The sequence below is a fragment of the Mirounga leonina genome, unplaced genomic scaffold (assembly GCF_011800145.1).
Source record: "Mirounga leonina isolate KUSES-001 unplaced genomic scaffold, KU_Mleo_1.0 Mir_166, whole genome shotgun sequence".
Lineage (NCBI taxonomy): Eukaryota > Metazoa > Chordata > Mammalia > Carnivora > Phocidae > Mirounga > Mirounga leonina.
This window is the reverse complement of record NW_023270418.1, coordinates 18946081-19018169: the sequence shown is the minus strand read 5'-3', so window position 1 is coordinate 19018169 and position 72089 is coordinate 18946081.

The following is a 72089-nucleotide window of genomic DNA, read 5'->3' as shown; positions in this document are numbered from 1 at the left end:
AGTGTCATGTAATCTTTAAAGCTACTTCTTTACCCAGTCCTTCTCCTTGTCTTCCTTCTTGTCCTCTTTTTTTTTTTTTTTTTTTTTTTAATCCTCCTCATTTTCTTTTCTTTCTTTGTTACATGTGACCATGTGTTTGGTTGTCATTATGCTGGTGGAGAACTGCAGTACTCATCAACCTGGGCAAGTTTGAAAAATCGTAAGGGAAAGAAATGCTGTGTGATCCCTAGAGGCTCTGTCCTCTGTGTCTTTTTAGTGATATCCACTTGATAGTTAAACATGCTGATGAATTTGACCAGTTAATTTGGGAGTCGTCAATACAGATCAATAGAAGAAGGATGCACTTATCACCCCCTGCGAAGTGGGGAGACTGTATAGCAGAAAGAGCACTGACCCAAAAGTCTGCAGATCTGATAGCTGGTTCAGATTCTCTTACTAGCGGGCTTTACAGGAGTGGTTTATGACCATGTCATCTTATAAAATAAAAAGTTACAGAACTTACTTATTTCAGAACTCAATCAGAAGAAGGTGGCTGTTTCAATGAGCAAAAAAATACATTCAGAATTAGGAATTTAGGAATTAAATTAATTAAGTTAAATTAGGAAATGGGGGAATGGTAGAATCAGTCATGTTCTCATCATACACAGAAACAAAGTAAGACCCCAAGAGGGAAGTTTTGCAGAATCCTTAAAGCATCTTTGTGAAACACACTTTGGAGATCCCTAGTCTGAATTATTGTTTCTTAATTCCTGACTAAACTATCAAATTTTGTAACTCATTTGCTACAAATAGCTGTTAAAAGAAAGGGAGGGGAGGGAGGGAAAGAAAGAAGGAAAAGAAAAAAAGTTTTCATAGTGCAGTCCCTACCTTGTACATTAAGGGGGCCAGGAAATATTACCAGAAGTGTTTTCTCCCTTACCTCACATGATATAATATATCCATATGATGTTCATGTTAAACAGTTAAATCCAAACATCATAGCAGGGGAAGATAGGTGTCAGCCAGATTCCTGGCACTCATTTTGAGTGGTTTCTTATTTGACTTGACTCTACAATCCTGAATTCTGCAGAAAATAAGTTTTACAAAAATTCTTAAGATTCAACAGATTTCCCTAACATTTTTCCTACCTTCTCATTTATCCTTTAGTATCCATGGTTGCCAGGATTACATGATGAAAATGAGATGAAATTTTATTAAGAAGAGAGCCATTGATAGTATGCAGTGTCAGGGCTTAATTTTGTCAAGAAATATACTAGGTATGGATGTGATTGAACACTGATGTTCTGCATTCATTCACTCACTTACTGTTTACCTACGTATGTTAACTCCTATGCTATGTAGATCATGGTGATATGAGAATGAATAAGGCGTGATCCCTTCTCCAAATGAATGTGCCCCCTAAGAGAAGACATAAATATGTAATTTTTCACACTTGAGGTGGTCCATCTAACATATTGGCCATTTGTGGCTTTTTCCTTGTTTTAACCTGTTTCCAGAATCAATAGATGTTACTAGGAGTCTTAACCCTTTCACATATTTCTCTGGCATGTGAGTGGGCAGAGGGTAAAAGCATTTTGCTGATAATGCTCATACTTCCTACTAAACAACGAAAGACAGACAGTCTTGTTACAGCAAAAGTTCAGGAAAGACAGAGGAGGTCACAGCATGATGAGAACTAACAGCAGATATAGGTACCGTTAAATTTGGTGCTAGTAACGTTTTTGGCTACTGGTTGGGAGGCCACTGAGGCTAAGAGTAAGTGTTGAGGACACCGAAAAGAGGACATTATTAAATGTGAAGCATCCCTGCCCTATCTATCTTTTAGCTAGTCTGGTGTGTCAGCTTCCACAGACCTATTGACTAAAGCAGTGAGGAATAAGTGTCCCATGGCTCTTGATAACCATAGTCTCTCCTAGACAGCTTCCTATTTGATATTCACCATTTATCTTTGTCCTTGACTCCATTTCCTGCACATAAGTACACTGTTGTCTCTATTCACTAGGCTTTGAAATCTGGTCTCTTGGGTGGTCACTCTTCCAAGGACTTGGGTCAGAGTCATCCCATTGGCTCTTCCCACTTAGGAAACTCTCATGTAAAATACCCTGGTGTAAGATGTCGCTCAGAGCCAGGAAGTTCTGCTTGGTCTTCAACAAAAGAAAGTATATTTTGATTGCCAAGGGCACTTCAAATTGTACTTAAAGAAGAATATTTTAAAGTATTTATGAAAGCATACCAGGTGACCTTATGGTATCTCTTCCCTCCCTTGAAACTATTCACAAAACTGAAAATGTGCAATTTCCCTTTGTGTTTCGTCTGTTTTTATGTGTTTAGTGAAGCATATCAGAAGAATTAGATATGGAAAAAAATCTTGCCTTTTTATCTTGTCAATCCCTCAGCTCTGTTGGTTGACATAATCTTAAATGAATCTCAAATAACCTTCTTGTAGCCTCTGTGCCTTACTCCCCAAGGTGTCTGTGAATGCAGCATTTCCAAATGAGTCAAAGTTAAACTATAAGTACGATTCTAGATGTCCTTTACCTTGCTTTCTTTATATGAATCCTATCCCGTCAGCATTTAGCATGTTATTTGAAATATAGTCATACCTGCCGACATGCCTGTTTTGTATTTTGTCTTTCTTCCTTCAATCAAGAGCATGCCTATAGACACACCTGCTTTTTTACTTTTATTAAATTGAATAGTGATTATTCCCTTAGAAAAAGTTATTTAAAATTATTTGGACATTAAGAAAATACTTTAGGAAACTATAACCTATCTTTAAGGGACTGGCTGTATGTATTGAGGTAACACTTCTCATGTTAAAAATTAGAGAACTTCGTTGACAAAAGATCGTCTTTTTTATATTATTTTGTTTTGTATTTGTCACTTTTTAATTCTTTCATTACAGAAGTAACATATCTACATGATAAGAGTTTGCAAAAAGGATATAAATAAATCACTCTTAGCTCCATAGCATTAATGTAACATCTCAAATTAATATTTTAAAGTATCCTCTTGCATTCTGTTTCCCTGTGAATATTTTAAAAGTTGTAACCATAAAAGGTGTATTTTCTCCTGCTTTTTTCCCCACTTAATACGTATCCTGAGCATTTCCCTGTGCTATTATGTGTCATCAAACACACTGAATATTGAGTGTTCTTTCCCCTTTTGTAATTGTAAATGGCCATAAGTCTTACTTTAAACATAAGTCACTATGGCTTCTTACCCATACATTGATATATGAAGGCATGCTATTATTTAAAACTACTAGACTGAATTTCTCAGCGTAAATAAAATAAATACCATTGTTTGCAATTCTGGCCTTAATTTGGTGGTTTGTAGCTCTTTCTCTCTACCTACTATGTAATGAGGAGCTGGTTGATGAAGTTGGCAGCAGAAACAGAGACACAAGTCTGTGATTCATGATGCTGTCTGATGACTACCCAGACTTACAGCTTGGTGTTTGGAACTCGGCTTCCCTTGAGATTTATTCCAATTTTAATAGAAGCTGCTCAGCTCAGGCTTAACAAAAGCAGGCAGGTCCAGTGACAAGATGAATATTTGGCGATCTGAGAGCAGCACTTGGAGAGACCTGTGGCAACCTTATACTAACACACTGACCTTGAATTTATTAGGATAAACAACCACCAGTAAGGTAGGGTCGACCAAATCAGTCACATCTATATGTGGGTCTATGTATAACTTAAGTGAATATTTCTCTTTATCCCTAGGACTCTATCCATTCACAGTCAGCTTCTTAAATTGAAGTAGTTATTAGATAATAATTTTTAACTTATTTGTTTGTAATATTTAACTTCAAAGTACAGAGAAGAATTTGAAGAAGAGTTAAGTACAGCTCTACTGCTCTTCAAAGATTTTGCCAAACTACTATCCAGTTATGGAAAAACTGAAAAGAAGAGGGAAAATACTGGAAGTAAATCTAAGCATTTGCTGATTCCTGCATTTAATGCAAGCACATGTTAAATAGAAGACAATTTTATCTCAGGATTACAAATATCTATGGTCTTCCTAGGAATCCTGGTTGTTCAAAAAAATTCCATGTATCATCAGAAGAGGTTTGAGCCTATTGACTAACAGAAAGATGTGTGAAGCTGGAAAAGAACAGAGTAAGATTCAAATATGGCACATGTCAGAGGTGGAAAGTAGCCAAGCTAAACTCTGCTAAATCATCTCTTCAATAATCAAGGTCTTTTCCAGAAATCTCATTCCATTTGATTAATACCTTGGGTCAAGTAAGGGTTGCATTAAAACTCAGAGGATATTTGCATTGTGGGTGCATTTTTTAATTATGTAGAGTCCTCTTAACTTGTCAGACAAAACATTAGACTAGATTTAAGGGAGGCCAGGAAGAGGATGCCATGTTGGGCAACTTTCAAATGTGGCCTTACAAGGCTCCCGATAGTCTGAGACTCCCTTATGTTTCTCTATGAACCTCACTTGTCGCCAACACACTTATTTGCATGTCTTAAGAAGTTAAGAGGTTTGTCTAAGTAGAGTGAAAAAAGGAAAACAAGATAATACAGACAAGGATTTGGTTAGAAATTGAATTGACGTATAACAATAGATTTTCTTCCAGTTCTATATCAATAAATGAGCCGTGTGGCTGACTGAGGATTCAGTTCAGAGAGAAGGAAAAGCCAATACTGGACAGTGGAAACTCCTAAGTTCTGAAGGCCAGCAGATTGAGATTAACTATAGTTCAAAAATTTACTACCTGTGTGACCTTGGTCAGAGCCTCCGAATGTCAGTTTTGCTAATTGCAAATTACCTTTTATTTAATTAATCAAAAACACTTATTGGGCACCTCCTTCATGCCAGGCATTATTCCAACTACTGTAAATTTAGCTGTAAAAGATCTCTGCCCATCACAGAGTTTATTTTCTAATACTTTTAGGATTATTAAGCTGACTGAGAGCATGTATTTAAATCTTCTAGCATAGTGCTTGGTACAGAGTACTCAAAAAATATTCAGTTTTCTTCTATTTCTCCTAATTCATGAGTAAAAGTCTCAAGCCAGCTTAGTGGGACTTTGGCACATGTTGACTTAACCTTTTCCTGCCAAATGTAGTCTTACTAAACAACATACAAAATTAGTCCTGTCCATTTCAAATATAATAACCTCTGTAGCCATTGATCACAAACTCAAATGCATATAATGGCCAGGCAGAGAAGTGAGTGAGTGAATCGAGTTACAGTAAAGAGAACAGGCAGCAGTGGGGATCGCGTAGCCAGGAAAATACATGGCTAGACCATAGGGATTTCCAGCCAATCATTGTCATGTTGGTAAATGGGCCCAGGATCGCCATTTCTTCTGATTTTGCAAGGAAGGTAGGAAATCCAGTTTATTATGTAAATTTCCAGATTGTAAAGTATAGGCACCTCATGACTAGACACACATACACACACAGAGTATAGCAGTTCTTTGCACACATAGTAAAACAAATCGATCTGCCACGAGTTTGCAACATCTATTTGAAATATGTATATGTGTTGTTTGTCACTTTTCTTTTTTTTTTTTTTAAGATTATTTATTTATTTATTTGAGAGAGAGAATGAGAGAGAGAAAGCACGAGGGGGGGCGGTCAGAGGGAGAAGCAGACTCCCCACCGAGCAGGGAGCCCGAGGCGGGACTCGATCCCAGGACTCCAGGATCATGACCCGAGCCGAAGGCAGTCGCTTAACCAACTGAGCCACCCAGGCGCCCCTGTTTGTCACTTTTCAATTCTTTCATTATAGAATTAACATATCTACATGATAGGAGTTTGCAAAAAGGATGTAAATAAATCACTCTTAGCTCCATAGCATTAATGTAACATCTCAAATTAATATTTTAAATTATCATCTTGCATCTGTTTTCCTATGCATATTTAAATATGTATATGTATATGTATTTTGCTCATACATCTACCTACAGGACTGATGATTATTAAACCCAGATTAGACTGAATCATCTCCCTTCCTCTATGTCCTTCAGAGTCTCTGTTTTCAGCATTGGATGATGTTCAGGTCTGGTGAGCATCACAATCACTGCTGGCACTTCTTAAAAATGTAAGTTTCTAGAACCTGTCCCCTACTTACTAATTAGAATCTCTCGAAATATAGCAAAACAGTCTGTACTTTTAAATTACTTTCCCAGGTGATTCTGATGATAAGCCAGGACTGGAAAGAATGGATGTACAGAATGAAGGATGATTCTTTTAGCAGACAAGGTCCTTCACAAACTTACCTTTTGTATTTCACTGCTTTGTCTTTTCTCATCCTCACACTCCAGCCACATTGTGCTGCTTGCATTTCTATGAAGGTAACACCACTATTGTGCTGGATGCATCTGCATCTAGAGAGCCCACTCTATCGCCCTTCTACCTTCTCTCACAGAAAACCCTTATTCAGGTGTCAAGCCCCAGGAACAATGTTACATCTTCTCCAGGGCTGCCTATGTTCTGCTGGGAAAACTTGGGTGTTTCTTCTTTGCATGTCCCATACACTTTGGACTTCCCTGAATTAATGATACTTGCCATGATGTATTTCCATCGTTTGTTCCCATGTGGGTTTTCCCTCTAACATGTTGTTGTAGTCAGCTTGAGCTGCCATAACAAATACCTTAGACTGGGTAGTTTAAACAACAAGCAATTACTTCTCACAGGTCTAGAGGCTGGGAAGTCCAAGATGGAGGCACGAGCAGATCCGTTGTCTGTTGAGACCCAGCTTCCTGGCTTGCACATGGCTCTCTTCTCACCGGATCTTCCTATGGCCTTAAGAAAAATTATCTGTCACATGTCTCTTCTTAAAGGGACACTAAATCCTTTCATGAGGGCTCCATCCTTATGACCTACTTACTTCCGAAAGGCTCCATCTCTAAATACCATCACACTAGGGATTATATGTTCAACATACAAACTGGGGGCTGGAGGTGGGGGGCACAAACATTCAGTCCATACCATATCGTGTTCAGTATATGGCTGTTTTCTACCAAATCTTTGATTAAAAATAAAATAAAATGTTGAGCTAAATTTGGAGTAGCAAGTGTAGTAAATTTGGTTTATTCATCACTAGGTTCTCATTTCATCAATTTAAAGGAGGTGTTCCATTAAGGGAAAGAGTGAATCAGACTGATCCATTAGGTACTTAATTTGCAGAACTTACATTTTTTAAATGGTATGATTTTTGTTCATTAATATTACAGCTAGGACAAAAGCAAAAATTTGTTTTATAAATACATTTTTTTAAGAATTCTGCCGTCATTTTAGCAATACCTGATTTTTGGAAATGCTGCAAATGACAGAGTACCTATGATAATGTTTTAATTTTAAAAACATCTATCCCTTTGTCAGAGTTTCTGTCCCAATTTAAGTGAACGCTTCATAAGAACTAGAAAGCTTTGTGGAGGCGAGAGCTAGACAGGGTGGCAGGGAGATGTGCAGAGAATTCTGTTCAGCAAGACTAATACCAGCAGACATTTACAGTCTGTAAAGGTAGCCAGGGACTCAGACAGCTTTATTGATGTGTCATCAGGCTGAGAAGAGAAGGCACCGCGGCAGGGTGACAAGGACATGTTCTGTGTGTTCATCGATCTTCAGTCTCCCATGGAAAACTCCACATATTTCTGAATGTCTTGAGTGGTTTTATTGATGTAGCTCCTGCCAGCTGAGCGGGAAATTGGAGTCACCACATTTAGTTTTCATGTCGTGTTAGCACTGTCATTTAAGAATTTAATGTATACATAGATGATGCAGGAAAGGGGGTTATTGAGTATCTCGTCCAATCATTGCCGGGGGGGGGGGGGGGCGGTGCTGTGGAAAATTGCAAAAGTCCAGTAAGTACCAAATCCGCCTGAGGTGTATATATGTGGCTGCTATTCTGGAATTCCTGCAATTCTTTTATTACTGAAATCCTGTATTGCTGCAGGTGATGAATCTTGACCCATGAACCAGCCAATGGAGCAAAACTGCCAACCAAGAAGATGATAGGGAAAGCTGATAGAATTTTAATACATGTCTAGTTTGTGAGTAGGTATATTCATGGGACAGATTGAATTAGGGCATGACGGTGGATCATAAAGTCATAGGCCTAAGAAGGACTTTGAAAGGTTATGTAATCCATTTTCCTGTCTCTAAGCTAGAAAGCCCTTATATTGTGTGGAGAAAAGAATAAAACAAAATAAAAAAATTCCACAGACTTATGAAGTTCAGTCAGTTTGGGGTATTAATTTCAATTTTGAAAGATATTTATAAATGCTATTTGCTTATAATTTGTTTTTATCATTAAATATTAAATTCATAATTAGTTTTTCATAAAAACAATAAATTCTGAAGCCTGTATTTGTTCCTTGGATCTACTTTCTGACTTCTCTTTTCTGTAGTGTACTTGATTATTAACTTACCAGTTATCTGAGCCAACTATATACCCAGGTATGGTGCTAGGAATAATGTTCTAAAAATGTTTATCACAGTTAAATAGGGAAAAAAGGCAGTCCTTACTCAGGACATTTGGAGAAGTCAAAGGAACACCTGTCCAAGCCTGGGTTGGGGTTGGGGGAGTGTGGGAAACATTAGTTAAGGTTTCTTGGCGGTAACTGCAAGTGTGTATATTACTATATGTATATTTCCACAACTAGTATGTTTCAATAAATCTTTAAAACCATTGTTCACAGTGGAACAGCCCTCCCTATTTTTATTTAGGATGTTTTTTTCTATTTCAGAGTTGTGCATCATTCCTTGCTCTTTATTAGGAATCTTACTCCTGTAGCTTTAAAATAAATCTTTTTTTTTTTTTCCCATCTCAAGATATAACCCAAATCGTGATCTTCCCTTCATGACTAAGTTTTCTGAAATAATTATACACATCCTATCACTCCTTAACCTATTGATATCTGGACTCCGTCCCTACTGCTCCATGAAATAGCTCTGGTGAAGATTGCTTAGGGACACCAAAGAACTTTTGAGTTCATATCTCATTTGACCTCTGTGCAGCCTGTCTTCCTTGACTACTCTCTACTTAGGAAGCCTTCTATTCCTTGACTTCTGAAGCACCTTTGCTCATTCTTCTTCTGTGGTGCCCTTTATTGTCTCTGGTAGTTTTCTTTCTCTTCCCTTGTATCCCAAGTGATGCTGATCACTATGGTTCCATTTGTATCCTTCTTTCTGCTCTTTTTTTCTTCTCACAATAGTGCTTTTATTTATTGATTTTATCATTTTGGGTTCTTCAACTCTCCTTAACATTCTGGTAGTTCACAAGTCTCTATCTCCCACACAGATGACTTTGCAGAGCTGAGCCTTCACACCAGCTGCATGTGCATAACTTAATTTTTGTATATACTTGAGCCTCTGCAACCCGAGGGTCCAACCCTGAGCTCCTCATCCTGTTCTTGCCCGCCCCCTTCTCCTCTTGTTTCCTGACCAGCCACAGAACGGCACCACCAATCACAGTCTGTTTGTCACTCTTCACTCTTTCCTCTTCTTCAGGAACCCCATCATTTTCCTACTGATTTTACCTCTTTGATATTCACCCACAGTTGAGAAGCATCAGTGACTATTTCTAAGGCCTTGACTTTTTTTTTCCATTAGTTTCAGAGAAGGTAGTGTGAAATCTTGCAGATAGTTAGAATCACAAAGAATTGCTAGAGTAGGACCATGCCTGTTGCAAAGACAGAGAAGATTAGGGTCTGCTGCCAGCAAATGTGTAGAGTAGCTGATGGCTGTTTTCCACCCTCATAACTTAGCCATTCCTCTTTCCGTCCCCCAGAATGCCTCTGATGACAATTGTCCTAAGAAAAAAATGATCGCCCACAAATTTTATTTTGTTATAACAACCACCATTGTCTGCATTTTTTAAAGAATGCTTCAGAGTCATAAACACAAAGAGAATTATTCTTACTGTGGGAATTTCAGGAACTGTGGAGTTGAGCAGTGAATTAATTTGAAAAAATAAAGTTCAGACTTCCTCACATCCTATTACAAAGATACTAATACATGAAAGTTGGTCTTGCTTTAGTAAGGCAGTATGCTTTGGACGGGAAATCTAATGTGCTATACAAATCATAGTGAGGGAGGAGAGAGGTTACTATAAGATGAATTTGGAGATATAGACTCAGTCCCATTGACAGAAGAGCTCTGTAGACCAATAAATGGTTTGGCATTTTTTTCCCAAATGCATTGGGAAGCCGTCTAGGCTTTTTTAGCTGAGGTGTCATATAATTCTGTCAGCTGTGTGAATTATGTTTTATATAAGCAAAACAACACAACAAGGATCAACATACGATAATGTCTAAAATTAGGTAGTAAATAGACATGGAGAGAAACAAAAAAATTTGGAAATACATCTTGAAATTAGCATTACCAAGTCTTTTGATGGATTTGGATGTGATTAGAAAGTATCACAGTTCTTTGCTTGGCAGGTGGGTGCATACCTTACTAATTTTCTGAAATAAGGAAGATGAGGAGAAATAGAATTTGGAGAAGTGTTAAGAGTTCTGATTTAGCTGGATTAAGTTGGAGATGCCCGTTCAGTGGATAAGTGAAGTACAATTGTGCATTTGGTTTGGAGTTGTATTAGCTAGTGTATTGTATAGGAGGAGTACCCTAGCCTGTTCAGCTATTCTTATATGAATAGGAACCAGGTGTTTCCTCTGGGCTGACATAGCTCTATAGAAATAGAGCCTTACAACCTGACAACACAGTAAATGCATTATATTTCAGGAGCCTTCTTGTTGGGCACAAACTGCACCCTGATTCCTAGTCTTCCTACTTGTACACCTTTGACAGTCAATTAAGAGAAAAGGAAATAATCAATTTTCACTGGAATACTCAGTTATATTTCTAGAATGCTTCTTTTTTCTTTTTTTTAAATTTTATTTTATTTTATTATGTTATGTCAGTCACCATACAATATTGGAATGACATGAACAAAGATTCCTAGATCACAGATACCTGTCAGTCCTCTCTGAACTTTACTTCTGGTCATTTTTGGTGTAGGTCTTGGTAAAAGAGGCATACTTTCTGGCTAAGCCAGGTTTTTAGTCCTGTTGGTTATGTTAAAGAAACTGGCATGGAGATGTAAGGGGGGACAAGGTGCTTAAGAGTTAAAAATCGCTAGCAAAGAATGGCTGGTGACATTGTAAAGGAAGTATAATGCAAAGAGGAAAGTTAAGAGTGAAGGGAAGATAGTGGAATTCCAAGTTGGGATGAAGGGTTTACTGTTTTGTCCTCTAAAGATTATTTTGTTATTACTTGGTGCAAAATAGTTGCCATGAAATACGATGATTACTTCCTAAGGCATGAGGATTTAGAGAGCTGCAGATGGGGGCGGGGAGGATTTTCAATTTGGAGGAAGCTTTGGCAGCCGGGGAAATTATATAATATACATTGCCAGGGGGCGCCTGGGTGGCTCAGTTGGTTAAGCGACTGCCTTCGGCTCAGGTCATGATCCTGGAGTCCCTGGATCGAGTCCCACATCGGGCTCCCTGCTCGGCGGGGGAGTCTGCTTCTCCCTCTGACCCTCCCCCTTCTCATGCTCTCTCTCTCTCTCTCTCTCTCTCTCATTCTCTCTCTCAAATAAATAAAATCTTTAAAAAATATATATACATTGCCAGGGTTTTCAACTATGGTAGGAGTAACACCCAAGTCTAAATGGTGGACCTTCAAGCCGGAAATCCTGAAAGGCTCTCCCTCATCCTATGTTAATTGCAAATTAACATATCTCTAGCAGAGGGAAGCCCTCACTTTGTCAATGTCCCCCACTGCTACTGGGCAGCCAGTGTTTATGCTTCTGGAGAGAATGTTGCCAATTCTCTTCCAGAGCAATGCCTGTGTTGCCAGTTGGCCAACGATGTCACGTTGCACCTCACTGTTAGTTAATAAAAATGCTGAAGGGAGAGTGCTTTCTTTGGAGTAGAGTAATGCTGTGAGCTGCATTCATGAATTTTATGGGAGAAGAAACTTACCTGGATGTTGGTAAGGTTTTGTAATTCTACAATGCACTAATTATGCCAAAGTGTGTCAGTAGTTTTCCAGGAAAATTGAGTAACATTCTAATACACATTGAACTTTTTTAAGAAAACAACTACTTTCCAATGGTCAGAGGAAAAAGGATTCAAAGGCAATAGTAATACGCTTCATCCAGTTCCTGTTATCTGTAGCAGAGGGGTGATAATAGCTTTTATAAATGCTGAGGGCCAGTGTTTCCTGCTATTGGGATCACTTTGAGCTTTATACTCCAGCTTGTGCACAGACTTCCTGCCCTATCATCCTCAAATTGTTATATTCAACTGATGCTTTTACGTTGTCTCACTGCTGTTCTCCTAGTTTCTAGTGTCAGATTCTTGACTTGGGATTCACAGTTAAATGAACCAAAATGTAGTCATTACTTTCTGTCTTTTGGTCTCCAGTGACTTGTGTAACACTGTGTTTTTCTGTTTGATGTTTGCAGTAGAAATATTAGATGTCAACCAGGAAAAAAAAAAGATACAAATGATGCCGTGAAGGTGTCTGAAGGGGGAAAACATTCAAATCTGAAGTTTTTAACTGCGATTCCCTTTGTGAAAAAGGGAGAAGAAAAAAAGCAATCAACAGAAAATCTAAGCAGTTCTAATTGTGCAGCCTTTTCATAAAGAGAGGTTAAAATATATTCTGTCGTAAGCAAATGATTTTAGTGGGTGCTTAAAAAAATCAAATAGGCAGTAACTTATCTGGAACTTTTCTTAATCTTAAATTATTATGGTTAGATTATACATAATGGAAGGACAGGTTCAAATACGGGACTGATAGGGACATCCAAGAGCATGTAACTCAAGATTTTATTTGATAATTCAGCAAATTTAAAACCAGAAAAAAGCAATTATACACCCCCCAAATTTCCCACTTCTCAGTGAAGGCAGGGCAGGGGGAACTTCCCTCCAAAACCAGTGTTTCCCCCACTGCATCACATAAATGCATAGGCACAAAATGCAACTTGGCTTCATAAATACTTAGTCAACTAAAATTATTATTTTTTGTTTTGGTTGCTATAGTCTCCTAATAAGTGTGTCAGATCTCATTCAAGCATGAACAGTTTGTGAGCAGTTAGGACAGAACATGGTGGTACACTTACTTTATAACTTCCTTCTCTAGGATTCCTTCATCGGCAGATTAGGAGAAAATAATTTCCATTGTATGTCTGCATCTCAGAAAGGCATCTGGTGGTCTCTTAATATCCTTATGAGGAAGAGAGAGAGATAAATGTTAGTTGAGAGTACTAATTGGTAGATCCATAATTTATTTTTAAATTCATATTATAACTGTCTTATACTTTTTAAGGTCTGTTTTAAAGAGGAGGCATTAGCTTTCCTTTGTGTGATATCAAAGCATGATCCAGGACCAATTGGTAAAAGTCAAAGATATAATTTGATTGGTTTTAAAAGGTAATGGAGTTTCTTAAGAGTAATGAATTTCCTATCACTGGCAGTATTCAACACAACATATAAAAACCTGCAACTGAGAGGGCTTGGAATAATCCAGTACAACACTTTTCAGGATATTTGATGTCAAGACCTGTGCACATTCTTATAAAATTACTGGGGATCAAAATAAAAAAATAAAAAAAAAAAGATTTGATGTGCATTATATTATCAATAAAACAAAACAGGATATTTTATTCTATTTTTATTTATTTTGAAACAGAAAATTTTAAAGCAGTTATGAATTCATTCAAAAATATAGTAAGCTTATTACATGTTAACATAAACAACATAGTTTTATGAGCATATCTATTATTCAATAAATTTTAGTGAGAGAATGGCATTGTTTCACATTTTCTGGTTTAATAGAAGAGAGCTGGATTTGCATATTTATTCCTCATTCAGCCTGTTGAGATACGTGGTTTCATTTAAAGTATTGAAAATAACATGCCTTCTCATGGATTTGTAGTTTGAAAGCGGGTGGTGGGGCACCTGGGTGGCTCAGATGGTTGGGCTCTGCCTTCGGCTCAGGTTATGATCTCTGGGTCCTGGGATGGAGCCCTGTGTCAGGGTCCCAGCTCAGCAGGGAGTCTGCCTCTCCCCCTGCTTGTGCTCTCTCTGTTTCTCTCTCTCTGAAATGAATAAATAAAATCTTAAAAAAAAAAAAAAAAGAAAGGGGATGGTGATGGTATTTTAATGACCTTTTTTGATAATTGTGAATAAGTGTATATGTGAAAACTCAACAAGGAGAATTCTCTTAAAGGTTAATTGCATTGTGAAATCTGAAACCATACCAATGAGCTTTTTGTTTTTATCTTAAAAGGCATTGGTCCACCTTGTACTTTGATCTTTTACCAATGCATGGTTTTGAAACATTGTGAATTTGGTCACTTAAAAAATACAAGTTCACTGAGTTATACAGATCTTCTAAATATCGATGAATTTTTTAAATCCAGTATCAAAAAACCCCACATGTATTAATATCACCCAGAATTTTCAGAAAATTCAGAAAATTCTTTAGGTATTGGGAGGCTGTCACACTCACTGTGATGGGCACAAGTCTTTCAAATTTCAGATTTTTGCTTGAAAGACAAAATTTTACCATAGATCACAGTATGCAGTCTGTTGTTTTCTTTGAAGTAACAGGCTCACTTTGTTAATTTTGGAGAAAGTAGCTACCAAGTAGCCAAGTATACAAAAACATAGTTTGTCTATCATTTGATTTATCAAATGAACATGGAGTTCTAGGAAAAAGCATGTATTGCAGTTTACAACTCAGTCACACAAGAGTTTTTCCTTGGGAGAGACATCATACTTCCTTATGTGGAAGAAGCACTTTTTTCGAGTCTGTTACTCAAGAGTTAAGATTGAGTAAAATTAGAGTTTCTACAGCTTCATGAAGGAAAATCTTAAGTGAAATGGGTATGATTGGGCTACAGCAGGGTTTGAAATATAGTAACTACTAATTTAGTTTGTGTCACTGTCTTGAGTCCTGCTTAGGCACCATCGTTTTTACCCACCATTGTTTTTGTACCATCAGCGAAAATATCAATTCAGCAAAAAGGCAAATAATGTCTTCGTATCATTATGAATATACTTTTGAACTTGTGGAGTGCCTCAGATGGTCTAGGGGCCTCTCAGTGTTCTGTGAACAATGCCTTGGGAATCACAGGTCTTGTCATTAGATACTTTGTTTTGAATGCTGGCTCCACTACTTATAATTTGGGTGACCTTCGTCAAGTTAACAAAATTTCTGAGTCTGTTTCCTCATCTATAAAGTGGGGTTGATCCTGGTAACTGCCACATAGGGTAGTTGTGAATAGTTAAAGAAAAAATTTTATAAGCCAAGCAGCAGATTACTCAACTATAGTTAATGTATTTTGACATAGTCCACTGCTATGGTGAGAATGTCCGAGTTGTTGAATTAGGCTGTGTGATTTGGACCAGTTAGGGGTAAGAATAAAGTACCTGCAAACCACATTCAATACAGAGATTCCCTGATTATTACTGACCTCTAAAAGTTACCACTACCACCACACAACTTAGGATACAGCTACAGTGAAAGATGTTTTTTGGGGGGGAGGAGTTTCAGGAGTTTCCCTCTCTCTCTCACCTCTAAACAAAATCAATCCAAATAAACATACCGAGTAAAAGTGGTAAGCATGCTATGTAAAAACAACTGCAAGCCTACCCCTTCCAGTAAGAATGATGTGTGTAAATCCCTTCTGTATAAAGTTGTAGCATATGTTTGCCTTGTTTCTAGCTTTTTGCAATATAACACAGAGGTTGATGAGGACCTGAGTATCTGGATATGAATCCCAGCTTAGCCTTTTTCCAGAAGTGGCTATGGGCATTTTCCTTAAGCACTCTGGACCTCTATTTCCTCATCTGAAAAATGAGGATAACATTTGCACCTATTTCATGGAGGAGCTCTGAAGATTCACATCCAGAAAGTGCCTAGTACAGAATAGGCACGCAGAAAATGTTCTCAAGTTCCTTTGTCAGAAAGACACTACTCCTGACAAACTTGAGTATGTGGCAATGTATATATTTCATGTTTTGTGGAATTGCCCTAGGCTTGGGATTTCAAAGACATAATGAACTCATTATCTGTCCTTTGAAGCTCTTAAAGTCAAAGGGTGAAGGTGGCTTTGCATGAATTGTTGGTGAGCATAGATCACATAAGTACATGGCAGGTATGGGAGAGAAAAGGGTGATATATTCACAGTGTTTACTAGCTAGTAATCCGTGAGTGTTATTCCAGAAAACTGATGCAACAAAATAAAACAAAACAAACAAACAAAAAAACCAAGTGCCAGTCCTGACCAGGGGCAAGGACCTGCATCCTCAGCAGGCATTAACCCCTCATAATGCTGGATCGCAGGAGATGTGCCTAGTAGTAGGACCAGCACATTTTCTGTGGGCTCAGTGTAGCTGGATTCCTGCTTGTCAGCTAATTCCTTCCAGAAAGATGGTAAGCATGATTTCACTGGCTGCTGATGAGTTTGTTTTGTCACCTCTCAATACTAGGGGAATAATTCTCAGAGTGAAGTGAAACAATTCATGGGACTGAGCACACAAGTTTTATTCCTAGGTTCTTATGAACTTGAACAGGTGGAGTAACTTTAAGAACCAGTCCATAGTATCACCAGGGCAAAGAACATACGCCCCTTTGTGAGTAACCTTTATGACTCGGACAGAGCACCGAGTTCATTGTGGAGCTGAGATGCTGGTAGTGAGAAAGAAAGATCATTATTAGAAATGATGACGAGAAACTATCATCACCTCACTCTGCATAACTATAGCTGGGGAGCCTTTGAGTCCTCACTGATAACTTCACTTAAAAAAAAAAAAACCTGCTTTAGTCCTGTGAGCAGACACTGCAGGAGCCAATAGATCTATGGAGGAACCAGCTGGACTCAATCCTGTCCTGCAACTCATCAAAAGCCTTGTGAGGTCAGTTACTATTTGCAAAATCTCCTAAGCATTGATCCTCACAGAGGCAGGGAGAGTTCAGCTGAGTTTTTTAATCCCACAAGGAGTCAGAGGCATTGGCACTTAGCAAATCCTCTTTTAATTTGCTCACTGAGAAAATTCAATTGAGACATCATTAAAAGAAAAGAGACCAGCATGGCACCATTGGTCTGGTCCATCTTTGAGCTATCACTGCATTCAAGGGGTGGTAGTGATGGGCAGAATTATATTTTCTTGCTTCTGGATAAGCTTCTGTAAAGGAGCCCACATTTCTTTCTTAATCCAGAAACCAATACAAATTATATATGTATAAAAAATACCCATTACCCCACCTGAGCCCTCCTCTCAGCAGTAGATAATTAAGCAGTACCCCAGTTCTATGCTCAGATATCAATTTGGAAACCCCTGGGGGAAATTAGAATCATGAATGAAGGAGTCCAGTTAAAAAGCAGGGATTTCTGAAAAGTGATTGGAAAACAAGCAGAGCAAAAATTACGATGAACGTTGAAGCCAGACATCGGAGGGAGTAAATAAAAATTTAGACTTTTGTTATTTTAGGCAAGTTATTAAACTCTCTCTGAATTTCTGTTCTCTCATGTATAAAATTGGAATAATACTTCCAGGTGTTTTATAATTAAGTATTCAATTTATATCAAGAGTCTGGCAACTGGAAGGTATTTCCTGAGACTGAGTTCCCCTCTGTTTACATGGACACGGTCAAGTTCACAGGTTTATGTCACCAGGCTAGGTGACATATTGCACCACTAGGGTTGGAATTCCACCTCTGCTATATGCTTGACCCAAGAGAGGGTGCTGGATATCTTCAAATCTATGATCAGATATAGCTTAATATAAAAAAATGCATCCTAGGGGCGCCTGGGTGGCTCAGTCTGTTAAACATCTGACTCTTGACTTTGGCTCAGGTCATGATCTCGGGGTCATGAGATGGAGCCCCACATTGGGCTCCATGCTCAGTGGGGAGTCTGCTTAAGATTCTCACTCTTTCTCTATCCCTCTGTGCCTCCCCACTTCCCTAAAATAAATTAATAAATCTTAAAAAATGCATCCTATATTAGAGGGTTTTTGTGAGAACTAAATATAGAATTATGCAAAAAGGACTTGCAGAGTTCCTAGGAAAGAGCCAACACTTTTTTCTTATATTATTATAACTTACTAATTATGTACTTAAGAAGCTGAAGCCAACCATTGGTTTCACCTTTGCATGGTGATATTTGTGACAAATTAGTCACTTTCTGATTCTTGTATTTTTAAATTTTTTTATTTTGTGTTCTTACATTTCATTACTTTTGTATTTTATGATTATAACTATTCAAAGGAAATACTAAGTATTGCTCTATAGATTGCACACATTTATTATTATTATTTTAAATTACCAACTACCTCTGTTCTCAAGGCGAATGGGAAAGATAATAACTAAACTTTCACCATTGTTCTTGTTTTATTGTGGTGGGCAGTAAAACTGAAGATCTGGGGTTTTTTTTTATATTTATGGATTATACAATAGCATTTCTACAGTTTTCCCAAGCTTGCCTGCATGCCTGATTCTGTTTGATTTGAACTTGTTACCTTTTCAAATCATGGGTCAGGCATTTCTTTACCAATTCTTTTCCCCACCCTTCCAAACATAGCTAGGCTCTTCTCACCAGGTCCACAGCACCCTGAACCACGCCTCTTTTGTGCTATACCTTTTGGTTTTCTTTTTTATTTTAAAACAATTTTAAATTTCTAGAAAAGTTGCAAGGATAATTGGGAAAACTCCCATATACCCTTTAACTACATTTACCAATTTTACTCATTCTACTGCATTTTAAAAATAATCTGTGTGTGTGTATATGTGTATATATACGTATACGTTGATAATTATATATGGTTAATTTTTTAAACATTTGAGATTCAGTCACATTCATCATGCTTTTTTACCCCTTGATGCTTAATTACAGTACAGTTGTCAAGTCCAGGATATTTAATATTGACACAATAACACTACCTAATGTATGATGACATGCTTGCTCAGTTTTTCCAAAAATGTCATTTATAGCACTTTCTTAAAACTCCCATATTGGATACAGTCCAGGATCATGAACACATATTACATTTAGTTTTCATGTCTCTTGGATCTCTCATATTGATTTTTTTAATTGAATTACAATTGGCATGCAATATTATAATAGTTTAGGTATATAAGATAGTGATTCAGTATTTTTACTAATTACAAAATGACCAACATGATAGGTCTAGTTACCATCTGTCACCATACAAAATTATTATATTATTGACTATATTCCCTATGTTGTACATTATAACCCTGTGGCTTATTTATTTTATAACTGGAAGTTTGTACCTCTTCATCCCCTTCATCTATTCTACCCATCCCCCACCCCTCTTCCTTCTGGCAACCACCAATTCTCTGTATTTATGCGCCTGTTTCTATTTTATTTTGTATGTTCACTTATTTTGTTTTTTTTTTTAGATTCCACATATAAGTAAAATTATACAGGATTTGTCTTTCTCTGTCAGGCTTAATTCACTCAGCATAATGCCCTCTAGGTCCACCCATGTTGTCACAAATGGCAAGATCTCATTCTTCTTTATGGCTGAATAATACTCTGTTGTAGGTCTGTATGTATATATACATGGGTGTGTGTTGTGTGTGTGTGTTTGTATTGTGTGTGTGTATACACTCACACATCTTTTTATTTTTCATTTTTTTAATTTTCTTTGGCTTTTTAAGTTTTAATTTTAATTCCAGTTAATTAACATACAGTATTATATTAGTTTCAGGTGCACAATATAGTGATTCAACAATTCCATACATCACCCGGTGCTCGTCCGGACAAGTGTGCTCCTTAATCCCAACACCTATTTAATCCACCTCCCTCCCCAAACTCCCCTTTGGTACCCAAACTTTATTCTCCATAGTTGAGCGTCTGTTTCTTGATTTCTCTCTCTCCAGAGAGAAATGAATTTTTTTTTTGTTCATTTGTTTTGTTTTCCTTTTTTTTCCTTTTGTTCATTTGTTTTGTTTCTTAAATTTCACGTATGAGTGAAATCATATGGTATTTGTCTTTGTCTGACTTATTTTGCTTAGCATTATACTCTCTAGCTCCATCCATGTCATTACAAATGACAAGATTTCATTCTTTTATATGGCTGAATATTCATATATATACATACACACACACATCTTCTTTATCCATTCATTAATCAATGGACATGTGGGCTGTGTCTACATCTTGGCTATTATAAATAATGCTGCTATGAACATAGGGGTGCATGTATCCCTTTGAATTAGTATTTTTGTATTCTTTGGGTAAATACCTGATAGTGCAATTGCTGGGTCAGTAGGTAGTTCTATTTTTAACTTTTCGAGGAACCCCCATACTAGTTTCCACAGTGGCTGCACCAGTTTGCATTCCCACCAATAGTGCAAGAGGGTTCCTTTTTCTCCACATCTTCACCAACACCTGTTGTTTCTTGTATTGTTGCTTTTAGCCATTCTGACAGGTGTGAGGTTATATCTCACTGTTGTTTTAATTTGAATTTCCCTGATGATAAGTGATTATGAACATCTTTCATGTGTCTGTTGGCCATCCACATGTCTTCTTTGGAGAAATGTCTGTTCATTTCTTCTGCCCATTTTTTAATTGGATTTGTGTGTGTGTGTGTGTGCACTGAGTTATAGAAGCTCTTTATATATTTTGGATACTAACTCTTTATTGGATATGTCATTTGTAAATATCTTCTCTCATTCAGTAGGTTGCCTTTTAGTTTTGTTGATTGTTTCCTTTGCTGTGCCAAAGCTTTTTATTTTGATATAGTCCCACAAGTTTTTTTTGCTTTTGTTTCTCATGCCTCAGGAGACATAGCTAGAAAAAAGTCGCTATGGCTGATGTTGAAGAAGTTATTGCTTATGTTCTCTTTTAGGATTTTTGTGGTTTCAGGCCTCACATTTAGGTCCTTAATCCATCTTGAATTTATTTTTGCACATACACACAACTTCTTTATCCATTTAATTTAAATAGGAGTCTGTTTAATAAGAGTTGTGCTTTAACTAAATGGAAATGCATCTGTCTTCCAAGAAGTATGCAAGCCATCTCTATTTCATAAAAGGTAAGGCAACAAAAATGGTTTTTTGAACCTTAGTGTATATTACATCAACATTCTGCAGTTCATATACATGGCTGTGATATTCATCTTCTAATGGATATTTCATAGCTATTAAAACTTAAGGAAAAAATCGTTTGGGGTTTACTTTTAATGACAAATTGGTTAAGACCTTTGAAATTTGCCACATCCCAGAGCTGAGTATCTGCTAAACTACAAGAAAAGAAAAGAAAAAAAAAATGCATCTTTGTTACCATAGTTACGATGAAGTACTTGTTTCCCCCATTAACTGAAAAACAATACAACAAAAACAAAAAGGGAGATAAATTTATCTTCTTTTAGTCAGCAATAATGTAGGGGAAGAAAAAGCCATGGACTCAGAACTGTGTAAATTTTAATGACTAGCTCACTCTTTCTGAAATGTGTACAAGGAAAAAAGTGTTTATTTCAAAAGACGGTGGTGTGTATTTCAGAAGACAGTGGTGATGACACTGAATTATTGTTTTCATGCTAAACTAAGCCCATTAGGAAGGAATCCTGAGAACTATTAATAAACCACATAGACCCCTTGTATTGTTCCCCTCCTTGCCTTGCTTTTCTCTCATTCAAAAGCAGGCACAGCTGGAGTTCCATTAATGAGTGTCAGCGAGATCAGATGGTTATTTCCAGACCACAGACCATCAGTTGTCATGACAATTCGATGTGGTTCTTTAGGTCAGAAGTTGCCTATTACTATCACACCAACTTATTTCTGACTTGGAGTGGGGGAGTGTTGGGTGTCAACTAGCTTTTCCTATGAGGGTTGGTAATTCTGTCTGTTCTCCCTGGGAATTTTATCATTATCCAATTGGTACAGAGATGGTCTCTTCATCTAGACCTTCTAACTAAAGGTGTAAAATTGCAGTGATATGGCAACTCAGAGAAAAGTATTTTCCTGTATTTGCAGGGGTATCCAGGACTAATCCAGACCTTGGCAATGTAAAATTCAACACGCCATCCCCTTTCCCTCCACCTTGCTTTTATTGTTCCAACCATATTTACAGGCTGCAGATCCCTTGCATTTGAGCTCATAGGAAAATTGAAGACCAGCATATTCAACTGGAACGTGTTGATACATCATGTCCCTTCATTTCCTCCTCTTCTATGCTTCCATGTCATTTTGTAAATAATACCATTATAGAACTGAACATATCACATCCCAATAATCTGTTTAAATATCTTCATCTCTATTAGTTGGTGAGTTCTTTTTTATGAGAATGTACTCTCCAATAATGTAGCTACTGGCCAAGTGTGGCTATTTAAATTTGAATTTATATAATAAGATTAAATAAAATCAAAATTTCTTCAGTCATTCTAGCCACATTTCACATGTTTAGTAGTCACAGGTGGCTACTAGGTTCCATATCGGACAGAGTTGACATAGAATGTTTCCATTATTACTGAAATACCAGTTGGGGGGGGGTGCCTGGGTGGCTCAGTAGGTTGTGTCTGACTCCTAATTTTGCCTCCTGCCATGATCTCAGGGTTGTGGGATAGAGCCCGGCATGGGGCCTGCTTGGGATTCTCTCTGTCCCTCTTCCTCTGTCCCTCCCTCCCCCAAAACTAGCACACATGCAAATGTGCTCTCTCTCTCTCTCTCTGTGAAAGAAAGAAGGGGAAAATACCTGTTGGGTAATTGTGATCTAACTTGGTACTCAAAGGGTGGTCCACAGACCGGCAGCATTGGCTTGATCTACAAATGCAGAATTGTGAACGCCACCCCAAACCCAATCTGCACTTTAAAATATTACAGGGTCATTTCTATGCATGTTAAAAGGTGTAAAGCATTGGTCTAATTAATAAATGTGTTTTTTTAAAATAAATAAACAAATGGATGAAAATGCCCTACTTTATTTTACATACAAGGGAGAAAAAAGAATCTAGTAATTCCATTTTAGATTAGGATCACCAGTTTCTACTTAGCATCCTTATTTGCCTTTCAACATCACTGCATTTTTTTAGGGAGAATAAAAGAAGGATTAGGCTATGTAAAATATGTAGTTGATATATGACTGAGTAAAGTACTTTACATTTTTCAGACACTGTTTCAGGGTAACTTATTCATCAAAGTATATTAGCATGTCTCCATAATCTCTATCTGCCATTTCTTAGCTGTTGATTCTAGGGGTGACAGTGATGTTTCTAGGTGCCTCAAGAGAAACACTGAATGATTTATCCAGAAATATTTATGGGAAGTTAGTCATAGAGAATTTGAGTTTGATTGAATAGAAAACCTCAGGTTATATCATTTTCTCCTTCTTCTGGGAACTTGAGGGAAAAAAAAGACATGTCAGGAAAATATTCCCTTTCTTTGGAAATATTATAAATATTAATCTTTAATGTTTTGTTGTATAAATACTTTGCTAAGCTGAAGGACCTGTCTTGAGATAAAGTTTGGTAGGAGGAAAATCCTTGATATTTATCTGTATTGGTATTATCACCTTGATAAATAGAATATTGTAGCTTATAGATTTTTTAAAAATCAATTTTTGTTTTCATACTACTTGATCCATCTCCTTTCACTTGTTTGGGTATATTGGGTTTGGGTATATTCCATCACTGGAATTTCAAGGGGACCGCCCATTTCCTATATTCCAAGGAAAGATCTCCTTGGTGTGAATACCTGCACGAATGTGTATGTGACTTCCTCTCTGCCCTACGAAACACTTCTGTCTGCATATCATCCTTGTCCCAGCCTGAACTGGAGAGTTGAGAGGTACTTTTGGGGGTGCTGAGGCTCTGGAGTAGAAAGATACAAACAACAAAACTCTCTTGGCTGGAAGTGAAGAAGCTATGGATGCTTGCCACAAATGAGCTGTATAAACCACAGTATGTCATATAGTTTGAATCTCAGCTCTGCTCTTCATTAGCTGTGTGAACTCAGGTATGTCATTCAACATCTTTTGGCCTGTTTCCTCAGATGTAAAGTGAACATAGTAATAGTACCTGTCTCATGGGATTGTTATGGGATTATTATATGAATTAAATAATTTAATATGAATTAGATGCTTAGTGCCTGACAGATATAAGTGTTGCTGTTTTTTGTTTTTTTTTTTTATTTGGACTGTGTTCACACTGAGCACAAAGCTGACACTAATAGGATTTGCCTAGTTTAGACATTTACATAACCTGGAAGAGATTTAACTCAGCCTCTTTTTAATATGTCACAAGAAATGATAAAGTATGAGTAACACCTTGTTCCATAAAGTAGACTACAAACTACTTACTGTAGCTCAGCAGTTGGGGACCAATCAGAAGCTGTCATACTGCACAAAAGATTAGGCTCTCAATCTGTTTCCTCCTCACGTGGGAAAGTTACCATAACCGATAACCGTTCCAACGAAAAGAAGTCTCTGTTATCGATCTGTCTCGATCCAATTCTTTTTGCCTTATTTTTGTTTGTTGCACGTTTACTGAGGTGTTTGCCTCAATTCTGAGTTTTGGTTTGCACACCTCAGAAATGGCTGCAAAGTGTGTAGTACCATCTGTGCTAGGGACTCTCCGCTTCTGTTCTGCTCCAGAATGCCCAGTGAATGAGACTGACTCTGAAGATGCTCTAACCTGAATTTGTTATAGACCCTTTTTAATCTACTCTACAAGTTGCCTTCTTTCCCTCTGCAGCAAGAGAGGAGTATAGATACCCCTTTGACAGGAACACACACTTCCGGCCCAGGAGAATATTTCTCCTTCACAAATGGCCAAGTTATCATTTCCTCTGTGGTTCCATTAAATGTCCTCTTGACGAAAGACACTGGTGTCATTTCCACTTCAGTATGTTTAGGCCCGATATTAATTAATTAGGAGGGTTGCCGATTGTTCCAATCACAACGGTATATACCCCAGAATACATCATTGTATCATTATCTGCAGCTTGAATGAATTGCTCCATGAGCTGAATTTATGTCTGTGAAAGCTATAGACAGCCACTTTCCTTTCATTTCAACCAAATGGAACTTTCCCTTGTGATCAAGATATTCAAATGCCACCTACTCTCTATCTGGAATTTTGAGGAAGCTAGTGGCTCATGGGAAAAACAAAATTTTCTGTCCCTAAGAAATTGTATAAAAATCTTCTTTGATTCCTTTGTAATGGGAAGGTATTATTTTTATCCAGAGAGAAGAAGTAGATAAATGTAAATATGACTAGAACATCATGTCAGAGAGAGCACTGTTGTTGGGTGCCTGGGTGGCTCAGTCGGTTAAGCACCTGCCTTTGGCTCAGGTCATGGTCCCAGGGTCCTGGGATCGAGCCCCGCATCAGGCTCCCTGCTCCGTGGGGAGCCTGCTGCTCCATCTCCCTCTGCTGCTTCCCTTACTTATGCTCTCTCTCTCTGTCAAATGAATAAATAAAATCTTAAAAAACACTACTGTTTTAAAGAGATGACGGTAGGAATGGGTATTTTAAAATCCAATTGTATGTGGATCTAGGTAAGAGATAGATTTATCTAGGTGAAACACAAAATGGCAGAACCATTTATTGTGGTTCCAAGAGAGAAACTTCTCATCTCTTGTTGATTTCACAACATTCTTGGTTATGGATTGTCAGAGACTTTTATTGGCACTGAGAGGTGGTAAGGCTAGAATTAGGTTTTATAAACTTCCATTCACAGTGAGGATACTTGAAATCGTACTTTCAAAATATAGATGCCACAGAATGTTCATGGATGTCATTAGTTAGCCTGTGGTCTATACTGGGAAAGGGATAGTGCTAATGGCAATTAGAGAACAACTGCTTCCAACATAGGCCAACTGTAATTTGAGCCAAGAGATGGTGTCCCAAAATTTTATAGTCTTAGAATTCGAATTCACTTATTCATTCATGCATGCATGCACTTAGTCATTCAGTGAGTACTTTATGCATATTGAGAGATTAATAGGAGGTTCTGGAGTTCAAGTCAATGTGGCTGACATGTCCTACCCTCAGGGAGTTTATAGTATTGTAGGAAAGGCTGACCATAAATGTGGAATTATGGGGGAAGATACTGGGTGTCTGTGAATATATGGGAAAGGAAACCAATCTAGTGTGATGATTCAGGAAAAGCTCCCCTGAGTAAGTAACTAAGCCGAGAACTAAGAATGAGGGGGAGCTAGTCAAGTCAAACATTAGGGGTTAGAGGGGAGAATGTGCAGATTATTCCCAGAGGAAGGAATGCCATATTGAAAAATTGAAGATGTGGTTGAGTATAGTGAATTCATGGAAATGAAAGAAGTAGCAAATAGCTGAAATTAGGGGAGTGAAAGGGAAGAGGTACATGAGATAAGGTTATAGCAGAGTTTATCAGCTTCAGCACTATTGCCATTTTGGGCTAAGTAATTCTTTGTTGTGAGAAAGCTGTCCTGGTAATGTAGAATGTTTAGCAGTATCCCTAGCCTCCATAAGCTAGAAACCAAATGCATACTCTTGAACATTATGACAAAACTACCTCCAAACATTTGCAAATGTCCCCGGGGTGCAAAAATCTATACCCAATTAAGAACCAGACAGTAGGGTCAATGAAGAATCAAAGCCTGGTTCTAGTCTTCCTTGTCGTAGCCTTGCTAGGAATTTAAAGGTTTATTTTTGGGGCAGAGGAAAACCAAGAAGAGTCTGAAGTTGGAGGGTGATATAGGATTTACACTGAAAAAAAAAATTGCTCGGATTATAAATGTGAACCTGTGGATTGTGGAAAGATAAGAGGATTTAGGATATCAGAGGGGAGACCAATGCAGTAATAAATGGACAAAATGAGGGTAGCTTGGACTAGGGAGATGGGGAGAGAGAAATAAAGAGATTTGAGGGCTCTCTCAGGGATAGAGAAGGCTGAGCTTCGTGATAGATGCAATGTGGGCATTGGGATAGGAAAGAATTAGGTGCCCATTCCCATGTTTTATGACAGATTTCATTGTTTGTCTTTGACTTCTGTACCTTTCTCCTATACCAACTTTATTCTGCCTTTTGCTTTCTCACAGTCTACTGTGAGATTTCTCACAGAGAATGCCCTCTGCATCCAATTGGGTTTCTCACTTGGGCAATGGATAGAAATATCAGCATATTATTAGTCATAGGCGCTAGAATGAAAAAAAAAAAAATAGATATGTTTGTCAAGAGAGCGATGATTGAGTTGCATTTGGGATTTGGTAAGTTGTAAGGGGCCTGTGAGATGCCCAACTAGAACCACAGAGCAGCAATAGAATACTGGCTGGCCTGGTAATATATGCACAGAGGCACTTCCTCATTGGCCCTTAACTAATTGACAGGGGAAGAACTTGTACAGCCCCAAATACATTGTAGTCACTGTGTCCCCTTAGCAAATGACTTGCACGCCATGTAGAAAATATTTGGTAGAAAGAGAATGGAAAGAAATATTTTACGGGACACTATAGATATACTGGGAAGGCACAAATTCAGTAGCGGATATTTGATACCAAACTAGTGGTGTATGCAAACCCCAGACTTGGGTATCTGAATTAGTGCCTTCCCGATTACCGAATGATCTAGAATATATACTCATGAGGGATGATTTCCCTCACAGTTACCCAGTCCTTCTTTCTGGAATCCTTTTCTACTCTCTATTTTATCATGCCCTTTAATTTTATGATTGGAGGAAAAAAAAAAAAAAAAAGCCCTCCAGTAAATCCCTGCCACCCTGTTACATTTCACTAGATGTTGAGCTCTCTACCAGCTGGATTTTGAAAAACTGTAGTTAGCATCTCTAGTTTCATTAGTGCCTTTCTCCACATTCTAAAGCTTTTCTCTGCCTTATTTTCATTGTGCACTGCTTTTGATAACCAATGGCATCATGCTGTTTACAGACATTTTGTGACTGGTATACACACCATGAATGCTTTGCTGACCTGTCAGATCACTGAAAATGCCCTCAAGCCAGGATCTTGCTTTCTTTGCAACCATCGTTTGTTAATATTCAAGGCTCCCACAGCTGTTTTATGAGTGATTAGAAGGGGAAGTCTGTCCAGACACAATTCCTCCAATCACTAATTTTACTAATTAGCAAAGTAGCAGACATAACATTGATAAGTCAGTTCACCTCGTGGAATTAAAAAAAAAAAAAGAAAAGAAAAAAAATCTTTTCTCCAATCTGTTTTAGCTGCAGAACTGTGGGAAAGCAAAGTGAGAGGTGATAGCATCACTTTCATTAAACAAATGCATATGGGATGTCATGTGATAAAAGATCCGTGAAGAAATATGATCCGAGCCAAGGAGCATATAATTGGCTGGATGGCTGTGATCTTCTTTCTGAGTGAATGCATAGTGATTGTTTTCTCTGCTGCCATTCAAGTTCATGGAGGGCTTTATAGTCCCCAGAATTTTAGAATCCCTTTGAAAACCAAGAACTTCCCAGATGAGACACCTCTGTACCTCTTAGTAGCCATTGTGGAAACTGTGTGTACCATAATACCTTTGGTTCAAATCAGCAAGTATTGAAGCACCAAGATATTCTCTGTGCTCTTTAGGGAGTTTGCAATATCAAGAGGCATAGTACATATAGCTTCTGGAATCTGTCTGTCTGGATCCAAATCCCTTCTAGCTCTGTAACCTCTTTATGCCTCTGTAAATGGAGATGACAATAATACTTCTGTTCCATCGAGTTGAAAGCTGAAGTGAGTTCATATAAGTGAAGAATACTTGCCACACACAAAATGCTATATTGAGATTTGCTATTGTCATGGAGGCAGAGCATATATGCCGTCATAATACAGTGCAATGCCAGAAGAAGGTACACAGCAAACAAGTAACAGAGAGGTGGGCTACATTACCCCATCATGGAAAGTAATGCCGAGGCTGTGTTTTAAAGGATGCAGAGTCATTTACCATGTTGGCAACTGGTGGAGAGAGAAGCCATACATGGAAAAGCATTTGCAAAGATATAACAGATCAAGCAGCGTGGCATTTCTGATGAACTATGAAAACTTTGAACAGTATTTCAAAGTTGTAGATGGTGAAGTAATGGGACACAAGGCAGAGTTTATGGGATGAAGGGACGTGCTTACCATGTTGAAGAGCTTGAACTTTATGGTGAAAGGATAAAGATTCTAGTTGGTAATTTTTCTAGCCTACGAATCATATTGTAATTTATCTTGGCTTTGTTTATTAATCCAACATTCACTTTAACCTGATGCTGCAAGCATTTGGCACCATTTTAATGGTGATCTAAGGGAGCTATCCTGTGTCAGAAATGGTGGTCATCAAATGTTGAGATTCATCAGCCAGCGAAGCATAATACAATGCTGGAAAGAGAAATGTACTGATCTCTGAGCCAGAATACCAAGAAGATCTTCATCTGGTCGAGACTAAACTAAAAACTCAAGAAGTCAAATGATTATTCGGAAGCAAAAGTCCCCCTGAAATATTAGAATTCATGTCAAATGTTAATAATTAAGTGAATGATATTCCTCGAACTTAAGTTTCTCCAAAGAAAAGACCCAAATCAGCCTTCAGTATATCAATGTATTCTATATTGGATGAAACAAAAAAATGTGAATACTGTAATGTTCACAAGTATAGAAATAATTTTGAGATCATTTAGAGTAGTTCAGTTGTATAATAAAACTCTTCACCAGGTGTTCAAATTCCAGCCTTCCCGTGGTGGCTGGTTGATTTCCATGGCCTTGAGGAGCCCTGAAAATTCTCCATCAGTGACTCAGGGGAGTCAGGACTCAAGGAAATGGGGGATAGGGTTCCATGTTCCCTACTCCATCCTGAACTCAGCTATAGGGACTCTTATCTATTACATATGAAAATGCCACCTAAATAGTTGCTTGAAGAAAGGAAGTGAAGCAGGAAAGGCTTCAAAAACCAACAATTGGATTGAGTCATTTCCAAATGTCTTCCAAATTTAAAACAATTCTAGTTCCAGTTTTCATCTCTGCTTCAGTAGCCTTTGAATTCCTCCAGCACTAGCTGTAATCCTAAACTCTGATTTTTTCCCAGTAGAAGAATTCACACGTATTTTTAAAATAATAAATAAACCAAGCTTTTGTAATTTTGGCTCATTTGACCATATTACATTTTCCAAATCCTTCCTTTGGCCAACAGCAGTGGCTTTTCTCCCTCTCTGCATCTTTCCTGTTCCAGGTAATTCTTAGACCTTCTGCTGAGGTCTCAGAGGCAGCTCCGGCTGCCCTCCTGAATCATCTTGGGATTGCTTCAAGGAAAACAGTTCACATCTCTAGACAAGACACTGTTTTGCTCTCTTTTAATTTTTTTTTTAAATTCCTTTCTTGCACCTAAGCAGTAACTTGTCTTCTTGTCCTCTTGCCAAGTAGTTCCACAACTAAGTGAGCCTTGTATCAGTTTTTCAAGCAGACAACCGCAATGAGTGAGCAGGCAACAACTAGCATCTATTTGTTTGGGATCAGCTGGAAGGTTCTGCTGATTTTGACCTTCTCATTCACATGTGCAAGGTTGGATAAATGTCGGCTGGTGTAGGCTGGCTTCAGCTGGAGAACCCAGGAACTTGGGTCTCTGCCCTTCCTGTCTCATTCTCCAACACTTCACCAAGGCAGGTTTTCCTGGACCAGAGCCAGAGAAACTCTTGAGTCATAAGCCTGGAACTGGCAGACTGTCACTTCTGCCTTATTCTAGACACTGAATCAAGTTTCTTCGTCAAACCTAGTCAGAGTGTGGGCAGGTCACTCCACACAGGGTAAGAGGCACTGCAAAATTATAGAGCCAAGGTAGAGTCAAAGAAGCAGGTCTCTTATTTCTAGGTTTCTATGCAGAACACCCAGAAGTATAATGAGCATCTCTCAGGATTATGTAAAGTGTGTACATACATGTGTGTCTGAAGAACCGTGCTGGGGAGAATGGGGAAAATCTTATGACTTTTGCTCATAGAGTTTTGACATCAGACATAGAGAAATCAAATCTCTGCTTTGTTTAACCTTTGTATTTACAATAATACACTGCTAGATATAGCAACAGCGTATAACCTGATATATTAACTTTCCACGTGTAATGATTAAGGGAACATTGAACAATCAGAGGCTATCTTATGCACTAGCACTTTCCAAAGATGATAACTAGGTTCTGAGTCATCTTAAATTAAGCCACTGAATCTCCTCCTGCTTGTGTCTGACTATGTCTATAAAAATGATGAGGCCATATTTTTTTTATAGCTCTGTTGACAGACAACCTGTAAGTGGTTTTTAGTATTTAGGCTCTTCTCTATCACTTTGAAGTGGCTAAGATACCTTGAATTTAGAGAATTTTTTTTCTGTAGCAGATAACACAAATGTAAATATATTTGTATATATATGTTACATATGCATATATACAGGTGGGTGCATATGCACACGCTTATGTATCTGTATACACATTCATGTATACATATATGGATGGATATGTATGTATCACAGGATGTATACATTATATGGCACGTATGTAACATCTATAAAATAGTTTCACATTGATCTGAAGAATCTGCTCAGAGAGAGGATCTGCTCAGAGTAGGGCCTCCAAAATTGTTGACTGAATGAATCTACTATGACATTCATCTTCAATCAACATGCACTGATTACAATATTAAGGTCAAATTCTACAGTCCAAAATATACTAGTTCTGTAAGTTGTTTAAGCACCAGGACTTTATTTTTCCATCTATAAAATGAATATAGATTTAAGCATTCAATATGTTTATATATGTAAGTTACTTAGCACACTTTCAGGCACCAAGTAAGTTTAAAGGAAGAGAAAGGAAAAGAAAGAAAGCGAAAAGAAAAATGTCACCAACAGACGCATTGCTGGCAACAAAACCTAGAGAGAAATTCCACTGGAACATCCTTGTGTGATGAGAGTGTCAAAGGGACTGATGCAGAGTTTGAAGGGTGGATGCAAAGGGCATTCAGGGAGGGCAGGATGGGCAACAGGGAGCTTGTAAAAGGAATGCAGGACAAAGGTGCACGACTGAAAAACAGCCTCTGCAATCTGGTTATGGGAATGGACAATGGGCCTGAGAGCCATCGATGAAGCAAAACTACATAGATTAAGTAAAACAGATGGGCCCCTACAGTGACTAGCAGTGGCCAGGAGAGCAAGAGTATCATTAGGGCGTGTTTGGGAGGGTGGAAACCAAACAGAAAGAAAACCCAGAGTCAAATATGGACAAGATCAGGAATCTAGTAGCATTGGGGACAATGGGAAGGGTTTCTTTCTTTCTTTCTTTCTTTTTTTTAAAAGACTTATTTATTTATTTATTTATTATTTATTTATTTATTTGACAGAGAGAGAGAGCACAAGCAGGGGGAGTGGCAAGCAGAGGGAGAGGGAGAAGCAGACTCCCCGCTGAGCAGGAAGCCCAACAAAGGACTAGATCCCAGGACCCTGGGAACAATGACCTGAGCCGAAGGCAGATGCTTAACCCACTGAGCCACCCACCCACCCCAACAGGAAGAGTTTTTTAAGTTCACATGCAAACTCCTGAATTAATTTCTGTTATACTTATTATACACTCTTTAAAATTCTGGGCTAAAAGTGTTTTCCTCTGCTTCAGAGAGTCCCAGCAGTGCTGAAAATAAAATAACCACAGCAGCAAAAGAGTACCCAACTTCTTGTGCCCAATTCTGTGTTCAGTGCCTTCTTTCCTGTCCTCCCCACAACAGACTTGATGGTGGATATTACCATTATCATTTCACAAATGAGGGAAGTAAATTCTCCTAGATAAGGTCACACTGCTTACTAGGTAGCAAACAAGGGACTCAGATATTTCTCAATTCACAGCCCTCAGCCTGCTTGCTGCCATGAGCTGCAAAATGAATAGAATTAGGGTAAGGATGCCATGCAAAAGAAAGGGTGACCAGAGACGCTGTGCTGAGAGAAAATACTGTAAGGACGGGGAAGGGCAGAAAGCAGGAGAGAGCTCATGAAAGGCATATGGGGGAGAGTCTGACAAAGTGAAAGTAATTTATCCAAGGTCACACAGCCAGTACCTAAAGACTAAGTTTCATTAGTGCCAGGCCTGCAGAACTTGGGTGATGTCCTCAGGGTCTTCGTCAGCATAGTGAGAAAGACAAGGACTCTGACAAGCTAACGTGACTTAGGTGAATCGGAGAAAGAATTATCCAGTTGAGTAGTAAATTTAACAAATACATAGTAAACAAAAATATAAGAGACAAGTGTACTTATGTCTCTGGAGAAGAGGCAAGGCTTAGTTAGCTGTTTGAGTCTTTTATTCCTTTACTTTGGCATTTCCCTTTTAATTATCCATGGACACTTCCTAGAGGAGAAAGTCTTTAAGAAAAGTGCATTCTTGGGCGCCTGGGTGGCTCAGATGGTTAAGCGTCTGCCTTCGGCTCAGGTCATGATCCCAGGGTCCTGGGATCGAGTCCCGCATCAGGCTCTCTGCTCCTTGGGAGCCTGCTTCTCCCTCTGCCTCTCTCTGTCTCTCTGTCTCTCATGAATAAATAAATAAAAATCTTAAAAAAAAAAAAAAAAAAAAAGAAAAGTGCATTCTTAAGCACACACCTCTCTAGAAGCTGCAGTTGTTTTACTGATGACTCTTAGACTGTATAACAATTTTGTATGCAAAGCACCATACCAAGAGCCTTTATGTGGAATGTCTTTGCTTAAATCTCTTCCCTGACCAGTGAAGAAGAGATGGGTGTCAGAATGAATAACACTGGTCGGAGTATTAACTGTTCTCCTGCCTTGTCTGAAGATGGGTGATTTACAGAAGCCTCTCTACAGTGTATCTGTTTGGCTCCCTAACCCCCATAAAAAATAGCTCCAGGTAATTAGCTGCTTATTGCACACTAGCTAGTACCATACAAAATCTCACTGAATACTCTCAATAACTCATGGAGGAAGTTTCTATTATTTTTATCTGCATCAGACTGATACTGTCATGGAAGCTTAGTGCAGTAATTTTTTTTTAAGATTTTTTTTTTTTTTTAATTCATTTGAGAGAGAAAGAGAGTGTGAGTGAGAGTAGGAGCAGGGGGAGGATCAGAGGCAGAGGAAGAAGCAGACTCCCTGCCTAGCAAGGTGCCTTATGTGGCTGGTTCCCTAGACCCCGTGATCATGACCTGAGCCAAAGGCAGACGCTTAACCAACTGAGCCACCCAGGTGCCCTGAGAGTGAAGTAATTTATCTAAGATCACACTACTGGTGAGTTTCAAAGCAGGATTGCTAGCCAATTTGTGACTCCCAGGCCTACAGCCTTTATGTAAAAATTACACGTTAATTTTTTTTTCCCCAGGGTTGTACTTCTCATTTTCTGAGCCTGTATTTTTAGTTCATACTACCAGTTCTTTGTCTTGCTACTTCCTGTCCCCCTAATCTTGCTTTCCTCTCTCAGGCTTTTCTTTCTTTCTTCCTTTCCTTACCTTCTTTTTTTCTTAAATATTTCCAACTATTAAGTCCAAGGTGGAGTTAGCCAACTAAATCCCAGTGACAAAATGAATGATAAATATCTTAATTTCCCTGCCCAAATATCACCTCTTACATGAAGCCCTCCTAGGTTGCCCTAATCATAAGTGACATCTCTACTGAACTGTCACAGACCTCTATTCATCTTCATAGGGCTGCTTTTTTTTTTTTTTTAAGTAATCTCTTTGCCCAACATGGGGCTCAAACTCACGACCTTGAGATCAAGAGTTGCATGCTCTACCAACTGAGCCAGCTAGGTGCATCATCTGTAAAGTTTTTCTGCTTTCTGTCCCTTCCCTGGCAATAAGAGAATCCCAGGTGAGTGGAGGGCCAACGTGGACTTCTCCAACCCTAAACTCATTCCCTTTCTTCATTGCCAGTCTGTAAACTTAAAAGGATTTTCGAATTCTCTATTTCATAAAAATATATATAAAGCTGCAAACATAAAGATAGGTAAGGTATGCATAAGGTTCTTTAATGAAATGTTGTCCTGTTTTGCTTCTGGTTAAGGATGAGCCTATGACATACGAATTGCCCCACATTTATTCTAGATCATCTCCACTCACAAATACTTCTATGAGACTGTACGTTCACAGACTGGCTCCTCCAAGGCCGAGTCAGTGTTTTGTGTCTGTTTTCTTTTGTTGCTGTTGGTTTGTGTGTTTTTGGTGATGGTGGTTCTGATTGGTTTCTACCCCTCACAGCTTCTCAGCACAGCATCTGGGGTGTCTGGTGTAGAGCAATCATAAAAATAACAGCTACCACTTTAGGCTGCTTTGCCATGCATCAGGTTCTGTTGTAAATGTTTTGCCCGTGTGATGGCTCTTCATCCTCAGGATCTTCTTAGGAGGTGGATTCTACCATTAGGTGGATTTTCTAGATGATGCAGAAAATGAGATGTATTAAGGAATAGAAGTAGATATTTGTAGTAATTCTCATTGACAGATGAGAAAACTAAGGCATGAAGAGGTCAAGTAATGAGTCAAAACCACAGAGTTAATAAGTGGAGGAACTGAGATTCAAACCCAGATGTTCCCCCTTTCATTGATTTCTAAGGATTTCCCAAATATTGGCATTTCCGTATTTTGTGATAATAAGGCCGAGAAAACATTGCCTATCAAATTCTTTACACGTAGACATGCCATCCCTGCATATGCCTAAGTAAGACTGAACACTTCAAAATATTATTTGTGTATGTGGTTCTCCTCAGAATGTCCCATCTCTCTCCAATATTTGCTTAATGACAAAAGATGTTTTTGAGATATGTTCTTTTGTGGAACCCTGCGCGCTTTTTGGTTGGAGAGCTATATTCTTTTAAAGGAAGACTCAGTGCTAAGTAATAAATTTCCAATTATATATCAGCAATATGCAAATCATTATTTACAGTTTGCAAAACACTTTCTTTTTATATCCTCTTCTACGATTCTTAAGCTATATTTTGAGGTAGTCAGGGGAGGAATCAGATGAGTTCAAAGCTCATCTCTTCCCCTTGCTATATGACATTCGTAAATTGTTGAATTTCTTTGTGAGTCACAGGAATACGCACACCGGTGTCTGAAATAATTTATTCCATTTGAGTTTTGTATCATTGATGAGACTTATTTGAGGAATTAAGTTCACATGTGCAACCAGAGATCTGTAAACACTCAGTCTGCTCCTGTATACCACTCGCAGAAGAGTGTAAAATTGAAAGAACTGACAGATGTTTATTGTGGTGGCATTGCATCATTCTAAAAGTATATTAAGGTAAATCATCAAACCTATGTGAACATGGCAGACAATTTTGTAATTTTTTGAACATCATTTAAAAAATGGTGGTAATAAAAGTAATAATTGTGGACTTGGAAAATTATCCTTCCTGGAAGCCTAAAATAGCACTGCGATTATTCCAGACAGCTGAGATATTAATCTTTTGCATTTGTAGAAAGTGTCTAGGTACATATTCCTTATCACACACTAAGCATATCAGCCTCTGTATCCTGTCTTAAGTCCACATAGTTTAAATTCAGAATTAAGTCTTTATAGGTTTACTTTGCTATTCAAATTGCTAATAAGGCATGTTATTTTCTTCTTCCTGGCCTGTTTATCTTAAATAGTATTCCTGCAGAGCTGTGAGACTGTTTCCGGCTTCCATCTCAGAAACGGTGAGTTAATTAGAAGGAAAATTAACCTGCTCAAAAGTTCATGGTGACTTCTTAGAATTCAACCAAGTGAGTTGTCTCCTGTTGGGATAGGTGAGAATATAGGTAGATCTTTGTATCTGTTGAGGATATGACCAACACCCTATATATTTGCAGAAGGGTTAAAGTTCCTTCACTTATCTAGCCTGACTGGTGTATTTTAAATGCTTTAACATGGATTTAGTTGGGTAAGTTATTTGCCCAAGACCACACAGAAAGGCAGCTTTATTGACCTTATCAGTATTTGAATTCCTTGCCCTGGGTGAAGGTTTTTGTTTATTATAGCAGATTATTATTCTGGATACACTAAATCCTAGATCAGGGGTCAGCACATATTTTCAGTAAAGGGTCATGTTTTAGATTCCTATTGTTGGGGCGCCTGGGTGGCTCAGTTGGTTAAGCGGCTGCCTTCGGCTCAGGTCATGATCCCAGAGTCCTGGGATCGAGCCCCACGTCTGGCTCCCCACTCAGTGGAGAGCCTACTTCTCCCTCTCCCTCTGCCTGCCTCTCTGCCTACTTGTGCTCTCTCTCTCTGTCAAATAAATAAAAGCTTAAAAAAAAAAAAATTCCTATTGTTGCGATAACTCACAAACTTAGGGGCTTAAAGCAACACATTTGTTATCTTATTGTTCTAGAAGTCAGAAATCTTGAAATCATTTTCACTGGGATAAAATCAAGCTGTGAGCAGGCCTGCTTTCTCTCTGAGGGCTTTAAGGGAGAATCCGTGTTCTAGCTTCTCAAGGCTGCTTGCATTCCTCGACTCACGTTTCCTTCTATCTTCGAGGCTAGCTGTGTAGCATCTTTTCTCCTTCAGGACTTCTGCTTCTGCTGTGGCATCTTTTCTCTCTAACTCGGATTCTCTTCTGAGGACTCTTGTTATGGTTCATTTAATCACAGCTGCAAAAATGCCTTTTACAGTATAAGGTAACATATTCACAGGTCCTGAGAATCCTCAAGGGGACAGTAGTCCACCTACCATAGGCCGGATAGTAAATATTTTAGGAGTTGCTTAACTCAGCTATAGCTAATTTGTGAACAAATGGACATAGCTGTGTTCCAATAAAACTTTATTTACAAAAAGAAGCAACTGCCAGGATTTGGCAGGTGGGCTGTAGTTTGACAGCCCCTGCCTTAGACACACAACGTCTTGTATGGATGTTCCTAAAAGATATTTCTTGTAATGTTTTAATAAGTAAATAAGTAGACAGATAATCAATGGTTTAGAAGTCTTTACAGATTTTTGGGTTTGGTGTTCTAAGGAAAACTCATAGCACAGAATTTTTTCTCCCCACTCATTCTTTTCACAGCTCCTAAATCCCAATCTCAATATGAAATTAACTTTTATGCTGTCAGTCCTTCCTCTTTCCATAGATCCTGTGGAGGTGCACTCATGCAGATGGACCCTGGGAATCATGATTGACTTCCTTTTTATTCTCTGTATAATACAGAGCTGTTTTGAGAATCGTAATGCCTATTGATAGACCAGTTATGCATCTTTCAGAAGTCATGAAAGATATAGGTATGAAGAAATTAAGGAATTGATATTAAAAAGTTTGCTATCCCTTTATTTCCTAAACTCTGAAACCTAAAAGAGTTTGGAACACAGCACAGATACCATGGAAGAGTATTTTACAGCCCACTTTTTTGCCTCCTCATATCAAAATGGAGATTCAATGTTTCAAGTAAAGTAGAACAACTCATCACTTGTACTAATCATCTTTTGATCCTTGCCATGTGAATACATTCATGATCTGACATTTGCTATTCTAGTCACAATAGCTCTTGTCTCAGCAATTCAATTTTCAGTGTCTCATGAATTTAATACCTGCTCTTTTATCAGAAGACTTGTAATAACTTATACAGCTGAACCTTTTCCAAATTTCCTGTTCATCTTAACCTTACCACCCTTCCTTCTGGGTGTAGAGGATGGCCTTGTGAAAAGGCAGATTTATTCAACATACTTTTCTCAAGCACTACCATGTGCTAAAGTTACAATGTGATCAAGACACAAGATATCAAATGTGTCAGAGAACCCACAGCTTCAGTTGGATTTAGGCAGAAAAATAGGAAGCAGTAAGCAAAGACCATGCATATCATCTAACTCTTTGAGGACATTTCCCAGAGGAAAGGGTTATTATCTGCTTTTCCTTTGAACCTCTTTTCATCACAGCAGCACCCTCTAAGACCTGGTAGCAAACTACCCATCTCTTCCCCTTTCAAAACCTGTGCTGCTTTTGGGTAAACAGTCAAGCTTCAGAATCTAACTTGAGAGATACTCTCGTCTCAGCAATTTGCAGGCAAGCGAGATCTACTTTCAGCCATGTGAATATGTGCAAATTCTTTGGCTTGGGTGACCAACATCTTCAGCTTTCCTCTTATGCTACAACATGTAATATCAGGCAAATATTACAAAGGGAAATATTAATTTCCAGGAACAGATAAAGAACAACCAATCATCTCATGCATCTAGAGGCCAAATTATATTCTCAAGCCATGAAATAATCCTTTGACCTCCACATAGAATGGTTCCAGAAGGATTAAACATTAATTATAGAAAGGTAATTTTATAACATAATAATAAAAATATTTAAAAAAATAAAAAAAGAAAGGTAATTTTATACCTTGTTCAATGTCACTTTAGCCGGAGAACAGTTAAATGTATGTATATATACACACACACACATATATATAAACATATATATATGAAACTATAAAATAAAAAAATAAAAGTAACAATTATAGAATAAATGCCACTTGTTCAGGTCAATGTCACTAGCTGAAGAATACTCCTTCCCTCCCTCCCTCTCTCTCTCTCTCTCTATATGTATATATATAACTACAAAATAAAAATAAATAAAAGTAAGTATAAATACACTTATAAATTAGAGTTTATAGTTCTTCTATTAGAGAAAAAAATTAAAATCATTATTTTTATTTTATAGGAAACCTGAATTCATATAGATTAGAAGTTTGGTAATAATCCCTTTAAAAAGATTTTATTTATTTATTTACTTATTTAAGAGAGAGAGAGAGAAAGTGAGAGAGAACACAAGTCAGGGCAGGGAGAGGCAGAGGGAGGAGAAGCAGACTCCCCACTGAGCAGGGAGCCCTATAATGGTGGGGCTCAATCCCAGGACCCTGAGATCATGACCTGAGCCTAAGGCAGATGCTTGACCAACTGAGCCAGCCAGGCACCCCTAAAAAAGATTTTACAATGCAATTTTAAGATACTTTTTTATAAATACTCTAATCCAGAACAACTTTCAATGAACATTGTAGAAAAGTCAATCTCTTCCCCCATTTTTATTTTTTACCTTCTTTTTATTTTTGTTTATTTTACATATCCTTATTGATTGCCTACTAAGTATCGGCCTTTGTAAATAATTCAAAGTAGAATTACCATCATCTAACATTTAACAGTTACCTTTGTTCCTTATTAAATATAAAAGTCAGAAAAAAGCACCTAAACTTGAACAAAGCCTGAATGTCTATAATATGATACCACTCTATATTGTTGTGTATTTACTTATTCTTGCATAACTGGCTCTGCTGCTGTTGAAAGAACAATCATGGAGCAGATGTGCTTAAGCCTTCTCAGCATTTGATTGAACATGACACACTTTTGCTAGAGTACTGTGCTCACTGATAATTTTATGAGAACAGATTTGCTCAGGAATGAATTTAAAAATAAAGAAAAGTGCAGGGTAACACTCTTGCAAATTGGAAATACCTTTAAAATATGTTTAAATATAGGCACAGAAATGACAGTAGTCATTTCATTATAAAGTCTGATACATACACTCAAACAATTAAATTTAATAAAAAATTACATTGGAAATTTCCATTGTGTTAAAATTTGTCATGACAGATAATTGATTATGTTTATTGATTTGCAATGTATTTTAATACCAAATATTGTAAATAAAAGATATTTTTGTCATTTTTTTGTTTTACCTAGGATGACTAACTGTCTTGGTTTGCCTGGGACTTCAGGGATTTGGCAGACATTCCAGGGACATGGAAGTTTTAGTGATAAGCCTGGGAAGTTCCGGGCAAACCAGGACAAGTGGGTCACCCTTGTTTTACAGCTGAACCATGTAGTTACATGAGAAACAGTGTTAGAAACCAGCATGCTAAGTTCTGTGTCTGTAATGAGGCTATAATTATCTGCAACAAGTTCACCTGGTCCATTGGGTCTCAGCTCTGGCAATGCATTATAATTATCTTGTGAGGGCTTTAAAGTATTGATGCTCATGCGCACCCAAGTCCAATTACATTAGAGTCAATACATTTTAAAAGCTCCCAGGTGATTCCAATGTATAGCAGACTCGAGAACCACTGCTCCTGGGTCCTCTGACTGCCATTCTACAGTCAGGCTCACCCTATCTCTATTTGACAGGCAGAACAACAGCAGAATGAAGGACTAATCCCTGTCCCGGGATGACTGGACCTAATCCTATTGTGTCCAATGCACTTCATAGCAGGTGGTTGCAGGCCCTCAATTTCTTTATAAAGCCTGATGCCCTCCTCCTCTCCAGCTCCTGTCCATGTAGCATTCCTGTTTTTTTTTTTTTTTTAAGATTTTATTTATTTATTTGACAGAGAGAGACACAGCGAGAGAGGGAACACAAGCAGGGGGAGTGGGAGAGGGAGAAGCAGGCTTCCTGCTGAGCAGGGAGCCCGATGCGGGGCTCGATCCTAGGACCCTGGGATCATGACCTGAGCCGAAGGCAGATGTTTAACGACCGAGCCACCCAGGCACCCAGCATGTGGCATTCTTGTATTTCTGAATTCTGTAAACTGTTCTAGAAGCTGAGAATTCAAGATGTGAGATGTCAAGGATTAAAAGAAATTACTGAATATATTTCTAGAGAACAAAGATTGTGACTGGCTTACTTCTATAATTCCCTCTATCATGCACATGATATTCAGTTATTTGTCCAGTCACAAAATTTGCCCTTTTCCAATATCCTTTAAGTAAAGAAATGAGGGGATTTATCCAAAGAGTTCATTTATTTATCCAACATTTACCAACTATCTATTATCATGGGCTATTTTGTCTAGCCTTCATGGGATTTACAGACTTATGGGGAATATTAAAAATATAATCATATGGAGCACCTGGGTGGCTCAGTGGGTTAAGTGTCTGCCTTTGACTCAGGTCATAATCTCAGAGTCCTGGGATGGAACCCCATGTCAGGCTCCCTGCTCAGCGGAGAGTCTGCTTGTCCTTCTACCCCTCCCCCCACTCATGTGTTTGCTCTTTTTCAAATAAATAAATGAAATCTTTAAAATATATATATAGGGGTGCCTGGGTGGCTCAGTCATTAAGCATCTGCCTTTGGCTCAGGTCATGATCCCAGGGTCCTGGAATTGAGCCCCGCATCGGGCTCCCTGCTCAGCGGGAAGCTTGTTTCTCCCTCTCCCACTCCCCCCTGCTTGAATTCCCTCTCTTGCTGTCTTTCTCTGTCAAATAAATAAAATCTTAAAAAAAAATAAGTAAATAAATAAAATATATATATATAATCATACAATGATTTCAATGTGATAAAAGCTCTAATTTGTCAGAGAAGCTCTTCCTTATTATCAAATTTTATATTATATAAATTATGTACCTGACTTCCTCCAAGCACTTAAATAAATTTGTTTACTCCTTGTTACAGACTTTTGACTTAAGTAATATTGGAATCATTCCCATTTTATAGTTGAGGAAAGTGGGGATATCAAGAAGTAATTACATTGCCAAGGCCACCAAGCTAGTATCTGAGAGGACCAGATTTCAAACAGAGGCAGTCTTGCTCTGGGGTCCATGCTCTTGATAACTTTTTTATACCACCTCCTGTCCAAATGGAAGTTGGCAGAAATCTGTACTGGAACCCACCCTATGGCTTTATATAACAAAAAGGGAATGTAAGACTCCAGGTTTAAAAATTCTCCCTGGCATGTAGGTGCAGGGAATATAAGTTGAGCCTTGGCACCCACACAATATACTTCTAGCACCATCTTCTCTGTCGTTAGATTCAGAAAATCACAATCTGATGATTGTGGAAGGACTTTTATACCTGACATAGCCCTGATTCCTCATTTATCAGATGAGAAAACAGAATTTTAAGTGAATCTGGAAATAGTTCAGAAAATACAGCTAACCACGATGTCTCTGAAAAAGAGATAAAAAAAGAGGGAGAGAATGGGAGAAAGAGAGGCAGAGGGACAAAAAAAAAAAAAAAAGAGAGAGAGAGAGAGGCAGAGGGACATAGCCGTAAGAGAGAGTCTAATGTTTATCCTGATTGGATAAACTTAGAGTTGGTTCTCACCCCCTCTCCCAAGTGCTCCTACAAAACACAGAGTACTCCCCAGGGATGCTTCACGTGTGGTACTAGCCCACCTGTTCCCTACAATTGCCATGCATCTGGCAGCCTACTTTTCCTGTCTCTTCCAACTTACACATTTCCTTTTTGCAAATGCTTTTAGAAAAAGACGTTCACTGCCACTCTATGTCTAAGGAAAGTCTATGTGCATGTCATAGTTTCTGTCTTTAGATTTACCAGAAGTATTGAGTATGGGTTCTGTTCCATTGTGAGTGAGAAGAGTTTCTTCCTGATTTTGTGATATGCTCTGTCTGTCTCCTGGGACAGAGTCAGATCAACATATGCCCAGAATTTTCATCTCCTTACTAAGGATTGCTTCCATTAGATTCTGCTACCCAATTCTCTTTCTTCATTGGGAACCAAAAAGCTGCCCAAGGTATCTGACAGCTAGCTCTTTCTTCCAATTAAACTCTTTCCCTATCCTCGTCAGAAAACAAAGTCTTCCATGCATAAAAAGAGATTAAAAAAAAAAATCCTTTGGGGTCAGGGTGAGAATGGGGTGGGAGTAGAGAGTTTATACTGATAGGTGAGTGAAAGAGAGCACCAGTCCAAAATGGCTTGCTTTAAGAGTACAGAAGGAGTAATGTAGAGAAGAGCTAAATCAGGAATTTTGTTGATGTCCAGACAGACATCTGTGGACATATGGAAGTGTGACACAATACTATGTTTCTCATTTTTTCAAGTTATTCCAACTTCTTCATCCAAACTCCCTGAGATAGGTATAAAAAGTAACATCATCCTCTATATTCAGATGAGGAGTTTCAAGTCATTTGCTAGTCATCTTATTAAAGTCCCTTGGTAAATACATAGCAGATCTTGTATTAAACAGTGCCCCCCCCTTTTTTTTCCTGGATATTGAACAGGGAACACCAGAAGTTAATATTCTCTTTGCGGATAGTGTCTACCAGCAAATCGCAGTGCTTACTATCTAAAGCACTGAAATTCAGGCAGAACGTTTGCTGATAATTTATAAGAATTCTTTCTTAAAAGACTCTGGACAGAATGTTAGTCAGCAAATAAGTACAAGAACCTATTTTAGTCTCTAGGAATGAAATGAGGAATTTAGAGAGCTATTGAGTGTACTGAATTTTCCCAGTGGATCAGCAGAAAGTTATTTGTTCCAGGCATCCTGGTCACTCATGCTACCCTCAGATGTGTGATATTCCATGGTGCTCAATTTAATAGCCCTCAGCCTCACTTTCTCATCTCCAACGTCCTCTTTGTGAGGGAAGCACAAAGGAATACAATAAAAGCCAAAAAGATGGTTGGTTTCAGGGCTGTGTCAACAGAACCTCAAATTCTAATCTGGAGAAGACTGCATCGGAGCACGTGAATGAGAATTGCCCTGTGTTCATATGGAACGTGATCCACCGAGCAAAGCCTTTTGTCTCCTGTGTATGTGGAACATATAGTGAACATCTAATGAAGCAGAGATATTAATCTAGATTTTTTTCAAGAGAGGCATGGTAAAAGAGTCTCCTGGATTTCTGAGCTCTTTTCTATACCTATCAATACATATAAGATTTGCCAAAGCAACAGAGAATCTTTGTGAAGTTACAGTCGTCAGTTTTCAATGTATGTTAAGTAACTTTTTATTTTAAGTAACTTTTGGAAACAGAACATTCCATAGGTTTACAGACTCTATAGACTCAAAATAGTCTTTGACCAGCAAGCCAGATTCCTGATTCTGCACTGGTTTTAGGTTATAATCACGGCCAAAGAGATAATTCAGAGAAGATATAATTATTTCCTATTTTACATCTTCTAAAGTACATTTTCGCCACTGTGATGAGGAAAACAATACAATATCACTGTAGGCATTTTGGAGAAAGAAAATGCTGAGGAATAAAATGGAAATTGTCTCTTATATTTCCTCCTAGAAAAAGCAACATTCCATTTTTTAAGTTCTTATTATTTTTTAAAATTTTATTTTATTATGTTAATCACCGTACATTACATCATTAGTTTTTGATGTAGTGTTCCATGATTCATTGTTTGTGTATAACACCCAGTGCTAAATTCAATACATGCCCTCTTTAGTACCCATCACCAGGCTAACCCATCCCCCCACCCCCTCCCCTCTAGAATCCTCAGTTTGTTTCTCAGAGTCCATCGTCTCTCATGGTTCAACTCCCCCTCTGATTTCCCCCCCTTCATTTTTATTTAAATTCCAGTTAGCTAACATACAGTGGAATATTAATTTCAAGTGTACAATATAGTGATTCAGCGCTTCCGTACAATACCCGGTGCTCATTACAAGTGAGCATTCAATTTTTTAAATATTCTGTTCTGGTTTCTCATTATATCTCTCTATCTATAATCACATACACCACACTATATGTGTACATTTGCTCCCTGTTTCTTTTTTAATGTAATCTCTCATGAACCAGTTTCTTTTTTTCCCCTAAATGTTTTATTTATTTTTATTATGTTCAGTTAGCCACTGTATAGTATATAATTAGTTTTTGATGTAGTGTTCAATGATTTATTAAGTGTAACACCCAGTGCTCATCACAGCACGTGCCCTCCTCAATACCCATCACCCTGCTACCCCCTCCCCCCACTCTCCTCCCCTCTGTAATCCCCAGATTTTTTTCTCGGGGTCCATGGTCTCTCATGGTTCATCTCTCTTTCTGATTTCTCCCCCTTTGGATTTCCCTCCCTTCCCTATGGTCCTCCGTGCTGTTGCTTATGTTCCACACATGAGTGAAACCATACGATAATTGTCTTTCTCTGCTTGACTTACTTCACTAAACATAATCCTCTCCAGTTCCATTTAGGGAAATGCAAATCAAAACCACAATGAGATACCACCTCACACCAGTCAGAATGGCTAAAATTAACAGGTCAGGAAACGACAGATGTTGGCGGGGATGCGGAGAAAGGGGAACCCTCTTACACTGTTGGTAGGAATGCAAGTTGATACAGCCACTCTGGAAAACAGTATGGAGGTTCCTCCAAAAGTTGAAAATGAAGCTATTCTATGACCCAGCAATTGTACTACCCAAAGATACAGACGTTATGAAAAGAAGGGACACGCGCACCCCAATGTTCACAGCAGCAATGTCCACATGACTCAGTTTCTGTATCAATGAAAAGTCTTCAAAAACATGACTTCACAGTATTTTTTAATATGATTGTGACATAAATTAGAACCTCATGGCAGCATAACATTTAATGTAACTTCACCCAGCATTGTTTTGCATCTTCTGCACAGCCCTTGTTCTGAAAGAGGAGTGGGCTAAAAGTTTATCAACCTGAAATTGTCAGGAAGAAATAATGAGACAAAAGCATTTATCCCAGAACTGCAACTCGTTAGGCTTTACAGATCTGAGTAGTAACCCGATCCTGTCCCACTAGGGAGCAAATATCAGGAGTTTTTAAAGACAAAATGGGAACACTGGTATATATTGTTCATAACGATTTTTGATTGGTGTTGGAGGCAGAAAATGAATCTTGGCTAAACAGAATTGGTTACTAAGGCTGTCACTAAGCAAAAGTTTGTTACTGTAGCAACTTGCAGGTGTTTGTGCAGAATCTTTGGCATGTTTGCTGCTGTTAGGCCCTGTTCAAAACTTCAAGTTTCCTCCTTGTGAGGACGTGTGTAAGGCCCATCTCCTTAATGGCCTCTTGGCTCCATTGTAAAAGCCCTTCACATAAGTTAGCTCATTTCATTTCATCTCTTACAAGTCTTACCTTCTAGGATGGAGGGGGGTGTGGAGTCAGGCCACCTGTTTTCCCTGAGTTGTTTCGAGATTCTCCAAACCCAATCTCTGGGGATCAAGCTGAGGCAATGGTGACAGAGAATTCCTACTGTTGTCCAAGAAGCCCCGGGCAGTCCAGACCTCAAAATCAACCTCAGTGATATTTAAGCTGGGGGAAGAAATTGCAAATGGCAGCACCAGGTCACAGTCAATATTTGGGTCCAGGAGGGGAATTCTAAGACCTGTTAGCTTTCAAGAATGCACTCTATTATTGCCTCAGCCTCATAGTAAAATGACCCCTTATTTTACATGATTGAATTATTTGGGCTATTTTATTACCTTGAGACAGTGGTAAACCCTGTAGCTTCATTTTAATCAGAGATTGGGTTTAAAAAAGTGATGCTAGAGTATTAACATCCTGGTATTACCAATAATCCAAGGGACTAATGCTACCTAAAAAATAAGGGTACTCTCCAGATACTTAAAGGAGGATAAATGTTGGCCCCTGTGATTGGAATCATGCAACTGCCACAAAGCCAATTTATAGAGTTTCAAACTGATAATATAGGAGACAAAATAATTATAACTTGTCACGTCTTTCATTTATGTTAATTTCCAAAATTATGGTACAAAATTGATTATAACGGGAAGGTCCTTGATCATATCTTGTTTGGTAGAGTTGTTTACCCCAAGATTTACAAAACAACAACTATGTTGTTTCTTGTGTTTTAAAAATGTGAATTTTGTCTAAATTTACATATTGGTATGGTTGGTGCCAATGGGATCCAATGCATAGAAGGAAAGTTTTTTTTTTTTTTTTTAAAGATTTTATTTATTTATTTGAGACAGAGAAACTGAGAGAGAGAGAGCACATGAGAGAGGGGAGGGTCAGAGGGAGAAGCAGGCTCCCCGCCGAGCAGGGAGCCCGATGCGGGATTCGATCCCGGGACTCCAGGATCATGACCTGAGCCAAAAGCAGTCGCTTAACCAACTGAGCCACCCAGGCGCCCGAAGGAAAGTTTTTAAACAATTGCTGGAAGAAAAACAAGAATAAAGAAAAGCCTTTTGCAGTGGGTGGCCTCATGAGTTTTGCTGTCATATTACCCTGATAGTATACGGGCAAGAAGGAGAAAATTTGCTACTTCTCACCTGTGTTATAAGTCCTCCCTACAATTAATGTCTAGCTATCTTTGTGTAGATTTCTGATTTTTGCATAGGATGAGTTCCTAAGACTCTTGATCACATCGGAGTTAAGAATTATTCAAGGTAAAAGGTATAGGGATGCCTAGGTGGCTCAGTCGGCTAAGCATCTGCCTTCGGCTCAGGTCATGATCCCAGGGTCCTGCGATCGAGTTCCGCATCAGGCTCTTTGCTCAGCGGGGAGCCTGCTTCTCCCTCTGCCTGCCACTCCCCCTGCTTGTGCTCTCTCTCTCTGACAAATAAATAAATAAAATCTTAAAAAAAGGTGCAAGGTACAATAGCATGTCCCTTTTACCTATGACATGATGAAATAAGATAGAAAATATAAGAAAGCTTGTTTAAAATTATTAAAACCATATGTTATCCTAGGGTTAGCTTTGACTTACTCTAGAACAGGAAAAAATAGTATTAAAAGGACAAATACTGCTCAAAGGTTGTTGGCTGTCCCTGTGCTTCTGGAAAGTTCCTTGCTGCTTTTTCTTCCTCCTTTTTATGCCATGTTCCCCAAGTTGTTCAGAAAGGTGAAGTCCTCTCAGGTTCAGCCAGTGGTTCGTTTTTATCTATGGGGCATCAGTTAAGCGTTCACTGTATCCAGTAGCATAGGCAGGATGCTGAAACCCTGAAGACAGGCGTGTAAGTCATAGTGATGCCTTTCAGGAGTGTAAGAGCTAATGGGGGAAATATGCCTATGAAATTGCACAGAGCTTTGCATTTTTATAAAGGTAAAACAACAAGTAATAATGGACTATGCTCCAAGAGGTTCAGAGAAGGTATGGATTGCCAAGTTAGAAGGGTCAAGGAGGCCTTTCTAACAGAGATGGTGTTTAAGTTTGGTACATACGTTTGCCACTGCCTGTCTTGTAAAAGTCAGAAAAAGGGAAAACCTTGGTAATAAATTGTAAAACTTACTGTACAGTAACTGGCCTCAGAAATAATTTGTTTTTCTCTCCTTTCCTTTACTTCCATAAAAGTTCATATTTTCTAAAGAGGATCCCTCCCTCTAGAGAGCTTTTCTAATGAACTGTGTTAGGAAAGTGGGATACTGTCTCACATCTGAAACAAAAATCATTACAGTTTGAAGAATAAACATCTTAGAAAAATTTTATTTCATAAGGACTTCCTCATTAGTACTTTTCTATGCTTATTAGTACTGTTGCATGCAGAGCACTATATTTACCCTGCCTTGAAGAAGTTGATCTTGCAACAGTGTAGGCATGAAAGCATCTGAGAGATACAGACTTGGGCAAAGCAAGAGGACGTGTGCATACGTGTGTGTATGTGCACATGCGTGTGTTTGTGCTTGGGGGTGGGAAGAAAAGGTGTATTTCAGGGACAGAAGGAGTCATAGAGATGCCTTAAATAAGCTGTTGGCTTACATGTACAGGAAGAAATTTAGCAATTAATTGTGACCTAGTTCTGTGTGAAGAACTACAACAGTATTCAGTGGCACTTAGGATGGTGGGCAAGTGGTGTCCCTTTAGAAGCTTCTTGGACCTCTGCCCGTCTGCTCTGTTTCACCCTAATCATATATGTGGCCAGTAGGCTTCATGTTAGGGCCATCTCAATAAATCATTACATAACTTACCTTTGCTGAAGAGGTACCCTTCAATTACAGTAATACCTTAATTCCGAAAAAGGGAAGACAACAAGATGACAAAGGTAAGAGAGCTCAGAAATAGAACAGAGAGCAATAGTATTAGAACCTCTAAGCTGCATCTATTTCACAGTAAATACTAATATGGAATGAAAAGGGAGGGTAGGAAAACTAAGTTTTAAAACCAGTCTCCAAAGCCAGTGTATATGCTTTCCAAGTTCCCAGAATGAACTTGGGAATGTTTTCTCCCTGGAGAAAGTCTTTTTTTTTTTTTTTCTTAATTTTATTTTATTATGTTATGTTAGTCACCATACAATACATCATTAGTTTTTAATGTGGTGAACCACAATTCATTATTTTCGTATAACACCCGGTGCTCCAGGCAGTACCTGCCCTCCTTAATACCCATCACTGGGCTAACCCATCCCCCCACCCCCTTCCCCTCTAAAACCCTCAGTTTGTTTCTCAGGGTCCATAGTCTCTCATGGTTCATCTCTCCCTCCGATTTCCACCCCTTCATTTTTCCCTTCTCCTAGTGTCCTCCATGCTATTCCTTATCTTCCACAAATAAGTGAAACCATATGATTATTGACTTTCTCTGCTTGACTTATTTCACTTAGCATAATCTCCAGTTCCATCCATGTTGATATAAAAGTTGGGTATTCATCTTTTCTGATGGCTGAGTAATATTCCATTGTATATATGGATCTTTATCCATTCATCTGTTGAAGGGCATCTCAGCTCTTTCCACAGTTTAACTATTGCAGACATTGCTGCTATGAACATTGGGGTGCATATGGCCCTTCTTTTCACTACATCTGTGTCTTTGGGGTAAATACCCAGTAGTGCAATTGCTGGGTCATAGGGTAGCTCTATTTTTAAATTTTTGAGGCACCTCCACACTGTTTTCCAAAGTGGCTGTACCAACTTGCATTCCCACCAACAGTGTAAGAGGGTTCCCCTTTCTCCACAACCTCTCCAACATTTGTTGTTTCTTTCCCTGTCCATTTTGGCCATTCTAACTGGTGTAAGGTGGTATCTCAATGTGGTTTTGACTTGAATTTCCCTGATGGCTAATGATGATGAAGATTTTTTCATGTGTCTGTTAGCCATTTGTATGTCTTCTTCAGAGAAGTGTCTGTTCATGTCTTCTGCCCATGTTTTGACTTGATTATTTCCTTTTGGATGTTAAGTTTGAGAAGTTCTTTATAGATTTTGGATACCAGCCCTTTATCTGTAGTGTCATTTGCAAATATCTTCTCCCATTCTGTGGGTTACCTCTTTGTTTTGTTGACTGTTTCCTTTGCTGTGCAGAAGCTTTTTATCTTGATGAAGTCCCAAAAGTTCATTTTTGCTTTTTTTCACTAGCCTTTGGAGCTGTATCTTGAAAGAAGTTGCTGTGGCCGATGTCAAAGAGGTTACTGCCTATGTTCTCCTCTAGGATTTTGATGGATTCCTGTCTCACATTGAGGTCTTTCATCCATTTTGAGTTTATCTCTGTGTCTAGTATTAGAGAATGGTCAAGTTTCATTCTTCTGCATGTGGCTGTCCAATTTTCCCAGCACCATTTATTGAAAAGACTATCTTTTTTCCATTGCATGTTTTTTCCTGCTTTGTCGAAGATTATTTGACCATAGAGTTGAGGGTCCATATCTGGGCTCTCTATTCTATTCCATTGGTCTATATGTCTATTTTTGTGCCAGTACCATGCTGTCTTGGTGATCACTGCTTTGTAATATAGCCTGGAGAAAGTCTTACCGCCTAAGGAGACAAGTTTTTGAAGACAGAAAAGCTTAGGTCAGTTTCCTCCTCTGTGACTTCCTAGCTATTCTATGTGTATTACTTTGTTGCTTGGATTGCTAATTGTACCATTCTTAATATCAGAAAAGTAATGTCTACCTTATAATAGCACATAGAGGATAAGGAGCATAACATGCAAAATCTTGGACTGTGCATGCATCCCACATATGAATTAAATAAACAGTAGTTAACTTTTCTAGGCAATTGGGGATTAAAAAAATTTAGCACTACCTGTATGAACTCATTTAGCCTCAGATCAAATTTTAAAATAGATACTTTCATGCCCATTTCAGAGATTAGAAAACTAAGGCATGGAAAATTAGGCATCTTTCCCAGGTTATAGAACCAGGAAGTAACTGAGCCAGAATTCAAACTGAGGCTATCTACCCACAGACCCTCTGCACTACTCAGTAAATAGTGACTATAAGTAATGTTATGACTACTAGTTCTGTCTTCTCCTACTGGGGTGGTGTCACATCTGATGCTCTTCTTAACTTCACCTTGAAAAAAATTCCTTGATTTAGCACTTTCTTTTAGGATTATCACTTTTTAATGATTATCTGTTTATAAGGGATTAGCTTATCATAGAACTTGTTGCAAACAATTATTGATATTGTCTGAATACTCGAGAGATTTAAGATCCAAGTTAAAAATATTTAAATGCCAACATATTCATTTTTTTATAACTCTAGGCAACAAAATGGATATATGCACAATTTATGTACGTAATAAACTCTGTGTAAACACTTGCTGGTGACCTACTTTCCTCCAAGTCTGTCTCATTTTTTAAATCTGTACTCTTTTTGCATCAGGAAAAATCTCTTTTTTTTTTCCCCTCCCCTAGTTCCCTCCTCCTTGTCAACTGGAACTAACAAATGCAGTAGAATGCACTTCATGTCACACAGTGTGGGTTTCAGTATTGAACCCAACTGTCTCATCCTAGGCAATGAGTCTGTATGTAATATCCATTTCTTTACCTGGGAAAAGTTTTGGAAAATAAGCCTTCTTTTTGTAGCCTTTTATTTGAGAGCTTAGCATAAATAACACAAAACAATTCACCATCAAAGTTTCTAGAAAATCAATGCACAGTTTTGCTCTCCGTCTCTGCCCTCCATATTTTATTAGATATTATAATGCCCTTCTTTCTATAAAGAAGAGTGCTGCCTTACTTCCATAATTTTCTCTATGTTCCAGCTAATACTTCACCTTAGTAGAAGGATAGTGGATGCTAGGAGCTCATCTAAGTTCATCTTGTACTGATTCATGCATTTATTTATCCAAAATAGTTCTGTATGTTCTGACATGAAAAGATGCTCAAGATATGTTAAGTAAAAAAAAAAAAAAAAAAAAGTTGCAAGACAATATGTTTACTAGGGTCATAATTTTTTTTTTCAAAAGAAGTAAAATGATTCTATGCATATATGTACCTATAGAAAAACTCTGGAAGGTTGTATTCTAAAATGTTAACATTAGTTACCTACCTCTGAGAAATACTTGGGTATAAGGACAGTCAGGGAGAAGATGAAGCATTCTTTTTTATTCATACACTTCTGCATTGTTCAGTTTTGTATGGTTATTTAACATTACTTAGCACTACTACCTTAATCGGAAATAAGCAATTTATATCATACCTGTTATTATAGGATTCTGTGGTTACACAGAGAACAATGGGGCATGTTTGCATGCATGGTGATACTGCAATCTTAACACATGGAATAAGATAAGTGAAAACAGTAATTATAACACAGAGAGAAAAATATAACAAGTTCCATAAGAGAAGCGCACATACATTTGAGATTAGGAGAAAAATACATCTTACTGTGCATGTTAAGGAAATAAAAAAAAAGATAAATGGCGTTCAGTTGACAGTGAAAAGTTTTTAGCAGGCAGAATTGTTTAACTTGAAGGAATGTCTGTTTTTCCTCCTTTCTGTTGCTAGTGCCTAGAATATAGTAGGTGCTCAATAAATGTGGCTTATAGGAAAGAGGAAAGAAGGAAGGGGAGAGATATGAAGTATAATGAAATAATCATCTGCTCATAGAAATTTAGAGCTAGGTGGGATATAGAGATTAGCTCATTTTGTTCTTCAGTGCTCTCCAGAAGAACAATATGATTCCAGCATGGTGCCCTGTGATGGATGGGACTTCACCCAAGTTCCACCCTGAAACTTTTATTTCATCTACTTTTATTACTAAAAAGTTAATGATCTAGTTCAACCCTTATTTTAGCCATGAAATACATTTTCATATAAGTGAACTGTTTCCTCTGTTACAGGGATAGGTTGTGGTACATGCACTTGAACCCAGAATTTCTGAATTCTTAGGAGTTCTTAGTAGTGTCTTTTCAATGAATACAAGCCCAGGCAAAACAGCTAGCTTGTCCAAAGTTATGGGGCATGAAGTATATTTAAATATAAGATGTATTTAGGAACAGTAAACAGCTCAGATGGAATAGAACACATGACTTATACCAGGGATTCGTAAGAGAAAATCCAGGTTCTACTTCAGAGCCACAAAGAAGAGTAATGAGAAGTATATGCATCAGGATGTTTCATGAGGTAGGGGAAGGAGTGACTTCTGCTTTTCACTAAAATGAAGGAAAAGAGACCAGAGCTAGCTTCCTGCCTAAAATGTCTAAAAACAAAAAAACAAAATACAAAACAAGATAAATGACATAACAATGCACAAGACATTGAATATTGAGCCACAAAGGATAGTGACTCTTGAAAGACAATGAGAGGGGTGCCTGCGTGCCTCAGTTGGTTAAGTATCTGCCTTCAGCCCAGGTCATGAGCCCAGGGTCCTAAGATCGAGCCGTGTTGGGTTCCCTGCTCAGCGGGGAGCCTGTTTCTCCCTCTCTCTCTGCCCCTCCCCCTGGCTTGTGCTCTCTCTCTCTCTCTGACAAATAAATAAATAAAATCTTAAAAAGAAAGATGATGAGAGACAATTGAGAGCACCAGATGTGAATTCTGCAGTTGTCTCAAGCTCCCTGACTGCTGTGAGTTTTTAGGATCTGGTATGAAAAGGGGGAACTGAGGCAGAGAGGCCGTCAAGGGAGCTAGATCAAAGAGGCAGGGTATCAGGATGGAGAGAACTTCAGACAGAGATAGCAAAACAGAGAGGGGAAAAAGAGAGCAGAATACTACAGAAGTCTGCAGAGGTTTCTCCTCCACTTTTCAGCTGCTCCGTGAATGGGTGTGAAGAAATACTCTGGCTGCTGGGGACTATCCTAAAGGATAGAAGGAATGCTACCCGGCCTCACCCTTACTTGAGAATATAGTTCTCTCCTGCCAGCCAGAGTAGAAGACCTCATAATTCATGAGGCACATAATTCATGAGTCTACGAAAAGGACTTACCTCAGCAGGAACAAAATTAGCCCTAAACTAGCCTCTGCTGTATTACCAATAAACAGAAATTAAAAGCCCAATTCAAAAGGATCAAATTATTTCTAAGAAACTTCACTGCCTCCCAGAACAATAACAACAACAACAAAACTAGAATTGGTTTTAATTTTCTAAGTAGCTCTCATTTCTCCATTTTTAATCATAAAGATTATATTGTCAATTGGTGTATTTTACAATTGAGATTTAAATATTTTTATAAGCACAATTATTTAGAAACCCAAAAAGTTAACATAAAAATAGTAATACATGTTATAATGTAGTTTCTATGACCCAATTTCATAATTCCCCTAATTTAAAAAATCACACTATTTGCTTATTTTTTTCAACATAATTAGTTGATAAAAAGCTTGCTCTGATAAAAAAATGCTCAGGCTGAATTTTTGAAATCTGACCCATATGTATTGATTGCTGAATCTTTGGGCACCAACCAAAGTTGTTTGAACTCTTCTTTGGGGCTTACTTAGAAGTGCAAATGATGTGGTTTTGCCTTTTTGATAAATCTGTCCAGAATGTACAGGAGCAACAAACTCCATTCCCCATGGAGGGTGGATTGCTTCATATACCTACTGCTCTCTCTTCCTTGACCATGTTGAAGTTCTAGATGCTACAGCTAATTCCACTGTAACAATAAAAATTTGCCTTGAAAAGACTTGTAAAATAATTTATATTCATCTTCATGCTTATGACTGATACTTGCTTCATGAGTTTAAAATTGGGGTCGAGGAAATTCCACTGGATACTATGTTTAGGGGGTGGGATTGTGTTTAACTGCTGTTTATTTTCCTGAGTCTATATAGTCTGTTTAAAGGTTATTTGCTTTAATTCTGTGGTAAGTTCTCCAGAATCAGTTGGTATCAAATTATGGCTAATTTGGTAGAGTATGGCCAGCTGAGAAGAGAAATGGCAAAAGTGAATACCACAGAGGAGAGCGTGGCTATTAAAACAGATAAAATGAGCATTATTGCACAGTTCATTTGCATGATAACACTGTGAATATACAAGCTGAGGTGAATAGGAAAGATGGAGGAGTCTATATTTTTAAAATTTGCCACTTCTTTCTATTGACAAGCATTAGTCAAAAGCCAAGTGTTGTTTAAAGGGTAATATATGAACCAAGATTACCAAGACCAGAGAAATAGCCTTGACTTATGCTCCAAAACTATCCAAAATGATCTTTCCTGGAGCATAATTTCAGGGGAAAAAATGATCAAGTGATGGGATCTAACCTATCAGGTGTTTGCAGAATCATCCAGGAACCGAGAGCCTGGTGCTTTGGAAGTCTCCCCATTGCATGGCTACACTTTCCAGAAGTTCAGGAGAAAGGGAGCCACTTCAGGAACCCATGTCACTTCCCCAGCAGAGAGGTTTTAGGAGTCAGAGGTCCTAGCTAAATCGTCTAAAGCAGACTTTTTTTAATAGAGTCAGCGAGCTTCAAGTTATTTCAGCCTGTGAGTTTCTTAATGCCAGAGGCAATCTCTGCCTCCTTTCCGATGAAACTGAAAAAAAAAAAATTGTATCTGTTTTGCAAGTCTTGCAGATTTATAAGTTTTTGTATTGAAGGTGAGCCCCCTCATAAGATTGTTCAACAAAATTATTCTTGAATATAAAAATCTCACAGTTGATAGATGAAGATAAAATATTGTCTCCTCAAGCTGTATGGTCCAAATCTATTGCTGAAGCATCTGTGAATGGTGAATATTTCTAGCTTTTCTTTGTTTTAATAAGAACATTAATAATGAAAACTTCAACCCTTCTTGGCCTAATATAAGATATTCCCTTTGTTTACTGATTGAATTATCTTCAGATAATCTGTTGATTTTCCAAGTCATTCTTTACTGTTCATCCAAGGGAAACTAAAATTTGTGGAGTAGCTAATAGGTATTAGACACAATCATGAGTGTTCACAGTTAGTACTAAAGGCAACCTTAAGATAATGCTATTTCGGCTAAGGGAACTGAAGTTTGATGAGGTTAAGCATTTTCCCTAGTAAGAAATGTGCCAGGACCTCAGGCCATTCTTTTCTCTCAAAGGAAAGATGAAGAAGAGGGGAGGAAGCTGCATGGATGAGGGCCTTGTGCCTAAACTCTATAGACCTGACCCAGTAGGTCAGTTTTTCTTGGGTTTGATTACCTGTATCAAGACTGCTCTTTATTGGGAGTGAAGTATATTCCTTGTTAGAATGAAAAGACTAATAAGGTATGTTAACATTCCAAAGACTTCTGCCTTCATCATGTTCACACCCACTCTGTTCATACCCCCCTCCTCCCACCATCACCAATTGAAGCCAGTTTCAAATGGTGGAACCCAGATTATATCAGGATCTATATGATGTCTGTCATATCCCATTTAAATGAATTGGATAAAACCTCTCTTGGGTCTAAACAGGAAGTTTTGTTTCAGTTGTCCCTAACTCTGTTTTAAAGCCTCCTGATAATACAGGGAAACCCAACTGTAGCCCACAAGTGAGTTCTTAGAATTGCATTTTCCTTGGCAGGTAAATAGTTTTGCTTCATGCTGGAATGGAGGGTAATGGAGAATAGTGGTTAAGAATATGGGTTTTGAAGTCAGGCAACTGAGAATTGTAATCTTGTACAGTCCTTTGTGTGGTTGTGAGCAGTTATTTAAACTCTTCAAGCGTCGATATGTTCCTCAACACTTGGGGAGAAAATAGCCTGGCTGCAGAGATGTGGTGAGGACAGAACGTTACAAGTATGCGCAGCTCTTGCAGAACAGCTAACACTCAGCTGCTGAGCATCTCCTTGCAAGGAGTCAGCTGAGACTTTGCACGTATCAGCTCATAGAGAACAGCGCCAGGAGGTAGATGTGATCTTGTTGCCATTTTACACTTAAGAAAGCTGAGGTTTACAGAAGTTTATATAAAACATGACTCTAGTTACATCGTGACGACAGGGTGTGGATGTAAGTTTATGTCTACTGTCGATCTGTGAACACTTAAGCACGGTCCTAGTCATCTTATACCTGTGATCCTCATGTCACCTTGAAGTAAGGAGATGTGTAATTCGTGATATAGGGAATTAGTAATAGAGGCTCTGGCTTGTTAAAAGACTTGTTTATGGTCACATGGTTGGTAAAGGGTGGAGTCAGGATTAGAACCCAGGTCTGTTTGATACTTCCTTGTCTTCACTACTGTTATCTCCCTCTGCTTCACCTCCTGGAACCTCCATCTGGATATACTCGATACATGATGGGATTCTTTCTACAGTGCAGTACCCCTATTGTCTCTGTCCAGCATTAACCCTTCAGTGACTCCAAATTACCTACAGAGTAAAATCAAATATCTTTGTAGAACTTACCTGACTCTACTTGGTTGGAATCCTGCCTCCTTCTCCCTCTCACCTCTTGGTGCACTGCCTGCTAGCTCCCTTGGGTGTATCCTACAGCGTCATGCACTGCTTCTAACTCCCCCACACTTGTCGTGGTGTTTTAGGTCTCTCTGCTTTGCTTCATGCCTGGAAGGCATTTACCCATCCACGTTGAGACCTCATATTAATTTTCAAAACCTTTTCTGAAATCCTGGTCCACAAGTAACACAGATGCCTCCCATGGTGGTGTCCATCATGATTGATTGGCAGCCCTAACTGCTGCTTTCAGTATTCACCAAGGCTCTGGCTACTAGGCTACATTGCTCCTGGAGTGCTCCCAGCCAAGGGCTGCTACTGGCTCAGGTCTATTTCGGTGAAACACAGGACTCCCCTCATGGGGAACTCTAGCTCAGGGATGTCCCATTGGCCTAGTGAAATCCTTCCTGAAACTGCAGCACTTCTAGACTCTTTCCATCCAAACTTCTGTCCTTCCATCCTCCTTTCCCTGTGTCAGACTTCTGCCATATTCTGAAAGCTGCCTTTGTTGCTACTGATCATTCACCCTTTATCCTTCACAGATATTTTCCCCAATAAATTTATTTTATGTCTGTTTCCATCTTGATGTGTGCTTCTTGATGGACCTGAACTAACATACCCATGGGGGTGCCCTTCTCTATCCTGCACATATACCATCACAAACAAAACAATCACAATTATGACTTATTTCTCTTTCTTAATTAGATGGTGATGGCAGTAAAATCAGGGAAAAAACCATTTTATTACATCATTTATTTTTAGTACTTAACACATTTCTTGGTACTTAGTGGATACTTAATAAGCACTTGGTTAAATGAGTGCTAAAAGTATGATCTCATCTAACATGAGTTTATTTAGGTCAAAACAAGCAAAAACTACATGTTTACTTCTCAGTTAATACCGCCAACCAATGTGGAGATACCTGGAAGTTAGCTTAGGGTCACTAATGCTAGGCTTGTGTTTCAGAGTATTACCACGTGGCTTCTATATGCCCAAAATATTTTCTTGAGTTCAGATGAGTTTTCGTGCTTATGAACTTAATTTAACCAAACTGAAATCTTGAAATCTCACTGAATATCTCTCATCACTAAATGAAGCAGCCTTGATTAATCACTCTAAGCATTTCAAAATATTCTGTCAGTTAACCTATATTTAACATAAGCATCTGTAAAATCTATATGAGAGCATTCATTAGAAGGAAAGCATATTCTTGGAGAGCTATAAAATCAGATAGTAATTCTTAATATTTCAAGTGAGGAGTAGGGTATAGAATATTTCTATTTATTACTAGCAAATCTATTACAAATCTGCTCTAATCTAATGATAAAACTTATTTGTTGTCAGGTAGGCTTATATATTTAAAAATATAAATAGACTTTATATATAAATTAAATAGTCTACTTATAATTGAATTTTCTCTTCACATAAAATTACACTGGTTTGGCAACCTAACTCTGAAATACTGTGTCATTGCTTGATACCAGCCAATTCTACTATTTATTTCTCTCCATTTTTCACACTTTGGATCTCTGTTAGTTTTTTTTTTTCCATGTGTGATCTCTTAAATATGGTTTGTGCTGCTCTTGCACTGTGGATGATGGTAATAATAAACATCACTTACTAAGTATGTAGTATATGCACCGAAAATTATGTGTTAAATGCTATTATCCCCATCTTTCAAACGAGATACTAAGGATCAAAGAAGTAAAATAATTTGGAAGGCTACTGCCTTATCAGTGCTTTGAACACAGATCTGCCTGAATTTTGGACTAATCTTAGTACAGTTGTTTAGTATTTTGACTATAAGGTTTTAACATTATCTATTGAATATGTTTTAATATTAAAAGCATATAGTGATTTTCTAAGAACCTTGAAGTTTTTCTAGAAGCAAAAGAAACCACTTGGGTTTTAATACAAAGGAAAATAATACAATTTGTTATGTGCTTAAGTAACATGTGGAAAGTGGATAGTGTGAAAGATGTAAAGGATGTTAGATGAAGCTAGAAAAGGAGAGGCCCGGAAGCCAGTTATTGACAAGACTTAGCGGGAAGGGATTAAGGTCTAATCTGAGAATATAGGCAAGGGTATGGACAAGCAGGGAAGATTGGAGAAATACTTCTAAACTCAGTGACCCAACAGTGTATGAACTATGGGCCTTTGGTCAAATTGTTTAGCCACAATGAGTCTGTTGACTCCTCTGTAAAATGGAGATAATAAAATCTATTTCAAAGTGTTATCATGAGCTTTCAATAATAGTATATTAGCATGTATTTGGATGGTACATGCTACGCATCTAGGTGCTTTTCTAAGTACTACAAGTACCAAGAATTTATTTATCAGAGTTTCAGTAATGAAGTACTGTCATTATCACAGGTTTATAGAAGTCAGGAAACTGAGGCACAGTGAGGCAAAGGAAAAAGTAATGGAGCTGTGGCAATATAAGATTAAAATAATGGCATATATTATATATCTGATATACGGTCGGTGCTTTATAAATGCCCGCAATTAACCACCTGGATTAATGTCCTTGAGAGGTAGAACCAAATATGACTCATTTCTGTAACAGGGTAATCTAGCACTTGGTGTGAACTAAACTGATTGGATCCTCATGGACACAGTTCAGGTCCTGTTCTTGTGCTGGGAATAAATACAGTGGTGAAATAAACATGCTCCCGCCTTCATGAGGTTTTTTTTTTTTTTTTTTTTTTTTTGGTTGGAACAGATGTTCTGATGACTAGGTGATTGAATGAAGGAAGCAGAGTTGGAAAACTATTTCTAAATTATTTTCTGCAACACATTTTTTTTCTGGAAACATTTGCTCGAAAAGCTGCCACAGGAAGAAGACTCTGCAACCTCTCTCTACTGCATTTTCAGTGAGGGCTAGGGGAATAAATTTGCTCCAGATTCTTTCATGAACTCTTTCCCTTTTCACAGAGTTAACTTTAAACTCTGGGCTGTTACACGTCCAGTCCTAGCTACAAACTAGCTTCTTTTCTGGTAAATCCTCAGCTCTTAATATAGTGCCTAAAACAGTGAGCACTCAATGTGTGTTGAATGAATGGATGAATGAATGAATAAATAAAGGCAATTTTTTTTTTTACTTTGTATACCATTCATTCCTTACATAGATTAAGATGATTTCCCAGGAAAAATTGAGTATTTAAGAATTAATGACTAACTGGCATGTGCGCTAGGGTTTATGGTTGTACAGAAAAGATATAACAGTTTGAAAATGGTTCTTCAGAGTCATTTATAACAAGCATTGAGAAGATAATTTTGGCTATGTTTATGTGGGCACCAAAACCATAGCATTTCTTTGAATTTTGGAATTACCATTATGCCATCTTTGGTGTTTTTTTTTTTTTTAATTAAATCTCACTTTCAAAATTCACGTCATGAACAATTTTGTAAAAACATTAATGCTCAGTATAAATGTGTCAGCGTTACATCATGCCCAACAAATCATGAGAAAACTCTTATGTGTCCTTCCACCTCATTCTTCTACGTGGACACATATATAGCACATACATAATTATAGCATATATGCTATTTAGAAATTTCCTTTTTTTCACTTGATATTGTATTGTAAGTGTGTTTTTACAGAACTATGTAATTATATAATTATCATTTTATATCTGGATGATATTCTATTGACCCCAACCCTACGTGGCTGCCCACCCATTCACCTTCAGTAGAGTTGTGCAATTTCATCAGTTCCAAATTGTGTCTAAACACATGCATTTGTAAGATACACTCCTTACATTGTATCATCTTGTAGTTGGAGAAATGCTTGAAATTCATACAAATAAATAATTCTTTCCATTTAAGGGTGAAGATATAAAAACTGTGAGGGGGCAGTAGAAAGCAGAGTAGCCTGTTAGGAAGAATGGTGAGTGCCAAGTAGATGTGAATTGTATTATCTGGGACCATCACTTAATTCCTTTGTACCTCAGTTTCCTTGAGTTTGTCTCACCTAGATTGTATTTTTAGGGAAGTCATGTTTACATGCCTAGGATATCCTACCTGCCTCAAACTAGCCATTGGGATTTTTAAACCAATCTACATAACACAGAATCAAAATCAATCATGTAATGCACTTAGCCTGATAGTGAACATAATGTGTGTGTTCAACATACGCTACCTAGCGCTGTGATTAGGATTATAATGATCTCTCCTTGGTAAGGGACAGGTGTATTCTGAAACTGTCCTTTCGTTTGTTGTCAAGTAGAGTGAAGTATCAGTAGGATTTCCTCACCCTTCTCTTGGAAATTTTTCCTGTGACAGTTGAGAATCATCGTCGTGTTCTCATCCAAATGAGAAAGGTCAGAGAAGATCAAGGTATTCTTTCCCCCCCTTCCATTATAGCTGTCTATCAGAAGGAAGCGAACCGTCAGAACTGGAGGAGGACCCAGGCCTGCTCATTTATCTTTGCCGCCTTCTTCCAGTGCAAGGGCACTGCTGATACAACATTCTCAAGCGATTCTTTTTAGGTGATTCAAGCAATATCAATTAGACTGGTATTTGTCATAACTCTTTTATTGGCTCTTGGTAATCATAGAGTGAGTAACTGCCATTACTCTCCAACATTACAATGAATCAGTTCACAGAAGCAATTACAAAGAAGAGTGAATTACTCTTGAGAATACTTCGCAAATAAATACTATAAAGTAACCAGGTCCTAAAGAATGTCACCACAGTATCAGTTACTCCATTTTTTTAACTCATTATTAGGCTTCTAGATACTCACTAAACTTCCTCAGGTGTAAAAGTGACTAGCTCTGGGGAACTCTGTCATATTGACTCCAATTGATATATTCTGGGAATGGCAACATGACTGTAGTTAACAATATTGCATTGTGTGTCAGAAAGTTGCTAAGAGAGTACATTTTAAAAGCTCTTACCACAAGGAAAAAATTGTAACAATGTGAGGTTTTGGGTGTTAACTAAACTTATTGAGGTAATTATGTATATTGTGGCTATATATATATATACATATATATATATATATATATAATCTTGTTTACCTTAAACTTGTACAATGTTATATGCTAATTATATCTCAATAAAACTGGGGAAATGATTTTGAATTAAAATTGGTTTTTGTAAACAAGCAAAACAGAAACAGACCCACAGATACAGAGAACAAACTGATGGCTGCCAGAGGGGAGGGAGATGGGTGGGTGGGCAAAATGGGTGAAGGAGAGTGAGAAGGACAGGCTTCTACTTATGGAATGAAAAAGTCACCTGGATGAAAGTTACAGCATAGGGAGGGGCGCCTGGGTGGCTCAAACAGTTAAGCATCTGACTCAGGTCATGATCTCAGGGTCATGAGACCAAGCCCTGCATCGGGCTCCACGCTTAGTGTGGAGTCTGCTTGAGAGTCTCTCTCTCCCTCTCCCTTTGCCCCTCCCCCCACCTGCTTGCATGCTCTCCTAATAAATAAATAAATCTTTTTTAAAAAAGAAAGTAATAACATAGGGAATATAGTCAATGTTGTATGGTGCCAGATGGTAGCTATACTTGTGAGCATAGCACAATGTATATAATTGTCAAATCACTGTGTTGGTCACCTGAAACTAGTGTAACATTGTGTGTCAACACTACTTCAATTTTAAAAAAAAACTGGTTTTTGTATTGCAAAGCTACCTAGATTGACATGTTTCACCACTTACTAGCTGTGTCCCTGTGCAAATTACTCAATCTCTCTATGCCTGTTTCCCCATTTTCTATGGAGATAATTATAGTAGCAACCTCACTGGCTCATTTGAGAATTAAATGAAATAATATAGGAAATCACTTAGAGTAGTACCTGATGTGTAATAAGTGCTCAAAACTGTCAGCTATTATTGCTATCATTGTTAATTTTATTATTATAGGACATATTTTCCTTGCTCTATAAATCTGGCAAATATAAATCACTTATTTTTTAGATGTTAATAATAGTTACTATGGTCGAAAATAGCCTGAGCTCACCACAAATTAACTTTATGAACTAAGTCAGATCTCTGAAAATAACTGAAAAACATGAATGTGTAGATTGTAATACATACACGATTTGTATCAGGATTGAAGTAAGACTCAACTATGTTGTATATTCAAGTTGTCATGTCTTTTTTTTTTTTAAAGATTTTATTTATTTATTTGAGAGAGAATGAGATAGAGAGAGCATGAGAGGGGGGAGGGTCAGAGGGAAAAGCAGGCTCCCCGCCGAGCAGGGAGCCCGATGCGGGACTCGATCCCGGGACTCCAGGATCATGACCTGAGCCAAAGGCAGTCGCTTAACCAACTGAGCCACCCAGGCGCCCTGTCATGTCTTATTTAGTGCCTTTTGATACTCAAATTACATTTTTTACTGATTGTTTCATTTTATTTTACTCAGCTCCCTTGGGAAAGTGATTGAGCTAATGTTATTATGTTAGTCTTATTGCTAAGGATCTAGGACTCAGAATGAAGTTACACAAGCAAAATATGGTGAAACAGGAGGTGGACCTTAGGTTTTCTCACATCGAAAGAACACAGTATATTTAAGCCCCTACCATGTATCAGCCATAATTCAAGGCACTAGAAGTACAGCAGTACATAAAATCAATGAAAATTCTTGCCCTCATGGAGTTGATTTGCTTTTAATGGGAAGAGAAGAATGATTTTTTAAACTTATTCTTTTGAAGATTTTATTTATTTATTTGAGAGAGGGGGAAGGGCAGAGGAACAAGTAGACTCCATGCTGAGCACAGAGCCCTACGTGGGGCTCGATCTCATGACCATGACATCATGACCTGATTGGAAATCAAGAGTCAGATACTCAACCAACTCAGCCACCCAGGTGCCCTGAAAAGAATCATTTTTAAAAGTCTATATGTGAAAGGTGTAGTTTATCAGAAAAATTAAGGTATAAACAAGGATAGACAGTACAAGGTGCTGGGTGTCCCTCTTTTAAATAGGGCAGACAAGGAAGTTTTACTGAAAAAAGTGAATGGATAGCAGTAAATACCCAGTGGAGGTCTGTAAGAGGTTCATCTGGATCAGTAGAAGAGCATTTCTTGCAGAGGGAACAGCAGAAGCAAAGCTCAAAGGATGAAACATACCTGGGAGTTTTGAGCAAAAGCCAGGAGGCCATTGTGGTATAAGCACAGTGAACAAGAAGAGATGTCTGAGAGCTGACATGGGAGCAGATCATGTAGGATTTTGCTAACCTTTTGGTGATTTTGGTTTTTATTAGAACAAGATGGGAGCTACTAGAAGGTTTTGAGAAGAGAAGAGACTTAATCTGATTTATCTTTTAATAAAATTATTCTGGCTGCATTTTGAGAATAGACAAAAGGAAGAGATAGAATAAAAGAAGAAGACTCCATTGCCAAAAACTTAAAACTACTTACAGTGGCTTGGACCAATATTTTAGAGGTGAAGATGGGGGAAAGTAGTCCTATTTTAGACACATTTGGGATATCTTTTGAAGTAAACACCAGTGAGATTTTTTTTTTTTAAGATTTTATTTATTTATTTTGAGAGAGAGAATGAGATAGAGTGAGCATGAGAGGGGGGAGGGTCAGAGGGAGAAACAGACTCCCTGCTGAGCAGGGAGCCCGATGCAGGACTCGATCCCAGGACTCCAGGATCATGACCTGAGCCAAAGGCAGTCGCTTAACCAACTGAGCCACCCAGGTGCCCTACACCAGTGAGATTTTTTAACATACTTGATATGGGGTGTGGAGGAAAGAGTAGAGGCAAGGTGACTCTGAGTGTTTTGGAATGAAAAAACAAATGGTAGAATGAAGTTGCCCTTACCTGAGAAGAAATTTTAGGAGGAGCAAACTGGAGCTCAGTTTTAGATATACTAATTGTAAATTGCCTATTAGCACTGTAAGTGTGTCTATCCAGTAAACAGTTGACTTAAGTATGGTACTCATGCAGAAGTATGGGCTAAAATAGAAATTTGGATGTAAAGATATTTAGATTTTTAAGTATTTATTTGACACAGAAAGAGAGAGTGAGAGAGAGCACAAACAGGGGGAGTAGGGGAGGGAGAAGCAGGCTCCCCACTGAGCAGGGAGCCCGATGTGGGACTCCATCCCAGGACCCTGGGATCATGACCTGAGCCGAAGGCAGACGCTTAACTGACTGAGCCACCCAGGCATCCCTGGATGTAAAGATATTTAAAATAATAAGCTTGGATTAGCTCTTAAAGGGAGGTGGTCTAATAGAAAATAGGGGATGTTCAAGACGTGAGCCATGGTGCACTGTATTAGTACAAGGCTGGAAAAATGAGAAGAAACCCTCAGAGTAGCCTAGAAAAGTATAACAGATTAGGGATGGAAAACTGGAGGGAATGATGCTTTGGAAGCCATGTAAATACAATATTTCAGTTGAAAAGACATATCTGGTGGGTATAGTGTAAAGTCTTGACTGAGTATTATTACTAAATGCCTGATTTACACCAAGATAAAGTAAGAATCAATTGTCCATTATATTTGAGTGTCCATTATGTGCACAGGGCAGATAGTGATTAAGGGAAAACCAACCAAACAACTTTCACAGATGAAACATTCTTGCTACCTTTAAAGCTCAAAGGCAGAAGGATAGAATTACGAACCCTGCTTAGAGGTCTCATAATAAATGACAAAAAACACTCTGTGGGACTATGAATAAGATAGAGATTAAATTTGATAGACAGCTTCAGGGGGAAAAGGTCATATTTGAGCTGGGTATTAATGAGTTTTTGGGGGTAAGAAATGGGAATGGACAAATAATAATGACATTGCAGGCAGATAAGATCGCATGAGCAATGCCACAGAAGCAGGAAAAGGCAGAGCATGTTCAGGGATGAGTAATAAATTGATTTGCCTAAAACAGAGTGTGCAAAGAAAGAAGGGAGTAAATGGTAGTAGATACACCTTTTTGCCTTTATGGAACATCTTAGTCAACTGTCCAGTAGAAAGAAAAATTTGATAAACTAAATATTATGATTACTATCATTTCTAAAAAGCCTTTTATATTCTGGAAAACACCTGTCAACCTCCAAAATACAATAGCCAGTTATTTTACTAGCAAGATGAATTTATTCGAGAATAGCAGAGGAATTGTAATTCAGGACAGGCAAACTATGGTGAACTACAGACAAGTCTGAAGAGACAGTGGGGTAATCAGCTTTAATTAGGCTTTAGGAGGATATTGGGGAGGATTGTTTTGAACAAAAGTTCATTAGAGAGGAAAAAGTTTGAGCTTGTATTTGCCTCCCTGAACCTCCTTGGCTGCAGGCAATGGTGAGCGTGTGGCTGCTGAGGCAGAAAGAGAACTTTCTTCTTTTTCTTAAAAGTGGGAGATGAAGTTCCCATGTGAAAAATGGGCTTCCTTATGGAAATAATTTTCATCTTCCTTCATTTTGCTGGTTACACAGGCTTCAGGGAGTGGCACCCTCATGAGAGCTCCCCTTTTAGGGCCTCTTGCCTCCATTGTAAATGAGGGTTCTTTGATTTATTCTCACAAACCTCAAACATGACATACTGTAAAATGAATATACAGTTGGAAAACATAGAGAAATAGAAATTCTTCCCTGTGAGTTACTCTTTTCGGTAGCTTTTCACTCCCATACTTTTTGCTTGGGCTGTTTTCTAACTTCCTTAAGTGTAATGTTGTGTTTTAATTATATCTCTTTCCTAGAAATGGTTCTCTGTCCTGCAAGGCTGCAGGATCACCCAGCGAGAGTGGGACCAAATCAACTGGAACATCCGACACACTGAAGGTATTTGAGTACCACATTAACAGCTTTTAAAACATGAGAAAAAGTATCTTGTATGTGATTTAAAGTGTCTTGGAGTCAGCTGTGAATTAATGTGCCTAATTGCTGGATCCTTAGTATGGGTGAGCTCTCACTGGTACGGCGAGGTTTGCTTGTGCACCTGTGACAGAGCTTGATTTTCCCTCAAAGCACACACATTGCACTTGTACCTGAGACCACTTTGTCTCTTGTAACTGCTCTGCTTCCAGTAAAACTTGGAAAGCCTGCTTTCTGCCAGCGACTGCACGTGTTCCCACCTACTCCCCTCTCTGACTCCTACTGTACCCTCTATTTACCCTCCTTTTATCCTTCTGTCATTCTGGTCCACCAGACACCATGCTGAGTTTTATTTGCCTCCCTGAACCGGAAGTCAGCCAATTGTCCTGGGGTTCTCTCTTACCGTTCCGTTCTCTCTCAACCTTACCCTCTGTTATACTTCCTTAGCCAGTTGCCGGAGTAATATTTACTTACGTTATTATTGGAATATTTTATGGATCTTTCACCAGATCAAATGCCCCATGCAGGCAAGGATCCTGCCTGTTTGCTAACACATCGGTTAGTTACTCACCATTTCCATGTTGCCTGACCCTACTGGTCCCCAGTGGGATTTGACCACTTAAAGTGTTCCGACACTTTCATGGTTATTCAAAATATCTGTGCTTCTAGGACTCATATCTTTCCCAGACTTGCTCAGTTTCAGATAAAAAAGCCTCCTGCTTTCTAGGAAAGATAAGGCTATCCGATGTGAACATCACTAAATTTTTCTTCATTGGACCTTAAAATATCTCTGTTTCTATCTGTAGTGTATTTCTTGTTTCCCAAAATAACCTCTTACATTAGATTTTAATCCCAACACTTTCCATTTTTTTACCAACTTTATTAAATCAGCTATTCCTCCCCGATTTGCATCTCTCCATTTTCCTGGTTCCTTCCACACAGACAAAAACCAGACATATATATGTTGCCCCTATCATGGAAAAATTCAACCAACCAAACCAAAACAAATCTCTTTCATCTCACTGTTCTCAGTTTTTCTCCCAACTTAGCTCCTTTTAGCCATTCAAACTTCCTTACAGAACTGTCATTGTTCTTTGCCAAGTATGGTGAACTCCACAAGAGAAGGGGTTCTTTTTATTCTGTTGTGCAGTATATTTCCAGTATCTGGCATAATATCTAAGATGGTAAGGGCTCAGTGATTAAATGAGTTATTTTTAGCTACCCTTTCACTTCCCACTCTCTACCTGAGTGTTAAAATTTTGCTTCAAGCACTGCTTAAATTACTCTCACCATAATAGTTCCCTTTTCTGTCATTCAATCCATGGTCATATTGCAAATACTTCTCTTACATACTATATCATAATCTGTCTTAATTCTTATTAACTGTATATGCCTCATCATTTCCTCAGCATCTCAGGAGGTCAGTACAATAATTTGGTTATTTCTTTAGCTCTCACATCTCTTAACAAAGGGCTTGCCAGTTAATAATTATTACTGAGTTGAATTAATACTTTAAGCCTTAAAGGATCCTTTAACATTGTGCTGACCACATTAGTATTACCTTTGATAAAATATTTTCTCCCAGAAATAAAACTATGAACATGAAATAAGATAGCCTTTTAAAAACCATTTCAAATCATTAAAATAATTTTTAAAAAATGCTATGCTGAATGAATCATGATATAGGTGCTTTGTATTTATGATCCCTGCATTTAAATAATTAGAATTATCTATCCATATATACACATATGCATGCATAAAAATGTGGTTGTGACCACTTGCTAAAAGAAAAACCATTGATTACATCATTTCCAAGAGAATAAAACCATAAAATCCTTTTCTGGGTCCTTTAAATGTACCCAGTAAGTGCCCACTAGATAGAAAATCCTCAAGAAACTGTGTTAGACACCTGAACAGACTTAGGAATTACTCCACACTCACTTTCTCTCTGTTTTCCTGTTTGTCTTTCCAAAATAGGTTCTCATGTTTTTCCCTGTTTGCTTCTCCTCTTCTTCTAACTCATGTGGATCAGCAGCCTGAGTTGAGTATATTTTCCCCAGGTCCAATCTTCTAAGACTCCTTTTTGAAACACTATTTCCATTATTACCTACAGGCTGCACGCACTGAAACCCATGGATTAAATGTTCTCCACCACGCACCTTCCTCAGGCCTTAGGAGACCTTAGGAGTCTCTGGAAAGGAATCAGGCAAAACCAAAGTGATTGTTTGGTGGCTTGTGGGCTAAATAATTTATTGTTTAATTAACTTTTCTATTTTCTCATTAGCTGTAATTTTATGTAAAGAGAAATCATTTATTTAAGAAAAGCATGGTGGATTTAATTTGTTTTTCCCCCAGCAGAAAGTGGCCCATGTACAGACTTAAAATTTGAATTCTTTGCTTGTGTCATGCTCACTCATAGGATCACTGTTTATCATAGGGGAGTCTGCAAAATCTAAATAATTCACAAAGCAAAAACATTTTAAAAATCTAGAATCATTAACAATTAAGGGGGACCCATAAAGACTTAATGTGGGAGGTCTCTCAGTTTGTAATTCAGTGACTTGGATGACTATGGTCTATGCCTCTTCTGTAACTACTTGGCGCATGCATTAGGCTAATCCCTGCAACCCTGAATGTACAGGATATATCACAGACACTAACCTATAAGAACCCCAGTTTACTCTCTGGGCTCCATTTAGTTGTTTAGTTGGATATCCTTTGTTTACTCGTTTTATGCTGCCCTCTGCTCTGGAGACTGACCTGCAGATGCTAGATCAGAGGGCTCTAGTCCCTTTTTTGGCCAAAGGAGAGCACCACCTAGAGATAATAAAAAGGAAAAGTGAGATCAAGGTACTCTGTAGGATCCCTTTCTGCATGTTTATCTAAGACTGGCCAGATCCTTCAGCCACAGATCTGTTTCCATCAAAGCTACCTTCCATGGGTGAAACCTATGGACACTATTTACATGAACAGCTCCCCCACTTACTTCCTTCTGACCTAGAGGTATTAATAACTCCTTTTGTCTTACTACCTCAGAGCCCTGCATCCCTACCTTCTGGGTACCTCTACATTCTGGGTACCTCTCTGTAAATAACCCCCTTTAAACTTAACTCTCCTTGAATTACCTTCATCTGAACATGCCAGATATTTCCTATCAGGACTGTGTTATAATGTCTCTCTTTGAGATTCTTTAATTACTGTCATATTGACTATAAGTCTGCAAAATTGATCACTAATAGTAGCAAGCAACAAATTAAATGTAAACATTTAGATAATAGTCATGAACTACATGTTAATACAGAAAGAAGTCTTGGGAAAATACGAGAAAATATTGCCTTAGCCATGTTTGTCATTTCCTTCCATACATGGAGATTGGCCCCTAAAACACATTCTGGAATTGAATTATTAGAAGGTGGTACCATTTCCTCTGTACTTTTCTTTTTCCCAGTGGATGGATAGCACTGAATTTCTGCTGAACCTACCAGGGTTATAAATTGAACTTTCACCCATTTAATTTTTCCTTATAAAAGTGTTAGGAGGTAATTGACTGATATGGCCAGTAGTGGAACTCTTTTAAAAGACCTTGATAGGGCGCCTGGGTGGCTCAGTTGGTTAAGCGACTGCCTTCGGCTCAGGTCATGATCTTGGAGTCCCAGGATGGAGTCCCGCATCGGGCTCCCTGCTCCGCAGGGAGTCTGCTTCTCCCTCTGACCCTCCTCCCTCTCATGCTCTCTGTCTCTCATTCTCTCTCTCTCAAATAAATAAAATAAAATCTTAAAAAAAAAAAAAGACCTTGATAAAGCCATTAGTTTTGTGGTGTGGGTGCCCCTATTTACCAAAAAAACAAAAACAAAACAAAAAAAACCCACAAAGGAAGTCTTGGCTATCTTGGTATTCGCATTTAAAAAGTCAGAGATTTGTTTTTTTTAATGCTTTGCTATTTATTTATTTATTTTGTATTTTTAAAGAGGAGATGTCTCAAAGCAACAGAATTGGATCTTTTCCAGCTGAGAAGAATTCAAATGAGAAATATGCCTTTTTGTTCAAATACACAAATTACCCTCTGAACATTTTTTAATGTCTGTATTAAAGGAAAGAGGCAGTTCTTAATATTAAACTTAGTCCTATATCTAATCACTGACCAAAATATTTCCACAGCATTTGAGTGTTTGAAATTTGCTTTCTGCTTTAAAATTATAAAAGATTATAGACCTGTTGTGGAGAGTTTGAGAAATTGAGAAAGAAAAGTTTATAACTCTGAC